The sequence below is a fragment of the Sparus aurata genome, chromosome 11 (assembly GCF_900880675.1).
Source record: "Sparus aurata chromosome 11, fSpaAur1.1, whole genome shotgun sequence".
NCBI classification, from domain to species: Eukaryota; Metazoa; Chordata; class Actinopteri; order Spariformes; family Sparidae; genus Sparus; species Sparus aurata.
In genome coordinates, this window is record NC_044197.1 from 10,992,542 (window position 1) to 11,050,774 (window position 58,233).

A 58,233-nucleotide genomic window follows, 5' to 3' on the forward strand; every position below is an offset into this window, starting at 1 on the left:
TGCTCACACACCACAAGTCAGTACCAATTACAGTCTGTAGGTGAAAAAGTTTTTGCTCAGTCTTATCAAGTAGCTTATCGTTAAGTGCTGCTGGGTGATGAAGAGGCAGACAGTCAGTATGGCTCACGTACGCACACTCACACATATATGTTCCTGAATATATCCATTATGAGAGCTACTTTTCACTTGATTGAAGACTTTACATTCCCATCCGCCGCTGATTCCCTCATCTTTCGCCTGGATGAGTATCCCCCCCCCCCCCCCCCCCCCACCTTCCATCAGCCCACTAGTCAGTTAATCAGGCGGGTTCGCTGTGTGTGAACGCCTCCAGTAACTCCAGCAGCTCCAGTCAGTCTGTGGACAAGGAGGCAGGCAGGGCGCGGCTCGATCAATGTCCTGATGTCTGAGGGAGACAAAGCCAGTCGAGACCCAGGGGGCCGCAGCCTCCCTGCTGCACCGTGTCGATTCCACTCATCTCCCTCCGCTGGCTTGACCTAACGAGCCTCTCAGCTGAAGAAATAAGTGGATTCTTTCACCCGCTGGAGATCAAAATCACCTGGAGAGGCGAGAGGCAAAGTGTCAGAGCAGGTTAAAGTCTAGAAAGTAAATTACTACAACTGTAGTACAGCTTTAATTATAGCAAATATGAAAATAGTTTTTGTGGAACTAGCTTCCATCCTCCCAAGTATCTGCTTTAACTTTAATACTCACACTTAATAATCAGTGTAATAAGTCAGTGGTGATACCAAAGAATTTGGTCAGTCAAGGATTATGTACACAAGCAACTCTGTGGAGGCTGTACATAGCAACAACAGTGCTCCAAGCTAAAGGGCTAACGATAGTTTGCTAACACACTCAGAATGATAACGCTAACATGCTGATGTCTGGCAGGTATAATACTGTATTTACCATGTTGCCGATTTTAGCTAACGTGTTAGCATACTATCATATGCCAATTACCACAAATCACACAGTTCTTGGTCATAAACCAATATTTTGGACACGTTGAATGTTTGACCCGATGATGGCGCTAGCTGATGGTTGGCACCAAATTTCACAGCAAATCATTTGTAAAACATTTCCATTGTTGAGATGGTCAGAAGGTGTGGACAGACCGACAGACCAGCACTGACATGTGATTATAATTATTTAAAAACAATTGTCACTTTGTAATTAAATAACATGGTACTTTTTTGCACACTGATTAATCTTTCTATTTATCCTTGATATGATTAATGATCAATTAAGGAAACAGCTAGGACTTTTAGGATGTAGGTGAGATGCAGCTGGCATCCTGAGCTTAAGATCTTTAGTTAAGTGGGTCAAGTTCTTGAACTGTCGTTTTTAAACAAAGTAAAACTTTTCAGTTTCTCTTGGCACCGGTACATTTTCTATGAACTTTAATACAGCACTTGAAACCTAATTTTAGCTCTGGATGAGGCCCTGTCCTGCACTCTGTGCTCTTTGCCTCTCTGACAGCTGCAGCTTGAATTATTGAGGAAAGGCCTTAAAATACTTAAGAACCGCAATAACTTAATGCAGCTGAAAAATGATGCTGACATGAATGCTAAAGCTTAAGTACAAACTAACCCATACGTAGATGTTCAAGTAATTGTTGAAACATTTACTTGTAGGTGGAACTGATCAAAACTGTATTAAAACTGTTTATATGCTCATCCTCACACCAAGGAGCTCCAAACTTCTTAAGTGTTTTTGTAGTTCCATCCATGTACTTTCCAACCTGTATATTTCTTAAAATACTGTGCATTGTGTAAAAATATTACGTAATAATGGCAGCAGACAGACTGTTACAATGGGGACATAATGTACAGCACAGTACGCCAAAGTGAAGATGCATAAAACTAAAAAGACGTGTTTCTTGACAACATCTTGTCTTACAAACTTGCTGCCTTTCGTCTCGAAGTGGGCATTTTGCTTTCCCAATTTTGGTGACTGTTTTTTTCTTGATTTTTATGGTTCACCCATGGGTGAGTGGGCTACGTTGTTTCATGGAGCTTTTCAAAAGGGGTCTGTTCTTATGTGATATACAGTCAGGAGCCTGCACATGGTGTTTTATTCTGAAAATTGACCAGATTCTGTAAGCCTTTACCATGTTTGACTTCCTGCCTGGCTGGCATCTTCCATCAAAAATGTATAATACAGCATATTCAAAGGTGAAACAGAGTGAAAAGCTGCTTCTGGGATGCTTATGAAATGCATCAGGTACTATCGAGAATAGCCACAATGCAACAATGGTGTGCCCGGTGAAATCAAGCAGTCGCTGGTGTCAAATGATACCAAAGTAATAATGTCAGCGTTTAAAAGAAAAAAGACATGAAAACGCTGAATAACTTAAATCCTTTAAGCAGCTACTGTATTGTCATCAAAGTCTGACTCTAGCTATTGAAGTGTTGTCTTTGTATTTTAATGGCTCCAAGTAATTCAGAGTGCTGTCCGGCCTTTTATGTGCACGTCTCTGCTGTCATGGACGCACCTGAATCATCTGATCTCCTGCTGGATTATACACAGTGAAAGCAGATTCACCTTAATAATGAGTTCAGGATCAGTCATGGTGAAGATTATAATGGATTTTTGTCCCCCAGATCCATTGAATCTCATATTGAACATTGAACACAGTGCCACACACACACACATACACACACACATACACACACACACACACACATGCACACACACACACACACACACACACACACACACACACACACACACACACACACACACACACCCTCAGGAGCACACCTGACTGGTCTCAGCCCCATAAGCTGATTATGCAGAGGAGGGACACAATTAACAGTAATCAATTTATACAACCCAGCTGTCGGTGCCAAGCACACGGTAAGAGTACAGATGGACATGGAGCGAGAGTTACATAACAGCAAAGCCTCCGTCCACCTGACAGAGAGACGCCGCCTCTGTAGCTCCACTCTGGACAACAATAGACAGACGCTCACAGCGGCGACAAATGGAAAACGGGGGAATGTGGAGCTGCTAGTGGCCACAAAGGCAGGCATGAATCCACCATTCACGATGACATAAGCTATAAACTGAGTTTTAGCCAAACTTGGTGGCTTTTCCTGTTCGAATCAGCAGGCAGTGTACCATGTCTGGTAACACAGACAGCTGGACAATTGATGACAGGCAATGGGATTATAATACGAACAATAGGCAACAACAATTAGCAATTATAGGACAGGATAGAAAATACAGGGTTGTGTGGGAACCCAATGTAAGAACATTCTTATCATTTCTGTTAACCTAGCCTCAAAAAGAACTTCAGGGCATGAAAGCCCTTTTCTATCCGATTAAAAAAAAAATAAAAAGCTCCCTGTATGTTGGCCCCCTCAAACAACAACAAACAAGTGAGCCTAGGTGAGGCCAGATGTTGGGATGCCAGACAGCTGCATACAAACTTACCTGTCTGGGGCACTTTGGCCAGCAGTTGCATCAGCCTCTGGTACTCCTTGTGCTTCTTGTTCGTGCCCTCAGCCCTGCCACAGAGGAGGAGAATAAAACAAGTGTTACGAATTTCGTAACTCTAAGAAGATTCAATCTGTGTGGTCAAAGGCAACTGGAGCGGTCTCAGAAACTCATTCAAGTGACGTATGTAAACTGCTGAAAGCTGCATAAACCTGGATGTAACATTGTTGTTCATCAGAGCAAAAAGGCCAGTCCAGCGAGTCAGTGCCTTTACATGATGTTGATGAAGGTTCTCAGTCATTCAGGTCATGGTAAATCTAAGTGCTGTATCGTAGGCAACTGGACTTTCAGTTTCTTGAAGAAGTTCACCTCTCATCCAAGAGGCTTCTTCAGTTCTAACTAACTAGATGGGAGTTGCAGGCTTTTAAACTTCGTGTGGGAATGTCCTTACAGAGTCTGAGTTTCAGAGTCGTTAGGGCCACTTGTGGGTCATTGACCCAACCAGCCCTCAAGGCCGGTGAGCCCGCCCAGCTCAGCTCGCCCTAGGTCTTAAAGAATCTTAAACAAGTCCAGCCTACGAAACAGCACTTTGCCTTGAAATTAGCACATAATTAGTGCCTCTAATCTGATTTGCTAGAGGTGAAACAACACACTTAATGTGTGAGACGTGACTGGTACACTCGAAAGGTCCATGTAAATCTCTTATATCACACACTGTTCAGCCAGACATGAGCATGAAAAACATTTTTAAATAGATTAGACTCTCATCTTCTCTGTAATAGCAATAGCAGTCATTCTGAGAGAGAATGCCCTTATTTAAAAAATATTTTAAAATAATATGCACAGCAGAGTATACAATCAAAGTCATCAAAACATTTGTAGCTCGTTGAGTCTATTTTGAATGGGGGCCTTTAAGCTAAATGCTAACACACTCAAAATGACAATGCAAACATTGTTGATATCGGTGTCTTTACCAAGGCCACTGTCTTACTTCAGTATACTAGCCTGCTAACATATGCTCATTCACTAAACACAATGTACAGCTCTGACTGATAAGGCCATTTTTAGCTTGATGATGGTGCTACAAGTAAAGTTGAGGGATCAAGTTCAAGTTATCAAGTTATCATAATTCATCCTAAAAAGGGGACACAAGTGATTTTTGACAATCTAGTAAAGACACATTATGTAATTCTGCCATTTGGGGGCCTCACAATCAAATCAGTGAAAAGACTTACAGTGATATCATGAAGTAGCATGGGATCATGGGAGTTCTTGTCATTATTAAACAACTACCATGGCTGACGGAAGTTTCTCTGATGTGACTCAGACAGAAATGTTCAAGAAAGAGATGAAGTTCTATAGTCTTGTTCACGTTTAAAGTCACATTCGTCTTCCTTGACTATCCCTTCTGACTTTCTGACGTATCATCTGATGTTTTCCCACTGAAATTCTGCTGACAGACGATGAAATTAAACAAACTGTTACCTTGGTTAAAATTACAGATTTTTCTGGGAAGTGTCCAACTCATCACAATATCTAAGTTGTTTTTAGTCATTTAAGTCTTCAAATAGTAGGAGAGTGGAGAATACTCACTCTAGACTGCCAATCCTACCATCCTAATGGTGACACCACAGGAAACATCAGGGGATCAATTAAGTCGTCAGTTCAGTCAAGTTGTTGAGATTTTTCAGCCTGGACAAAAGTGCTAGACTGACTGACTGCCATTCCTCGACTGACACCCCTAACATGGCTGTAACAATGAAATTTATGCTTCAAATTTGAAAAACGAAATACAATGCAAGGGTCTAATTCCACTTCCTTTAACCTCGGCAGGACATTCCATTATCATTATATATACACATATAACGACTTCAAGCCTTAACTGTATGGATTGATGGTTAATAATAGACCAAAAAGTCTTTCTATTCCTACATGTCTTTCTCAATTTATTTCTCTCTACAAGAATGAATAATGTGTTTGCGAGGCTCAGGGAACAGTGATGTTTCTGTGAGAGAGCGAGGGAGGGAGAAAGACAAAGAGGACAAGGGCTGCTGTGGAGTAAAGGCTATAGAGAAGGTGTCCAATTATCCCAAAGAGAAAAAAACACAGTCAGATGATGAGAATAACCCAGCCTGAGGCGAGTGAGACTGAGACAGAGACAGAAAGAGAGAGTGGGGAAATCATTTTGTATCTAGTGTCACAGGGAGTTGAGGAAAAACTCTGGCAAATTGTTCACAATTTTATGTGTGTACCTTCTGATCTGTAATAATGTAGTACATGTAAAGGTCGCATGGTCTGCGTATGATGACAGAATATATAATATAATAAACAGCATTACATAAACACAGAGAGAGGGACTGATGGGAGTGATGGTTGTTGTAAGATTGATTATAAGAAAATTAGGCAAAGATTACAAACAGGAGTAAAGAAGTGTAAATATGACTACTAAATGAATAATTACAAATTAATACCAATTATTATCATAACAAAACTGATCAATTCATTGTGTCCCTTCATGCTGGTGTGTAAACTCACAGGGGCCCGTCGCAGTATTTCTCCAGAAGGAACTTGGACAGCTCCTTAAGGATCGGCTGGCTGTGCAGGTTGACAAACTGTTCCCGACAGACCTGACAGAAGGAGGAAGAGGCAGAAGCGGAGTGTATTTAAAGTTAATCAGGTCAAAACACTTGAAGGACAAGCTCCCCAGACTCTCCTGCCCGTTGACCAGATACGAGACTGAAAGAAAACAATGGAAAGAAACAAGAGAACAAGCATCGGTCCATCACCAAACGGAACATCTCCTTGGCTGCATTTCTTCTCCATTCCAGCTTGGCTATTTTTGTCAAATGAGAATGGAGAGAACTAGCGACAAAGACATAAAGGTAGCTTGTGAAATGGAGTGTGGAATTGATTTACATTGTTTTTGACACGCAACAGTTGTGCGTACATTACAAGTTGCACATCAACATAAACAGCAATTGATGGTGCTGATTCTCAAAGCGGGTGCAATAAAAAGGATAGTTTGGATTGTTCTAAGTGGGGATGTATAAGGCACTTATTCATATTCAGTGCATTATCTACAGTGGGTCATGGCCAGCCTGCCCCCAGTTTGGAGAAGCAGACAGGAGTACTCACACAGAAGCTAAGCTAATGTACCGCTGAGGACAGGAGGGCAGCAGCAAAATGTATTTTAGTCACTGGTCCGGCTTAAAAAAATCAATACCAGTACACTATATTTAGAATATTTTCACTGCTTTTATCCTGCTGTCAGACAGCCCTTTCTAGCACGGAACTGAATGAAGCCGGTATGTTGCTCTCGTCACAGCCAACAAACGCGTCGACAAACGTGACACAAACAGTGATTTTATCTTGCATTGGGTGTTTTATCATGTGAGTTTGGATATGAACTAACCCCAAACATAGAACAGGTGGATGCACATTTCTGGAAAACTTATCATTTGCTTTTTGTGGTTTGTGCAGTTTTTTAAAAAACAGGACACTTTATTTAGATCTTGTCAGAAGCTCAGAGTCATTCCCTAGTCACATTTTTCCTCCTATCCCCACAAGTGCATGCATCACACTCCAACGTTACCAGGAATCCCATGTATACTGGCAGCCTGGCAGTTCAGAAAATGAGTGGATGATGAATGGAGGAAGGGTTGGTTGCCATTAAAATAAGGAAGTTCTTGGGTGTTGACTAAGATATTTAACACCCCTCCTCCCGCGCGGTGTTCAATCACCTGTGTAATGAGGAAGGCGTACTCCCACAGATCAAGAAAATAGATGTACTGACAGGGAACTGCTTCATTGGTTCTAACTCTTCTGAGATACAGAGAAGACATAAAACTGCGACTCTGCTCTGAAGCTACTCCTTCCACAGAAAAAAATAGGACTTTATGGTAATGTGATCCCTTTTATTCTTTGCTGTTTCTCAATCTGGGCTTACTGACAAGCTAGTTTTAGCTGGCTGTGGCAGCCAGACATTTATTCAGCACACCAGGCTCTGTCTACTGGTGCTACCTGGAGCCAGCAGCCTGCAAATGTATAACACTGAAAATGTTACATTTTGCTTCACAAAGCCGATACATCTAATCGAACAGAAGCACTTCTGATGCTACAAAGATTATTTCTGTCACCAGCATCCACTACAAAATCACTTAAATGAGCCCAGTTCTCAAAAATACCCAATCACTCTTTTCTTCCATTCAGCAGTAATAAGCTATAAAGATGCCTGGATGTAAAGGCAAGAGAGAGCGGGAAGAATTGTACCACATGTGCTACTTTAACCTTCAATTAATCAACAAAGAAAGGAGACATGTAAACCCTGATGACACAAGATCAGAAAGGTTGTAAACAGCTCTGAAGGGACGAAAAGGACGAGAAATGCTGAAACAATCTGGATAGGTGGAAGTAAAAGAATAAAAAAAGGTTGTACTGTGATTTGATACCTTGTTCATGGTGTCCACAGTAAGAGCGTGGGTCCAGAAACAGTCATGAACCGAGACAAATGTCAGGCCGGCGCTGAGAGGAAAGGGAACAAAAGGGTGAAGGTAGTCCATCAGCGGGGAATGAAATCAGAGGTGAAAATAAAATAAAAGAGTAGACCTATCCATTAAAAACTGTCAGACTGTGACAAAAAAGAACATTATACTGATAATAATAGCTAAAACTACAGTGGAGCTTCAACCAAAGCCCGAGTGAGTTGAGGATTAAATTATCACATCTGTCAAGAGGCTAATTGGTGAAAGAAGCTTATAATAAAAGGCACATAATAGAATGCTTATGTGAGGTGAACTGCCGTCGAAAAGAGACTGTACGCAGATGGAGAGTGAAAATATCAGGAGAATATTACAGCTACCTTTAGAAATCATAACTCCACATATGCAACAGGCGATGCAAGGAATGTATTTCTGCTTTATCCGAGGTGTTCAGCATTCATGCTCAAATGACAGTTTGTGAACTTATACCTATAGCAGTGGAGAGCCGTCAGCATCATGTGTGTGGAGTCCAGAGAGTGGATGAAGTTTGGCGGGAAGGCATTCTTCTGTTTAACCGTGTCTGGCCTCCTGAGAAAGGGACAGAAAAGCCAAACAAAAACACATCAGCACTTCTTAACGGTACCTGTGTTCTGATGCCTTCTGATGTAAAACGGGTTGTTTAAGCCAAGTCCTCTCCACACGTCTGCGGTGGCCTCATTATGAACCGGGCTGATGACTCCCGAGGAGACTGTTAGCAAACCTATGTTTTCATTCTCGTTTCAAGTTTGTGTACTGCTTAGAAGACAGTTCATGTGAGTAACATAAAAAGAACTGTGCCCTTGAAGATGCTGTTTAGACTATGTTTGGAGATAAAACAAAACGCCAAGAGCAGATAAACATTGTTTTATGAGGTCTGTTCAAAGTCAAGATAAAATAAAAAAAGTGTCTTATCACATCCGGGCCTGACGAGCCTGGTTAGCTAGCTGTCTCAAATCATATCTGATTTAAACATTTTGAACATGTGGCTAGCTTTTTAGACGAGTCATCAAAAATAAGAAAATATACTGGAATTTTAACATACAACACACACAAAAAAAGCTTTAGAGGTGCTGGTAGATGTGACCCTCCGCTACAAAGGGATTAATAAAATGCTGAAGTATTCTTTTGGCAGAGGGATATTGTCTTGTTGTAAATTGGTGCGCATGGACATTCAACATCAATATTTGTTGTCTACTATGCGACCCCTGGGTGACTCTAGGCTTTCTAAACAACAGTCAATATGAGAGGGTACAAATATAGTACAAGGTAATATAAATGCAATGCTGCTTCCGCTACTGATGATGGAAGTGGCAGTAAAAAGAGCATCCTGCCAATCTGTATCCCTGTGTTCCCATTACCCTGAGCCTGTGCCATTCAAATCCTCTGGGCTGCCACAGACCAGAACGGTCTTCTAATGGGAATGGAGACAGAGCGGAGAGAGCTCGAGCCAAACCCGGAGCTGCACACAGGCACACACGATGCCGCCTTGTCTGTCAGTCTCGTTTTTCCTCCTGTCCGTTTTATTTTTGGCTTGGAAATGTTACACTTCTATCTTTGTGCTTTTTAGCTCTGCCGTTCTCAGGCTTCTGCTGAGCAGAAAAAAAACCCACAAGATTCCTGGAAATGTATTTGCAGGCACATGGCTTTTAACAAGACCGCCAATCTTCTTTTCCCCTTTCCCTTTGTCTCACCTCACACGCTGCACAAACACGCCACCTTTAAATCCCAGAGGCCTGACAAGACTGGAAAGGTGCACGGTCAGTCCTCTAAGGGTTAGCAACCACAGCTCCCCATAGAGCTGATGGCTCATTCACATCACAGGAGGTACTGAGAGTTGTCATACGTCCTATGTTTTCTTCTTTCCCGCTGGATAATCAGAACAAGAGGGACGGATGAAGAAGCAAGAAAGGCGATGGCTTGAAGGCTGTCACTACTCCATCTGTGACCCCATTTACATATTTAGACTGGACAAGCTTTATCATTAACAGCCAAGTGCAATTGTATGTGTAACCGTTTGTGTGTGTTTGTGTGGAAGAGGAGAAGCTGAGGAGAATCAGCTGGGAATAGTGTCAAGTTTAGCTCAGAATGTCAGCCTCTGATACATTGATGCTTTCTCTGACAGCAAATTTCAAGTTTCAAGCCAGACGACCTTTCAGAGCGGCATCTTTTCCTCCCCGACTTGAACTTCCTCCATCCCTCTCTCTGCACTGGCTGGTGTTTCAGTATTCACGCTGCTGGATCCGTGCTGTACTGCAGATGTCAGATTGAGGAGGACGGCTGTCAGTCTTGGTCATCTTCGTCTCCAGCACTCTCGCTCAATCTTTCCCCGACCCCTCGGCCGCTGTCTCTCATTCTGTCTTTTTGTCCCTCTACTCACCTCCATCACCCTTCCTCCGTTCTATCTTTTAAAACTCAAACTACACATTTTTTTTCTGCAAATGATTCTGTCTTCTATATCCCAAAAGGTCAAATATCGTATATTGAAGTGGACTGCCACTCATGAAACCACAGGAGCAAAAAGGAGGCAGAAAAATGTTAATGCGCTGGATGTAACTTCGGCGACTACAAGTCTCTCAATCAAAACAATGAAGACAAAGATGCAGTTTGACGATGTCCTGAAGTGGCTTTAGATCATGGAAGGAACATATTGTATTTTGACAGTCATGGACCCATTTTGTTGCATAATCCCTCTTTCTCCCGATTAATGGTGTATTTTGGCAGTAATATGATTTTGCAGTATATGATATGATGACGCTTCCGGACAAAAGGAGTACGAGCTACTTCTAAAAACAAAGTTAAACTTCTTCCTGAAACTTGGGAGTCTAAAACTATGCTTTCAAAGCACTTTGAAAACACATCTGATGGCATTTCCCACTTTATGACTAATGCAAAGCTATGTCCAAGTCTGAGTAGGCAATTACTGAAAATCTCCACTGGAGACTTTGTGCTTTTGTGCAGCTGAAGGTATTGAAAATGTAAGCTAATTGCCTCAAGAGAGCTCTACTTTCTACTCAAAATGCACTCACTGTAGCAAAAGGCTGAACATAAAGGAAAGTCAAGTCAAATCAAGATGTCAAGTATGAAGCTACATTTTGAAAACGTGCGACTGCAAACTTACAAAAGAAAATAAAGAAATACAAAAGTATGAACTGCTGGAAACACATTTTCTCCCAGCTGCTGTCCTTCGTCTTCTTTCCAGGTCACTAATATGACATTTCAGCACAAAATGTCAATGAATGCCATGTGAGAATAAAGTAGAAACACTACATCTGCTACGGGTCAGTTTAAGTGTGAGTGTGGAGAAAGAGACAGAAAGCGGTGATAGCCGAGGGAAGACTTACTCTTTGATGTCATGGCTGATCTTGAGGTTGATATGTTGTATCAAACTCTTCACCTGGGGAGGCAGAACAAAACAAAGAAGCGAGATGTTTAATGATAGTGGTTGAAAATGCAAGTGCAAGTGTTAACTCACCACTGCCCCCCCACAAACACATTAAACTTTCACATTCCAGTCGAGACCAAAAAAGGTTTCTGAAATAAAAGGATTAACAGACATGTCAGGTTGAAGGACAACAAATACAACAATGTACATCTACATATTTCATAATGCAGCCTTGAAAGCATGCACGATACAGCTTCTCTAAAGTCTTGGCACAAGGAGACAAAATACAAGAGCTGCAACCAACAACTGATATAATTATTGACTAATCTGTCAGTTCTTGATTTGTTGTTTGGCCTTAAAATGTCAGAAAATAATGAATAATTAACATCAAAAGCTTCAAAATCATTTCTCTTTTAATGTCTTTTTTCTCTGACCAAAAGTCTAAAACCCCAAAAAACATTTAATATCACGTACAACAAACACAAAAAAAACCCAAATTGCTTAAGAAAAGCTGGAATCAAGGAATGTTTGACATATTTGTTTGAAACAGGCTAAACTACTTTATGGATTATCAAAAAAGTAATTTTTCTGTTGCTGGACTAACTGATTTATTGAATATTTAAATAATATTTTAGAAGGATGAAAAGCAGAATGCCAGAGAAAAAAATATCAAAACTTTTGAGCACAACAAGCTAAAAATGAGCTTTAAATGTGTTATATCCACAAGAGGCTTTAAATGCAATGCAATAAAAAAAAATCATCCGGTCCATTACTTGAGAGGCGCTTGACATTTTGCAGATTACAAATTTAACGCAGCGAAGCCGCAGCTGACATGAGTCACTTCACTTGATGGACATTCCCAGAAAGTGGTCAGAGTGAAATCCATTTTCATTTCATTGTTCGGGCTGACCTGTAATTGGTCAACGCAGACTTTCGACCTACCAGACAAAGCATCAAGGGTACATGTATTAAATATCAAACACATGCTTGGTCACCATTCTTCCATGTATCTACTGTCCAGCTGCTTATCTAGGTCAGAGACTCTTTGGCAACTAAGGTTGTAAAGCTTCGATATTTTTTGATAATGACGATACAGTATCTGCATTTGATAGTGAAAAAAATGTATTTTCAACCCAAGGCTGCACATACTTACAGATCAATGTGTGATAATAAAAAAACAAAAGACATAAAAAAATTCTCATATTTGATTGCCTAGAACTTTTTTTTCTTTATGCCATTGTACATGTGTTGCTGGTCCCAGTGGATCTCAGCTAAAAAAAACATGTAAAAGAAAGCCGTATTGTACTTCCTCTGGGTGGTTAAGTGCTCATCAGGCATTATACAGTGAGCTGTTCTATGGCAAACAGTCTGCTGAGTAGGTGAAGCTTTAGAATTAGAGACTTAGTGGTTTCTGAAAAGATTTTATTAAAAACGAAGACCTTGTTTGAAGGAATACTATCACTTGTCAGCTGGAAACCAGTGAATCTATAATTGTCACTTCCTCTCCAAAAGGAAGTGTAAACAAAATCCCTAAACAATAAGGCTGTCATAGCTACCAAAACATCACAATCTTTTTTTGCTGAACTAATGCCGTTGCTGTACAGTTCAAAATGTGCAATTGTGTTATATCCCCGGCCAACTACTTGTTTTAACAGGAATTAAAGGGATAGTTCGGGTTTTTTGAAGTGGGGTCATATAAAGTACATATCTATAGTCGGTCTGTTCCCTACCATAATCGCTGATCAGCGCAGCCTCAGTTTGGAGAAGTAGAGAGTATTTTTGAAATATAACCTGTTCTAACATCACCTTCAAACACTTGCAAAACATCTAGGCAAGCATTAGTATGCAAACAGACACAATCATGCATCCACACCCAGACAGGGCAATACAATCTCTTCTATTCAGTTTCTACTACTGGCCTATTATGAATACCAGCATAATGACCAAAAGTGAGGGGAAATGAAGGATTAATCAAGCACAGCGAGGTATTCTGCAGTCGATGCACCCTCAGAGGGCATCGGGCAAACACCTCTTTTTGATCTCTGCAGTCTTCTGTATTCCATTTTTTTTTACACGCTCTTTCAGATCAACACTTAAGCCTTTGGTTCCTAGAGGAGGGAAGATTTAGCACTCTAATCTCCCAAGCCTCGAGGGTCCGTCCAGTTGCCCGTGCCAAGGCATCTGTGGGACAGCAGTCTTTCCCTGACCCCTAGGTGAGAACGACGGGCTACTATCAGGAAAGAGATACGCCTGGCAACAGGCAGCCAGCTCCTTGTCGACGTGAGCACTTTGCATTAGTCTGTTTACCTTGCATTCAGCCTGCATTAATGTATCTGAGAATCTTCATGTCTGTCGCTCTCCCCAACACATCTACCTGATGGAAAGCAGCTTAGATGTCATTTAAATTCAGAGAAGTACAAACACTTAGATTCAATTAGATCAGTACTCAAACTGCTTTTATTGTAAAAAAAAAAAAAAAAAAAGTAATTAGAGATCATCATCATCTGTTACTGTTCATAAAAAAAGATTAAGCCACAATAACATGAATGAACAGAAGCTTCATGAGAAGTGTTCGAGTTTGTAGTATTAATTGTTAATTATCAACGGGGAGAAATTTACATCCAGTTTCTTGTTTTTGGGTCAAATACATGAAACTGCATCTTAAACAGGCAAATCAAAGAGACAACTCAATTCATATTGGGCAGCACGGCAGCTTAGTGAATTAGATCTGAGCCCGTGGATCTACATGTCATGTGTTTGTGTTGATTAGAATAGGCAGAAAGAAAAAAGGGATGGTTCAATCGATAAAATTTGTTGTTTTTCACCGAATATGAATTCTGACAGAAAACATTTCTGGCTCTCCTTCATCCTCATAATACAAAACAACCCCTCTGAAGAGGAGCGCCAGGGACCACAGCATGACCACTGACATTCTGACACACTTGGGAGACTTTAATAGCTACGTGTTTGGTGCTAATGGACAGCTCTTTCATTTGATCTTGCTTCTCTGTGGGATGAACACTGATGCCCTTTCAAGTGCATGTCCTTCAATCCCTACAATTTAAAACTATTCTTCATTCAGCTTTATGCTCTTTCCAAGTCTTTAATGACCGAGTACAAAGATGGAAACCAGACATTTCCTGTGGGACTCTTGGGTGCTTTAACAGTGTTCCCCTATGCCTTCGCCCGAGCACCACTGCTATACAAAATCTCTACAAATGCAATAAACTCACCATCGCTACTTAAAGCAGTCCAATTCGGGGACGAGTGAGGATTATGAAGCACAGATCAGCAGACATTGCCACAGATTTAGCAGTTTCTTATTGGTTATTGGTCATTGAATGCAGCAACAAAGACTCTGCTACCTATCTAAATTCAGTGAAGACATAAGCCGTTTTTATACTGGGCAGCAAGCTGCCAATTTGGCTCTCCTTTTTGCGGCTAGGTCCGTGGATTTAGACAGAAGGCGGTAAATTGGGGGTCTGTTTTGGTCTGCCAATTTGATACCTTGGAGGGTACACTTTTTTCCACCTCCATTGCTATGTAAATCCAAGCCGTTGATGTGCTGGCAATTGCATGAGATGGGCGGAGGTGTCGATGACTTACACTGTTGTGCGACCAACAGCTGGGGAGTTTTAAAACCAGGAGCTGATCAGCTGATCACAGTAGTCAGTCCATCACTTTAGCCGCGGATGTCAAGATGAGCAACTGGAAACCGCTGAGATACGGGAGATGCTAGTGTCTCCTCGGTCTCTGTAGCTGTCTTCGTTGTCTGCTTGTTGTCGTAGCGGCAAGCCAAACAATTTCCCCCCGGGGATCAATAAAGTATTCTGATTCTGATTCTGTTACTATGTCACGTCACGTCACGTCACGTCACGTCACGTCACATGTTTACGGCTACCCCAGTGGCGGCCAAGTGGTGGCTTTTTGGAAAAGAAGGAATAATACACCTCCCTTTTAGATAGACAAGGTGGCATATTGCAGCCTTTACCTTGCTGCAATGTGCCACCTTTTCTATTTAAAAGGGGCTATAGAGACAATGCACAGCCAAAAGTAGGCCACTCGACTTCATCAAAAGGGGTACCCTCTTTGTCTTTACAGAAAGTCAATAATTGAGCTACCTGGATGGTCATAAAGACAGAACATACTCTACAGTATATATCAAAAGGATTGGATATCTGAAGGACCATTAAGCTCTATTATTTGAAAAATGGAAAACTCTACAACATGCAAGCTAATACTTTCATCCAATTGTTGCTAAGATTCGGCGATAGGGGCATCAATAATCTTCCTTTTTGCTCCAATCATGAGATGTCATCAGACAGTTTAAACCAGCTGTCCGGGTGGGCCTTGAAGGATTTTTTTAAATGCAACTCTCCATCTCTAACTTGACTGAGCTGGAAACTGAGGCATCAAGATCTCCCTTATAACAACATCGGGTGACACGAACATACTAATTTCAAGGAGTGTGTGCTTCAAATGACAATTGTTTAGGAAATTATATCCAGATGAGATTTCATTGTATGTGGGACTTACAGACGTGAATGAATATCAACAACCCTAGTGAAATCACCATGGGTGCTGTCAGGTGCTGTAACATTTGTTCCATTATCCAGGGCCTATGAAGCAGCTCCAGGATCACTCTCTGATCACAACACCTCAATCCATGTCTCTGTCCTATTGAAAGAAACTTTTCAATTTCAACAATACCAAGAGTCCAAATAAACCAAAGTATGGGACAAGCAAAAATTCCATGACGATCTCTCCAATAGTTTTCAAAAAACACTAACTTCAGCCTTGTGGTGGCTTACTAAAAACACTGAAATATATTGTCTGGGAACAAGGAATGTCCAAAGATTTGTGTCGCTCAATGTTGAGATATATCACACACCAAATGAAAACACTGACCCTCTGGTAGCGCAAGTGGGAAAGACATGGAATCACCAAAACCGGTAGCATTCAGTCTCCTCGAACCATGGATATCTGCATCAGAGGTGTTCTGTTGATAATGAGCCTCCAGTGATTTATACAGTACTTCTGTGTAATCAATATTTCTATATGACAGCCCTGTTGTAGAAAGCAAATTTGTGCATAAATATGGGGATCAAAGTGACAGGTGATCACATGGACCAAAGTACATTAAAGCTTGTCGCAGACATCCGGCGAGCTGCTCAGTTTTGTGACTCCAGTCATATGCTTGAAGGTCGCTTTGATGGATGATAGAATCACACAGTTTATGGAGAAATGGTTTTAAAATAGAAGCGTAGCATCGTAAAACCCCATTAGTTTATGCCATGGATGCTATCTCATCCATCATTGCTCTAGGAGGACTTGTGGGGGAATCTGTCCATCACTCCCCTCTTAACCTCCCCTTATTGCATCCTTACAGATATGTTAGAAGGAGGGGAATCTGTGATGTAAAAAGGTTTGAGGGTGAAAGACATGGAGCTTACCCTTGGTCTGAGTAATGGACTGCCACGCTGTAAATGAGGTCACTACCGTGCACCCGACTCCAGTTCATTATAATACATATGTGCATGATTTGTGTACAACACCTGACTCATAAAACCAAGGCTGTCAGGAATGAGACCTTGACTATCCCTGGCTGTAGGGAATAAGCTCTTATAGTCTAAATCACCCAAGAATGCATCATAAATGCTCATGGTGGATACACCAGCCATCAGTAACAGCAAAGAAGCCATGCTGTCAAGAGGGGAATCCCCATTGATCACGTACTGGTTAATATCGGTCCCATCAATTTAAGAGGAGACAGTTTTGCGTTGTAACTCATATACTTCCTTTCTCTGCTGTTCCATGTCACCTGGCCCTCCACCTCGCCTTCTCCTCCTGAAGTCAGATGACGACATCTGCAGACTCACAGTCACACACATCCCTGTGTCTCACCACACTTCCACTGACCTTTTCCAGACCTTCTCTCTTCCAAACTTTTCCTTTTTCTACCACTTTCTGGGGTGTCCTTGAAACTCAAACTGCATTTATTATTCACCCCAAAATGCCATAAGATTCTGCAAGATCAACAAAACACCATGCTACTCCTGGGAATGGCTTGCTTCTGTTCTGAGGCAAAAGAAGGCATGGAGGGCATCATGCCGACATTTAGAGATATGTAGTTCCCCAGAATTAGAATGAATAGCTGGCTCGTTCTGAATGTACTAGGCCTGAGTATGTCTCCAAGTCTGCTGAAAACCTGCTTCTACACAAAAGGAAAGGTTAGCCAGAGACTCAGCATATCGTTTGTTTCATTCATATCATCTGATATGGATTCGTTATTAGTAACATGGATGGATTAGATGGAAGAAATAGAGACACAAAATGAACCCTTTGTCACATAATCCATCCGTGATCATACGATTAAACTTTTATAACACATCTTATTTGACTAAGTTGACACACTGCATTTGTGTTGCCATAGACCCCAAGTAACCTCCTGTACTATGTATTTAGACTCCACTCAAAATTAATTATGCACGATGTTCACTGAAATCACCAGTGGCCACCAACTGAACTGAACTCATTCTTTCCACATAGAGGACACTAGATTGCGAGCTTTTATCACGCTATAAACTCACAAATCCAGCCAAATCCAGCCAATTCAGCAGACGGCTCCTTCATGTCACCATCCCCTGAGAGTGAGATCTCACTGTAACCTTGCCTGGGAGGGGCAATGAAAAATAAACAAGGAATCTGAGCCAGAGTGACCTCTGATCCGATTAGTATCTCCCAATCCTGTTAAGCAGCCTCCCTGATGTATGTTCATGCTCCATTCAGCTACTCCATCCTACTCTAATTACCTCACCTCCCATCAGCCATGGAAAATACTTGATTACACAGGTCGGCATTTGTGCTCAAAAGAACCAACAAAAAAAACCCGCAAAGACGCACACACACTCCTTTTTGATTATGTGATGCTATTATAGCTACTTTCTCTCCACTTACTGGTTTTTCAACACTTCATCTTCCCCCTCTATCTAGAGTCTAATTACTAACGACCCCAGAAACACTGTGGCCTTGGATTTGAGAGGCAGAGAGAAGAGTGGGAGATTGAATTTAATCCAGCTATGCAGGGAAAAGGTGACCTTTCTGCAAGTTAGTTTCATTTTTGTTGTCTAGTGATGCAACTGGATTATAGAATTATTGCAGGGGGATAAAGAAAAGTTATCTGTGAAATTTAAGCTAAAACCTCATTTATCCGTGAAGTCATTGCATCATTCATTCACGCATTTATTCATCCTAAGGGCTTGGAAAAAAGTACAGACTGATCAGCTTCCTACTCCCCGCTGGACATTAAACGAAGCAGATCAAATCAAAGGAACGCACCCTACCACTACGACAGAGAGATATGCACCCTCAGGGGACCCACCATCTGTCACCCTCGCTCTCTTGCACCTGCCTGTGAGGTGTCACTGCCCCTCTAAGCCAACCTCCTGCTTGATGTCATACTAAAAGAGCAGGCGTCATGCTGAGCCAGCCTATGAACTAGCTGCCTGCGTGTGCTTGGCATACGCTATACGTCTGTTTCCTCTTTTGACTTAGTTAATGAGCTTAAGAATATAAAAAGGTCAAACTTGATTTCATAAACACACATATTCAGGCTTTTGCTTACACACAAAACCTTACACACACACACAAACCCCTCCACACACAAACATGTTATCTGGAAATGTGCTGGCACACAGACACCTTATCTCTAAGACGTGCTACTCTCAGGATCTCCATAGTGACGGACAACTGCTGCGATGTTGTTGAGCTCCATTAAAGTTGGGCCACTCACAGTAATCACGATACACCATCAGTGCTGCACTCCTACACCAAACCTATCGAGACTTGGAAAGCCCTGCTGGGACATTCAACCGGCAAAGCATCTGGTACTTAAAGCGTTTCAGATAGGTTTGGTGTTCTGCATATATAGGAAGACTGAGACAGAATTATTTTTGGGAGTTTGATTTCTTGTGAAGGGAGAAGGAAAGAAAAGAACAAAGTGAGGGAGGGGGGCAGTGGATTAAAAGAGGGGTTGTGGACACTAAATTCAAATCCAGACTATAGTAAAGTCCAGTCCAGTCTCACAAGCTCACTATTCAATTTGAGATATTGGTGTAAAAGACGATAAAAAAAACCAAACACCTCGCCTTGACAGGTTGTCAGCCTATCACTGGGCTACAAATTGAAGAGTCATTGTTTTGTACCAGGTAGAAATCCCGAATCAGTGTTTTAAAAACCTGACGGCCCAGAGAGTGGTGACCAGTGCATCCAGTCATGTTCATATTTAAGCAAAGAAGAGCTCAAGTTAAAAATCTAAAGCAACATAGTTTTGGTTAATGCACATTGGCTGTGTCCCAAACATAATCCTTATGCCTTGCCAGACCACAACGGTGAAGCACAATTTGTGGGCTGGCTGTGTGAGGACAACAGCTTGCTCTCGGAAAATAAAAACAGTTTAACAAGAGTTATAGCTTGTTAGAAGCTGACAGCTATTTGAAGACCCGCTGTTAGTCTTCTTATATTTGTGTGTAAATACTCTTTCGACTCATGAGTGTACCTCTGACTTAGACACTAACCAATCGACATCTAACTGGCCGCCCTCATTTATTATCAGCTTCATCAGAAAATCCATCAGAGTCCAATGAAACAGAATGAATGGAAATTACACTGGAAAAGCATGTATAGTGGAAGTAATGCACCTCATGGAAATATTGAAACAAAAGGACAATGATTGGTCACCACACATATTAGAATATAACAGCCCTAAGCTGCTAGACACAAGGGTTTCTATTATTAGTCAGTGTGTCGAGAGAAATTAATGACTACTGTACATACCGATACTTATGCGAGTTAAAAACTGTATACATTGTTTGCTATGAAAAGGTCAGTTGTGGGAGTGCTATTAATGCTGTGAAAGGCCGGAGAATGAGCGAAGACGAGCGAGACAAACAGGTGAAGATACAAGAGGAGAGGTTTTCTAAAGGCCAGCCAACGAATTTCTGAGAATACAGAGAATTAAAACAGGCCTGTTATTGGCTAAGTTGTCTGTCAGTAAGTGTATGAAACTATGGTCAACATACAGAGAGTGGGTGAGTCACTTGGCATTAAAATAACAAGTCAAGTCAACAAGTCAGCTGATGACGTTTAAAAGCCACAGGCTGATCCATTACTGTGACTAGCGGTCAAATCCGTGGCTGTAAATACTTATTCTCTGTGCTATTATCCAAGAATAGCTCCTAACAAAGCTCTGCTAATCCATTGATAAACATGTTTTACTTCCTGTAAAATCTTCACCATAGAGGTTTCGTGGCGTTTTATTTTCAGAAAGCTTTTATCATGAAGCCGCAACAACAAGAAGTGTTGGGTTTTTTCATCAGCACAACAACCTGCTTAAACTTGCTTAAGTGGGTCAGGCACTGGGTGCCAATGGAAAAGCCCCATATGTGTGAAATCATGCAAATATCTGTAGTGTAATGGGACAGAAAGTCAAGTATGTCCAAACAAATGATCCTGCACTGAGATAAATACCAATTATTTTCAGAACCCGTAGGATGAGACTTACCACTTGGTGGCGTGTGCGGCGGTATGGCTGAACGACGGGTAAACCCAGGGGTGTCAACCACTCCACAGTGTGGCCAGACTTAGAGATGAGCCTGGCACTCTCTGTCAGCCAATCCTGTAACACATAAATGACCACAGAGGTAAAGTGAGCATACAAAGAAAGAGTCTCATCAATCCTAAGTGGCATTCCTGCTTATTTGTTATGTTTGTAGATGTGTCTATGTGCACATTGGAGCAATCAAGTTCAAATCAGTGAGTCTGGACAGTTGGGCGATGAAGTTTTCATGTTCTCCTGGGTGGATGATTTAATAAAATCGAGACACAAACTAAAACAGGAACTTTCTCGCCGAAGCATCGACTGATGATTAATGCATTTAGTCTGCTCTTCTACATCTGGGAGCTCCAAAACAATTGTTGCAGACTTGCTGAGGAACAGGTGGGGAGTTGTTGCTTAAAAATTTCAAGTGCAACAGCGATGTTTCTGTGTCTGGCACAGTTTATAAGAATAGAAACCCTGCTGATGTCCCACAAGTGCCTCCTCACCCACATGAACACACAAGGAGGTGTAGAAAAGATAAATATGTCCAAGCAACTCCAGGTTGCAGACTGGCCCAAAGCTGCGCCATTCATCTGCACGTTGCTTCTTTATTTCCAGGTACGATAAAATAAAGACCATTATAAAGCAAAGAAACTAGTGAGAAATGAACTACTCTGCAAGAGGGATTGGCTGATTTATCAATAGACTGATTGGAAGATCGAAAGACCAGCAGGAGTTTGAGGTTTGAGGAAAATAAGCAGGTGTCAAAATAATGGAAAATGTACAGAGAATGTAGGCAAGGTCAGGGATGACAGTAGTGCGGATCGATCAACGGCCTTTCTCTAAATCATACTTCAACTCCCGGCTGCGAAATGCAAGGGGGTGTGACCTATTTAACACACACAGACACATACATGCACACACGCGCGCGCATCAGGCCAGCGCCAAGGTATGATGGGAAGGGTATTTTTCATCTCATACTGGGCTGTCCCCACACGCTCCCAGAGGAAACACACAGCAACCGTGGGTGGCGTTTCTATTTCCTCGCCAGACTCTGCCTGTGAAGATGATGCACAATCCCCTAGCAGGTGCATGTCCTAAATCTATAAATGGAGACTATGTGATGAATGGGTGCTGTTGTCAGTGTAAACTAGTCATGACTCCAGCGAAAACTTTATTTGTCATATATGTTAAATTGTGTGTTTAGCTGATAACTATTGGGGCCAGTTATGAGGGTGAAAAAAATAAGCACCAAACCTAGGAATTGAAATGCACTATTTATTTAAATGTTTGCAATGTTTTATTAGGTTCTAAAATGAAAAAAAGAATCCCTATTGGAAAATTGACATCTTTAACCTCAAAGGTGTGCTGTCAGTTTGACTCTCCAAAAATTCCTCTGCTTCATTACCTGGGTTAAAACTTTTTAATGAATTAAATATATTTCTGTGCTTGGCAATGGACATAATTAATGAATCGGCCAATAAGCCTACTTACAAAAATTATCAAAGGGCCACGGTTGGCACACGGGCCACCAGTTGAACTTGCATGTAAGTGGAATGTATGTTAATTAACTTTTGTCTTCTTTTTAACCATTACTTGTTCCAAATTATATAAAAACTTGCTAAAACATTCAAAATACTAGGAAAAATAAGACCTCTAAAGCGAGTAACCAGAATGTTTGTAGGTTTTAAGTTGGGCCTCTTGTAGAAAGTAAGAGGAGCAACTATCCTCATAAACAATATTTTAACTGAATGTCCATCCTGTGTTTTTATATTGGTGTATGTATCTGTCTTTATGTAGGTGTAATGAACCCACCTGGATCTCTCTGGTCCCTGTGAACATCTCTTTTAAACCACTGAAGACCAGGCGCACCAGGTAATGAGATGCATCCCAAACGTGCTCCTGGAAATACAACAGTAACACACATTTTTTTGTTTTGATCCACTGCATTTCTCAATTAAAACAAACTACAGATTATTTTTTCACTTAATTACCATTAGGGATCAAACAATGCAAATGCAAATATTACCGATAAAAGCTGTGGCACTGAATGAGAGAGCTACATTTCTTATATCATTACAGAGATATGATCTCCTCCTTGGTAGGAGCTGCCTCATCCCCCATCCATCCCCCTGTAATCACTCGCAATTACACATCCTCCCGATTCCCTGTTTAAACAATTAGGGACATTATGCAGAAGTCATTTAGCACAATCCTCTGGCTGTGAGATGGTAGATACACTGACAGCAGGATCATGCCGATTCCATCCATACAGACAATGAGATTAACTCCGACTATTATAAGGAACTATATAGCTGTTTGACAGATAACAAGCACTAGAGAGCTGTAAGAAGATTAAATGCCTCCTCCTCCTGCCACGGTGTCATTTGACAGAATGGGTGTGCCCATTTACGTCCAACCAAATCGAACTACAATGGTTGTGAAACTAAAAATAGACTCACGATGACACGTGCACAGGATATCAAATATATCTGTGGTTGTGTTGCTCTTCTGGCCTGATACGACCGTGAAATATCTTATTTCACTGCAATAGGATAATACGTTAATATGCTTGACTATTATAAACTTTAAATGCTTCTCTCTCCACGCAGCTTACTTGGAGTTGTGTGGCATAACAGGACTGTAATTGTCAAGGTCAAAGTGACTGAAAGCCCTCTAGGTGAACAATCAAATGTTCTTAAATTGTATGGAGTCTCTCTCAGCTGTGAGATAAAGGCCTTCATGTACAAGCAGGAGACATTGGAACAGTAATTTGCGAGGAGGACAGACCTCAGTAGAGAAGACCTTGTACCTCATTACGAGTCTGTCTGGCCTCGATGTGTGTGGGAGAATGTATAGCCTGAGCGGTGAGGGAAGCCCCATATAGAGGAGATCCTGTGCTAAAAAGGCCACGGTGATACAACACTAAAAATAAAACAGCGTGCAGGGCGGGGGAAGCCCACATTCACAACCCCCACCCTCCACCACTAGTGTACCTTGGGGAACTCATCAATCTCCTTCAGTCTTTTCTCTATCTGGAGGCGTCCCCCGTAGCGTGTGACCCCGTATACCACGGTCATCACAGTCTGTTTGACCACCTTCCTGCTTATGAAGCCCTCCAGGACCTGGGCAATCTTCATGCCGCTCGCTGCATCCCGTGCTCGAAACTCCTCCACCTGAAAAAGCATGTTGCATGTACACACACGTGTGTTATTTACATCGCATGCATGCAATTTTCAAACACCCTATAAATTGTTGAATTTTATAGGATTTGTGAAAAAACAAGGGTCAATGAAGAAGGGCTGACCATCTGTATTTACAACCTTACATGTTATTATCAAGAAAAGGGTGGCTAATATAAATGTTTCTTTGTCCAGCTTGTATAAGTACGCTGGGCGAAAATGTATTATATGTCTTGTATAATTGTTTTTACACACTGAAATTAGCAAAATAAACCAAATAAGAATGGATAAAACAAAGAATATAAGAAAATGTCTGTAGTTTAAAAGCTTAAGCCTAGAAAATTAACAACAACTTAACCAACAGCTGTCAATTAAATGTCTGTTAATCAGCTAAGTGGAGAAATTAACTAATCGTTTCAGCGGTTTCAAACAGTATTACTGTTACCAGTTATTGCACAGCTTATGCTTACAAGTAAATGAGTTGATTTATCCAGGTAGCTCACAAAAATGCTGTAACCTACAGTATCAAATCAACAATATATTGTGCAGTTACAGCCGCTGCCCTTGGAACAACTCTGCCTGCGTCAGACTTTCATTCCTCAGCACTCTCTGATTCCTCCTGCATTGAAATGTCAGTAAACCTTGATTAGCTTCAAGTGGTTTCTGTCTAAAAATATGCAGGTTCACAGCAAGCTGCAGCCTTTGATAGCATTTTATGCACACTTGTCCTTTGAGTCGTCGGATATATGAGGCAGTTTTCCTCTCACTTCACTTTGATGCCAGGCATGAAAAAACTAAGCACTTTTAAATGCAAGACCTGAAGTGGGAGGCTTGGAATATATTCTCAGTGCTTTGTCTGTCACTCACTGTGGGATATAGTGAATCATCTGCATATTAACAGCTGAGGAAATGTAACGTGACTTGCAACTGGAATCAACCCCTAATTTAGCTACTCCAAGTCCATGCAGTTCAAGGAAAGGAAGAACATAATGCAAACCAAAAACACCCCAGTAGTTCTGACCTGCTGTGCAACTCCGCTATACACGTCCTGGGGCACCTCACAGGGCATGAGGTTGACCGATGTGGCCCCAATAACATCTCTGCCTAGAGCAGCATAGTGCTGGAGACCATTACAGGAGCCGTCCTGGAGGAGAGGTGAAGAGAAAGGGAGAACATATTAAAGCAATGATGTAAGGAGAAAACAGAGAAAGAATCACATAGATTGGCACAGGGTGGGCGAGGGTAGGGAAGGGAGGAAAGCTTAAGGTGTCTGAGGGGTGTTTTGAAGTACACCTGTTGTTTTAAATGGCTGAACATGCACCGAAAGCGTGATGAGGTGAGGCAAACTGCCTTGTTACCCCTACTCTGGCCTTTTTTTTTCTCGATCTTGGGGCGTCAAATGAGAACCCAGTGATCAAAACGGTTTGTGCAGCTGCAGTTTGAAGAGCACTAAAAAGGAATAAAATGGTCACGTAAATCTGAGAGAATGCAGCTGAGCCCTCTTCAGTGCTGCACCACTGCAGGACACAACGCCCTGAAATCTCTAATCAGTAATGGCCAAATTGAGCTATTCTGAATACTTGTCTCAATTCCATAAATGCTGAGGCAAATTTCTGTTGTGACTTCGAGGTGGCAGGGGGAGAGGAGACAGTCGGAGCCACATAATGTGAGAGCCGGAGCGAATCCTTTGTTGTTGGTTTTTGAGTTTGTGTGTGCGGGTGTGAATGCTGGGGGTCTTTGTGTGCAACTGAACTCTATAGAGTACTACAGATGCGTCTTATAAGGCACATCAGTTATCACTTTAAGTGTGTTTTGGCCTTTAGGGTAGACAAGAAAAAGGAACAGATGATTAGAAGAAAGTGTAGGTGAAAGAAAAACAAAGAAACTGAGGAGAGGAGATAAAAACTAGAAACAGGAGAGAGAGGGTGATAGGAAACTCATAAGCATCTGTTGTAACAGATGAGAGAAGAGGTTCGTTTTTTTTGCCGTTAGTACATGAAACATATTGCTATGTCCCACAGCCCGAAGCCACAAAGTGAATATTGCACTAGATGTTAGACTTTCAAACCAACTATGAGCATCTTGATTTAACTGTATCATTCAAAGCAACATCTGGACTGGATTTAGCACCAGAGAGAGGAAATTACCTGCAATGTACCAGCAACATCCCCACATTCAGCTCTCAAGGCAAAATGAAAGAGCTCCGTATAAGCATTGCGGTGAAGTTGGTGACGTTCCAGCCAACTGGGCAATTTGTCTTCTTCATTCAATTTCCATCGAAATGTGGCCTATAACCCTTATGTGTCTCTACGCTACCTATATGACCCTTATGTTGGAAATGTTGCTGTTACATCAGTGTTGTGTAGGATAGGCGAGCAGCAGGGCCTTCAGTGTGCTTCTGAAGTTACATAAATGCGGTTAAAACTCTCTCACACAAATTGACCCCTTTTGGCTATTCAGATTCTTTCCCGTATTTATTTTATCAGAAAGGGTACACATTAATTAACATCACTGTGATGTAGATGTGACAGATTTAGCCAAAAGGCTCCGTGCGGCATCCGTTCACTCAATTATTCAAGCTCTTAGCTGCACTCGGTGAAAACCTTGCAGCTATGGTCCTTTCAAAACATCTGCAAGGAGGCGCTTAATACATTTAAACAAATTGATTACACTGCTTTTTTTAAAAATGCTTGAAGCCTGGAGTCAGGAAAATTACAGCCACTTGTGTTACTTTACATTTGCAGTGTTTCCTTAACTGAACCTGCCATGACAACTAGTTCAAAAGCATAATATAAAATGTGCATTCTTTAGAGTAACATAATGACAACATTTTCTCAAGTTCCAAATAAAAGCTACATCATAAAAAAGGTTATTAACACAGGCCTGAGGAGCAGGGGCTACTTTACTACTTACTACTTTACTTGAAATTATAACTTAATTGATTATGCTTAAACATGTAAATCACTGAATTCCTGACATAAGGCTGCACAGTTAGTGGACTACATAGTAGTGTAAATATACACCCAGCACAAGACTTTGATTTATTCAGCACTTTGGTTTGTATAAGAAAATGGTCAGATCTTTTTTTGGATAGCTGTATCTGCAGTCTGGTTAGTAAGATTAGGGCTACAGGTTTATGGCATCTAACATGAAATGGCCCTAGATGGCTGAGGGAGGCCTCGCCTTGTTAACTTTGATGTGCCCTCTGTACCTGCACTATAAAATATAATTCAGTGGCATATCTTATTTTTAGGAGGCTATTACGTTGGACTATCATTGGCTTAATGAGTGAATTCCTAAAGATAATCTGTTCTAATCATCTTGCATCTAATTGAAGAATCATAAATGTACCTTTACTTTTTTACTTCGCCTCTGAATGTCTCATTACAGAACACACTGGGAGGAGATGGAACCTGACATTCTAATAATTCTTTCAAGTGTGTTTGATGGTACCTGGTGAACAGGAAAATGAGAGATGAACTGTGTTGGATCCGGAGATCTCACAGCATTTGCTATCTCCGTGCAGCAAGCCAAAGCCTGCCAGGGCTCATCTGCATTCATCCACCACTTATTACCCTGAGAGAGACAAACACAAGCGCATGGCACATTATCCAGCATACATAAACACTGCCTCAAAAGCATTTTCACTTTTTGTTTTGACAGATATTCATATCCCCTTTAGGTTTCGTCAGTGCTTATAGTGACCGTTCCTCCAGTAAGAGAGACGGGGGAAATGCTATAATCTGCATACTTCAGAAATTGAAAATAGCAGCTGTCTTTGTATTTGTGCAAAATGTTATTGCATATACTTTAAAACTAAGTAGTTCTAACAAGAAGATCTTTGAATGTGTGGTTGGACTGAACGATCAATGAACAGGAGATAGCCGTAAAGAAAAACTGACATTGAGAGGGTTGTCAGCTGCGTCAAGGATGTCCTCCATGATAGTGTTGGCGTACTCCAGGCGACCCTGTAGCGATTCCCTTTTCTTCAGCCCTGTCAAATTGACTAAGTGGATCTTAAGCCAGTCCAGGCCCTTCGGACCCAGGGGCTTCCCCTCTGCAAACACAAGGATTGCCCGTGCGACATCACTTCCCAGGTGATTAAAGTACGGAGGACAGGGATAGGTACGTCCTCGGAAGTCCATGCTGTGAGGGAACCAGAAGATCTCATCACGCATGTGGTTGGCGATGGAGAGTTTATATAGAGAGCTCATGCGCAGGCTGTACATCTCGCTGTATTTTCTTCTGGCATTAACTGCCTCCCTCTTTAAGTGGGCTTTCTCAGAGGAAGTTAAAGTGGGATCTTGGGGGTTAAAGTGTGGCATTTTGGGAGCCTCTGACAGAGGAGGAGGGATGTCTAACTTATCACTACCACGATCATTAAAGATAGAAATAATAATATCCAACAAGGGTTTGTTGATCTTCCAGGCACAGTTGCCCAGCTGGTTGAGAGAGTCTAGGACTGGATGGAGAGTTTGGCATTTCTCCAACAACGTGTCATGCTGTGTGGCCCCTTCTACTGTGCGCATCAGCTTGGTAGGTGTCAGCAGGTAGGCGCCGAACTTTATGGACGACCAGGGCACAGGAGGGCACAGCATCGGCATCACATAGGAGTCAAAGGTAAGCTTGGTCTCCATGGCCTCCTGCTGTATCTGAGTCAGTATGGGGTGGGGCTTAATGAAGCCGATCTGGAGGGTGAAACATAAGAAATCCAGTCATAAACAGAACTCTTAAATGAGCAGATGAAAAAAACATTGCAGAGGCAAATGTTTGAATTATGCTGAAAAGAGAGACAGGGACATCTGGTAGCAGTTTAAAGTATAACGAAGAAGAACACTGATCATCCTCTGTACAAACACAAATGACCAGACTAGACAGGATTCACCACTGATATCATTTGTCCATTTGTCACCAGTAAATAATAGATAACTGACATCCACAAAAGACAGCAGCTCCATAAACCTTCCCGCTCCATTTTGATTTCATTAAGGGTAGTCGCTTAAATGTTGCTTTGATTACTGGAGTTTCAACATTGTAATTTAGTTATTTAAAACCCGTCAGGAGTCAGGATAGCACAAAAGGGTTGAAGTTTATCGCAGGTCATGGCTTCCAGATGAAATAGTTATTGTGTCCTAGTTCCTATTTGTGCTTACAGTTTGCAGAACTGGACGTAAAGACCACGATAAGGAAAAACTACAGTAAGCTGAAAATAAAACACTTCAGCCTTGCTTGCATGAGTCAGACTGTCATGCTGCGCTGTAAAATGATAAGGATGCTCCCCTGTTATGTGTGTGTGTGTGTGTGTGTGTATGTGTATGTGTATGTGTATATATTAATATATCTATATATCTATATATCTATGTGCAACCATGTGCCCTGCTGTCAAAGTTCATCAAGTCCAAAAAGTTCACAATTCTCTCTCCCTTTCCGCGTCTGTTCCCTGACACGGTCGGCTCGCCCTCCTGCAGGGTCCAGTGGCAGTAAATCAGCGAGCCAATTAAGGGGACACTAAAAAAGGGATTAGCAGGGAACCCATTCATCTTACTCAACTGTTTCCCCCTGCCAAGTCACACAAGGGAGAAGTGGTTTTATAATTCACACTCTGTGGAGCTGGATAGGCGACTTCACAAGTGTACAGGGTAATAGGCTTTAGAGTGACAGTCTTCTTGTTGAAAGTGAAGGTCAAGTGTTTCCAGGTATTTCCCTCATCTTTGCTTCACCATGGTTCTTTTCCTTATTTGTAAAAATGTCGACTCTACATCTACTTAAAACTATAATTTGGACTCATTGTGTGTAATTCTCAAAAAGCCAAAATAGATACAATTATTTGATTTGACTGAAGGGGCTTCCACTTGATGAACAGCTCATCAATGTGTTTTATTTTTAACACTTTTGCATATTTTTCTCAATGTTAGTTTCCAGGAAACCCCTTTTACGTATAAACCTTGACCACTTTTTCCACATAAATCTCATCTGAAAGGATCTTTTTTGGGCCTGGGTTAATGCTCAGGAATCCTGTTACCAGGTTATCAAAGCTCTGTCTATTTGGCAAGAGCACTTTAGCATAACCCCAAACAACTCCTAATAGTAGCCAACCCCTTTGATATCCTGGCGGAATAGACCAAGTAAGCACTTGGAAAGACGTACCTGCCGTGTGCTGCGGAAAGCGTACATGTGATAAAGGATGGGGATGAGCTTCTTGTCGTAAGCCGGGTTCAGGATGTCACCACTAATTTTGAGGCTCTTGACCATCAAATCCACCATGTATGTGCCTAGTTCCAGGGTTACCGAGTATAGCCAGTTGGTCTCCCCTCCTTCCAGCGTGGGTCCTGAACTCTGCTCCTTCTCAAGCTGACACCAGTGCTCCCTGGGAAGGAGGCCAAACTCCTAGACGGAGAAGATTAGAAGTGGGTTGTTTTCATCTAGTTACAAAAAAGCAAGTCGTCACTCATCAGAGTAAGCTACAGTGTTTGGGAGGCATGCCAACATATGCGAGAGGTCCCTAGATCTCAAGTTTGATGTTTTGACCTAAAAAAAAATGTTCAAATAGGCACTTTTTTATGATCTCAAAAAAAAAAAACCTTTCATGTTTAAGAAATATGATGCCTATTTTTCTTATTTGAGGATGTACTGTAATAACAGTCCACATAAATAAGATTAACCTCTGGTGACATTTACAGTCTTAAGGCTCTTAATGTAAATGTATAAAGTTAGACAGCCACACAAGTAATTAAGAAGTTGGACTTGGTCATAACAACAACAACAAAAACAACAATGATAACAGGCGTGATTTTAACTACAAAGGCTGCATGTTAACCAGGTTGCATGAAACAAACACCTAAACTAACTCCTAGCATAACTTGCTGCTGCAGAATAATGAGCTCTTGCTCATTATAGTGTACCAGAACCATCAAAACAACAGAAGAACGTCGAGTCAGTGATACTGGCTGAGAAATTCCATTGAGGACAGGCTGTCATTAATTCCAGGGAAAATAATGATGCATTGTCCTTCAGGTTGCACCCTTGCTAGCTTAACAGTCTCAACTGTGCAGTGTAGCACATAGTGTTGTATGTTGATAAGTTGCATTGCTATAACGCTTACATTATATTTTCTTAATTACAATGGCACCAAGTAGGTCTGGGTGATATGGGCATACAATAAATGTGCAATATTTTTTGGGATTTATTGCAAAACACTTTCTATATTTCAATATTTTAAAATCAAAATCACTTTAAAAATGTGAGGACCATGCAACCAAACAGAATCATTTTTACCAAATACCCGGATATGCTGTAGACACTGCAGCAGCATTGTAAAGATAACAACTGGTGCTTTTCAGAAAATATCAACACAATGAGATTTTTGATACATAATCATTAGGAATGTGGATAAAATCACCATGTGGCTAAAGGCATCTATCAGAACAAGTAGAACAGCCTGGTAATATCAGATTACATCTCTTTTCTGTAATGCAGCCTTTGAAACTAGGATAAGGACCATATTCCAATTAAAACAAAAATATTTAGTCTCATATCACAATGGTGATATAACATTGAGTTATTGCTCAGCCCTAGCATTAAGCAATCAGAGTTATTCCACAAGACTGACAAGTAAATACAAATATGTTAATAATGAATTTAAATATCTTTGATTACATATAAGTTACATACAAACATGGCATTTTTTTTGTTGCAGCATAGTGCATGCAAAAGAAATCAAAGCATATCTTGCGCAGATAAACAGGAGAGACATTCCCTTCTGCAGAACTTTCACACATAAGAGGCACTTATATGGGAAGACATCTGGAGCATAGTGATTTCTTTACCTTGGTGTCTTTGGCCAGCAGTTCTGTGTAAGCGTTGTAAATGTTGCCCAACTTCTCCAGAATCTGGTTTTGGTGCTTCTGTCGCACACAGTACTTGGTGTAGACCCTGTTCCCCAGGTCTTTGGCTAAAACCTTCAGAGACTCTCCACTGGGAGACATGTTGGCAATACTCTGGACAAGAGAAGGAAATGTTTTGAAAGGTCATACAGGAGGGTAACATAAAGCGTATCCTTTGAAAGATCTGATTTAGTTTTATGATAAAAAAAATCCTTCAGTCAGAGGGGAAATCAAAGTAAAAACGGTCTTTTCAAAATTAACATCACATCCTGTGTGTTTGTCTGTGTTTGATCAAAGCATCTTCTCCTTTGCTGCCACCAATAAAGTCTTATGCTGTTGCAGCTGTTGTCACTCTGTCAGACACTTGATTTGTGTTTTGTGGTTTCCAGGATTGGTTGAGTCTTATTGCACAGCAGCAGTAAGAAAAAAAAAAAAGAGTGGCACAGTGACATCACTACACATCTTTTTTTGTAATTTTGTGGTGAGGTGAAGCCTCTGTTAATTAAATCTCTTTGACTCAAACACTGACAAGTCTTTGTTAAAGTCGAGACTTTGGCATTTCATTGAGCGGTGAACTTGGTTCTGTGCTGAATATTACCTGTATCATGATGTCAACATAGTCTTTATCTTCCAGCAGACAGAGATAGGGATAAAGGTTAAGCCTGTAGTCCTTGGTGTTGGTGTTAGCCAGGATCATCTTGCTCTCCCTCAGTGCCTGGAGGAGGATCTTCTGCCACTGTGCCCGCTGATCCGCCAGCAGCTGTCTCTGAAAGGACAACACAACTGGAGGTCATTCATCTCATGACAGTGATTGCCAGCAGGACACCCTTAAAGAACGTGTCAAATAAAAAAAACAATTCTGTAGCAACCCATGTTTGTCACATACTGCATGAACCAGACGGAAAGCCATTATAAACTGTGAAGCAGTAGATTGGTACACCTCTCAGTGGACACAAGGTATTGTGCAACATGAGTGTGCATTACATTTGATGGTTAGGCTTGTTTGGCTCCAGTAATAGGGGAAAACAGACAATCCTTATGAGTAGAACACAACTGTACCACAGAATTCTTCATTTAAGGCTAAAATGGGAAGGAAAACCTACTCAACTTCCTTGTTTTGGCACATTACAAATGTTTGTAGCTGAGCGGTATACAATTTACCAATGACAAATCATTACTCATATTGCAGTAGAATGAATTTAACAGACTTGTTTAAAATTTTGGGAAATACTGTGTGCCCATCTTCACTTCTTGCCGAGACTTAGACAAGATGACTGATACCACTCTTATCTGAAGCTAAAGCCAGTGGGTGGTTAGCTTAGAACGAATGAAAAGAAGGGTAAACAGCTAGCTTAGCTTTTTCAAAGTAAAAAAAACTAAAAAACACACACTGGCATTTCCCTTTACGGAGGCCATAAACATTTGCATTTGGTGTTACTCTCTTCGAACCATGTTAAAGCAATTAAGTTTCACTAAAGAACAGTTAAAGTGATAAAAGTTATTTATTATTTTACAAGCACACACCTTATCTTTTGGTCATTATATATAATGTCGCAATTACCTTCACTGACCAAGGTCCAGGTATCTTTTGGTCGTATTGATTGCCTTCCTGTTTCAATTTACAATTCGCCAGCCATTTAAAACAACACTGTTCTGTGCTATTACATTGTGTCACATATGTCGATCTAATGTATTTGAATGTAGACGTCTTGATTCAAGCCTGCATTACTTTTTGGTGAACTACTAGGGATGGACTAACTGGTCAAAACATAAAATCACATCTATCTTTTCTATTTAATCCATGCAATCCTTGTTCTTAATTTCAAGACATTAGACTTGACGTTCATTTCTCCATTTGATCCATAAAAACATGATATTATATTGAAGATATATACATACATTTTGGCCAAAGTTTCTCAGCAGCCATGCTGCTTGCTATTACTCACACTGCATTATTTACAATACATCACCAAAGGAAGACACAATGCATCCAGTCAGCATCACCATCTAAGTGGCTACATCACTCTATTAGTATGTTCATACAGCCCTGACCTGCTACTCAGTGGGTTTATATGAAGTTTGGAAACGGAAATACACACACTATATACAACAATATCTATGATTCACTTGAAAAGTAGTCTTTAAGATCGTTCACACATCTGAAATCTTCGGATTGCTCATGCCTATGTTCTAAAATAAAATCTTGAAGTGTGCGAATGATCTTCATGACTGACATGAAACAATTAACTGTATCACAGACAATGACAATCTGTGAATGTATATACATGTTCCTTGGAAGTTTTGTGGTTATACTTAGAGTATGTTCTGTGCGTGACTGTGTGTAAAAGTGTTCACTCCTTAGTTGGAAGAGTTTTACCGATTCTGACTGAAGCTCAGACACCGTCTGGATTGAGGATGGAGAGGTGACTCTGCGTTCTCTCCAGAGGCCTACATTACAATACATTATTATTCTGCCCTGCCTGTCTGTAAATGCTTCCTGACCACCAGGGACTCTCGCCTGCTCGCTTCCCACGTAGCCCATCTGCAGAGGCAGACGAGCTAGGCTGGACTGTAAATGCCAGAGTTGGAAAGAAGGCACACCACAGGAATATGATGTATCTTCCTCTAACCTGTCAGGCCTAAATGCATATCATTTAAAAGTTTATATCAGAGAAACTTTCCTCATAGGGGAAAATAAGTACCCTTCCATGCTATATTCGTTTAATTTCTTGAAACAGATTTCAGTTCTGCCAAGATAATATGTACCCTCTACAGTCTGCATATCATACTGTGAGCCAGCATGTTTGATTAAGCAGGATATCAGCAGGATTTTTTGCATCTTAAAGAGACAAAATGACAGCACACAACAGAAAGATGTTCAAAATTAATCTGACAATAATATATTGATGTTTAAAAAGGCCATATGTTGTACCTCTTCAGAGGATTTTAAGACTTGTACGGATCTTTAAGACTGAAAACTAAACAACATTTCACTAACAACTCCATTCCATTCCATTTTTAAAACTATCAGCAGTCTATCTTATCGCAAGTGCGATGAAGTCAAAGACAGGCAACAGGTGTGTTTGTTTACCATTCTGGCCATGTTTTTAGTGATGGGCTTGCTAGCCTCCACAGAGTCGATGGTGATGGTGCTGGCCTCTTCAATGCTGAGCTGACGTTTGAAACGCTCCTGAAGGTCCATCTGACTGAAGTCCAATTTGGGGTAACGATGGTCTGCCCTCTAAAACACAAATACACAACAGGGACCAAGACAAACAGAAATGGAGAGATGATGACTTTTTCCTTCTTACATTAAGGGATGTCAATGCCAATTGATTAACCCCTCCAGACAGAAAAATTAACAGAACTTGGCCTTAATTCTAAGCCTCCCTAGCCTACCAAAACCGAACAATTTGGCATTGGAATTGGACCAACCCTAAATCAGAGTCGTAAATGCCTCACATGAAGTCTGAAATGCTTCATCAGGTCTCTGGACCGATGTGATACCATGTTATATATTAGCCCAGAAATGGGATCCTGCTAAGAGATTGTATATATTTGTTAGTAATTTACAAAGTGTTTAACCTGAAAAAGAACACACAACAATGACAACATTCCTATCACATCCATACATGGTTAGTGGTATACAGCTGTTAAAAAATAATACATGCATCTTATAAGGCGCTGTTGCATTACTTTGTATCAGCCAATATGGAAGTTCAGGTATCAGAATCTGTATCAGGATGGAAAAAAGCGGTAGTAGAATGTCTTTAATTTGACTGCTGATGGTTGCAAGTACATCGCAAGTCAAATGATTGCTGGTTACATAGCTTAACTTACAAATGCTGATGAGTATAAAACCCTAAGATGCAGTAACCTGCGGCATGATGGAAAATAAATCCAGCACACAAAGTGGTCTATTAAAGAAGTACAGTATTGATCAGCAATAGCCTGAACTAAATCATGGAGTGAATGTGTTCTGTCTTAGTAAATCAACCCCTCACCATGCTGACAGACCCTCTAATGTGTGGCCAGCTAAGCAACAGACTTGTCAGACATTTCCAAAATGTCTTGCCAACATAGATACATTTTATGGTTTAAAAGTCAATAACTATTCAAAGAAACAGCGACCTTGCCTGGGCAATCAGAGCGCAGCATATTACCTGTACATATCATAGAAAGGTTGTAGGTTTGTATGAATGTAGCGCTGCGGAAAGATCATTTATCAGCTCATACACAGCTGACAAGATGGCCTGCAAATCAGGCATCAGGGAAGTGTAGCATGGACAGCAGTCAGAGCAAATCTTACAGTGCTGTGGCGCATAAATTGCTTAGCTCTTGTACAATATATGAACTTCAGAGCGATGTTAGAGCAAAGAAGCAAACGCCTCATTATCAGTAGACCAGGGCGAATCGATAGATAGCTGGTAAAAAATGAGCCAGCAGTGTTGTTTGGAAAGCAAAAACTTGCAGCTTTGGTTGTACAAAGAAAGGTAAAAGTTGGATAGAAGGGACTGTTGTGTAATTGTAATACAAAAATTGATGTATTAAAATTTCCAAACCTCAAAAAAAGTTGTGTAAAGCCCACAATGGATTCACAAGATGGATTAACAAGATTTGACCAGAAGACTGCAGAGCATACAAACTTTCATTACTGAGGAAACACAATTAAAAGTAATGGTTAGAGGGACGCACATTCAGGCCAGTTTCCAGACAAAATTAATAATCAGATTATATAATACCATAAAATCTCTGATGACAAGTTGAAACTAGATCAAACCGCATTTTGTACAAGCGTCAACCTAATCAAAATTCCATCTCATGCTGACAAACAATATTCTAATTAGATTGTGTGTCTGCTGCTAACACCAATTCAAAATCCTCTAGAGACCACACAGCCTGCTCCTGTTATCTGGGGGACCAGATATTTGGACAGCCTTTCAGTCGTTAAATCAACCTGCCAAGAAGCCATAGCCACAGTCAGATAGCCAACCGATAGGTCAGTCAACAATATAAATGCAATCAAACGCAACTGTAATTTAGCAGTCACATTTGACCTGCTTCACATTTAAATAAGTGGCAAACTTTAACATACACTCTTAAAATATAAACGCATGACCTGCTTATGGTTACAGTCACACACACAGGCCAGCAATTTGTCACTCAGATGAAGACCAAAGTGAATATGGTGCAAGGATTGAGGCTAAAAATACTGCAATTGAATCAAAAGCTGTTAATGAATCATGTGAAAATCAGGAGGTGGCAAAAAGGAAGGGAGGAGAGGTGAGAGGAGGAGAGGCAAGGAAAGCAGAGGACCCATTAGAAAGCAGAGTTGGCTCCCTATAAATAGGCCAGTGCCTGTCTGGCTGTGAAGGGGTGACAATCAAATCTTTCGTAGTCACGCTGGAGCCTTTTGACAGCTTTCTCAGCTCTCTAGTGCTTTGAGTCTCAAAACATACACAAGACTCAGTCTTTAAGAAATAACTCTATAAAGCGATACATTATCACTCTTTCATATAAAACCCATTGCAATTTGTAGATACATTTCTTTAAGTCATTTCTACACCATCTGGGGCCCCAATCCTTTCACTGTATTCACTTAAGTCTTCATGTGGGAGACATATCATTGGTCTTTATCTTATTGTTAGCCAGTGTGTGTGATTGTACCAATAAACAGGTCATGCATGTTGGAAAGTCAGCTCCAATGTGAATTATTCTTTTATGCAGTTGCTTGTCCTGAGCTCGTTTAGTGTCTTGGTGATGATGATTCATGCTCCTGTAATTTTTCTTATACACGATAAGTATGATCACCCTTCATCAGATTGTGATGTCAAACTTTTCACAATACTGATTGTTTGGCAGGAAACAGCAGCGCTCTTGTTCTTCACCCTTCCCACCCGGTCATTTCCAGCATCCACCTGAAATCCGGAAGGCCTTCACTAGTGCCAGGTTTGTCCGTTGTGGGCTACTGTAGAAACATGTTGGTGCAACATGGCGACCTCCGTGGATGGAGACTTGCTCCCTATTTTGACATAAACGGCTCATTCTAAGGTAATGAAAACACAATGACTCTTATTTTTGGGCGATTTCTGCCAAGTCTGTTCCGTAGATGCCACTATGCTCATGTAAATGGGGTTGAGGGTCAAGGAATTAATGCCATTCTATTGCTATGATTTCAATAATATTACTAATAACTTAAAACTTACAATTGAATTTCCAATTTCGACAGACAGTATGTGGTGAAGTTTAAATCTAGCCTGCAATACCTGTTTGTAGAAGTCCTCAACCAGCGGTAAGGAGCACCCATCAGTGGTCATGCTGAGTCTCGGCTGGTAGTCGGGCTCGACGATGTGCATGGCTTTCAGCACCATGTCTCGCTCATCTTCCCGGAATGAACACTGACTGAACACGTCATCCACAGACAGGCCATCCTCCTCCATCTGGTTCAGGCACCTGGATGTACAGACACAAACAGTTGATGTACCAGTTTTTTGTTTTTATTTTTTTAATTGGCCCTTAAGCAGATTTTAGCTAGGTTATAATTGCGGGGACCTTGGGATGTTCTTCAAAACTCTCCTCCTGGCTTTCAAATCTGAGTAATTGAATTTGGAATAGAAACTTGCTGTCCAGTCTTTACCCAATGACTCATATGAGCCCAAAGAGTACAGCCACACATATACTAAGATAGATTAACACATTACGTTGGCAGGAACTGTGTCTAAATACCAGCAAAGGATGAAACCAAGGAGCAATGGTAAATTCTCTGCAATTCACGTCACACAGAAACAAAAGTGAACAACGAGTTTGCAGGAGTACAGTACAGCTGTAGGACTTCACCTACTATCCTAACTACAGAGGATTTGCATGGACTCACAAGGTGCAAGGTTCATTTATTTATCATCCTACAACAAAGGCTGAATGAAGAAATGCTTTATGCTTCTCAAAAACAAAATGTATGTGAATGTTCGAATAAACAATAAGCCATAAAAGGGGCCCCCCTAGTAGCTCAGTTGGAAGAGTGTGTGCCCCATGTACAGAGGATGTGTCCTCGCTGCAGTGGCCCATGGTTCGAATCTGATCTGTGGTCCTTTGCTGCGCGTCACCCCCTCCCCTTCTCCCCATCTCCTGTAAACTCCTTAGCTATCCTATAAATTAAATCCACAAAAAGTACTAATTTCAAAAAGCCCGAAAAATATACACTCTAGCTTGATATAGTGACGGACAGAGAAGCTGTTTTGTTTGTTTTTTCTTTTATTTATTGCTTGCCTTTTTCTGGTTACATGTTTCCCACACAACAACATAAAAATACTATTTAGCAGCCAAATTGTAACTGCTGTTGTCCCTATGGTGTTTAATACCTGTGGCTAACACAGCTGGAACATAACAACAATACAAACACATAATTCACTAATACAGCTGCAACGATAAGATAATTAATTGATAGAAAGAAAATAATTCCCAATGGTTTTGATAATCGATTAATCGTGGTTGAGTTTTTGGACTATTGGTTGTGCAGAACAAGCAATTTGAAGACATCACTTTAGTCTCTAGGAAACTATGAAATGCATTTTTCACATGTTTTGTCATCTTATAGACTAAATGATTAACTGATTAATCATGAATATCAGTGAGTTAAGTTAATGGCAGCCATATCCTCTTAAACCTGTGCTGGGGTATCCCCAAATGTAATCCTTTTTTTTTCATATTTTGCCAACAAGAGACTCAAACATATATACAGTAAATACTGACAGATAAAGAAAACACTTATCCCTGCTGCAGAAAGTAATTACAGAACTTTACCCTCACCCTAGCCCTGACCTTATCCTGTCCAGGTTAGGTTAGCTCAGTGTTGGTTCAGATTCAGTGCTCATGAAGCTGACCAGAAAATCAGCCCACTGGATGACACAAGAAGTAGTTTTTCATTTAAGAGGGAGATTATGGTTATTAAAATGGAGCCGACTATGGAGCCTGATCACGAGGTTCAGGGTTCAACCTTCTGACCTGCCGGTTGATGTGGGATTTGGAGCAAGATAATCATATAACTTGCTGGGCTTCTGATTAATGCAGCTCAACAAAAAAAAAGAACTCCCTTGTCTGTAGGATCATTGCCTATCTCTCGCCTTCCCTTATTGACAGTTGCTGAATATCAATTGAAGTATTTGCATTGACAGGCTTTTCTGTCAGACTTAGAGTACGGGTTTGATCCAGAGCCAGATGGGCACTGACGACACCAGTGAAATGTTTATTTTAGACAGAATCTCCTAGAGATCTCCTAGAGAGAACACAGTTGCCATGAGTGGACTGCAGAATGCAGATAATGCCAATGTGCAATCAGTCCCTGGAATACAAATGAGAGGTGTAATGACAAGATTATTCCATAACTCGATTTGATATATGGTACCAAAGAAGCAGTGTGAATTAATATTTTCAGCTTGGTGGATCTTTGATTGGTGGGATTCAGGGGCCAGCTGATGAATTTTTGTTTAAATCAGTCATGAATTTTGGGTATATAAAATGTTACTAAGCTATATATTGATTTATTCTAGAGCATATGCAGTATATTCTTAGGAAGATCAACATCACCAGGAAGCACAGGCACAAAGTTTGGGTGCTACAAATTACATAATTATACCGTCTGGCAACAAAGCATTAAAAGACTTTATTATACTCTATTATAAAAAGCTGCTTAGTTCACACTTCCACTTTGCATGTTGGCATAGCTATGATCCAAGTAATGTGTGTATCCATTTGCATGACCTACAGGGTACACTATGCAGTATTTTTATATATGTAATTACAGATGTAGCATGTCTACAGGGGTAAAACCTTGTTAGTGCCATGCACACTTGGCACACCGAGAATTATAGGTACTAAAGCTTCTGCTGAACAAAGACTGAGGACCATGTTTGGTTGGACTGCTCCCTAGAGGTTAACTTCAGAACTACATGACTCAGCCGAGAGGCAGAGGTGAGGAAAACCCATTTGCCATCGACCACAGAGGATGAGAGAGCTCTGCTTCACCCTGCACACCTTTCCCTCAAGACAATTATGACTTACACTGGTGCGCTAATTACCATCTGGAGGAAACTATGGCTCAGCAACTTTCACCGACTTAATCTAATCAGAAGTGAGCAGACTTCTGCTCATGAGTGAATAATTACAGAAAAGAACATGTATTATAATATTCTGTCAAATGTATCCAGTTTAAAGTTATGAAGTGGATGTTTTGAACTATTTCTAAAGCAAGCCAAAGAGGTCAAATCTTTTAGCATTTTCACTTATGGCTCGGAGTCTCTTGTGATGCAATGTGCAATTTTAGTCTGAGTAAATGAGAGAGCCTTGAACAAAGAGAGGATTAGCCTGGGTGCTGGCAGTGTGGTCCAAAGGAACAAAGAGAGCAGAGAGGTTGAAAGATAATCAGCCTGGTGACTGCTCTGCTGCACCCAAGGGAGCAAAGAGCTCTGGAGGACACAGCACTTACAAAAGGAAAAACTTGAAGGAATATGTGTGTGCATGTGTGTGCATGTATGTGTGTGTGTGTGTGTGTGTGTGTGAGAGAGAGAGAGTGACACAGTGAGGGGAACAGACTGCACCCTACTCTGAGGGCAAGGATGCTGCAAGGGGGAGACTTCAGAGACAAGAGTGATACCAGGAGAGAAAGACTATCGGGCAATAATAAAGGGAGAGACGACACAGTACAGAAAAGGATGGGCAGACAATAAACAAATGAAGTGACAGATGAAATTATTCTAGTGAGGAGGGCATGAGAAAAGACAGGCTGCTTGGCTAGAGACTGAGCACAAGTGCACCGCTGCAGAACAATGTCATAAAAGCATCGGCTTACAGTGATCGATGGACCAACCAGACACCTACCGGCTTCCCTACTGCCCTGCCACCTGTCCTGCTATTGGACCATGCCACATAGGGTGATGTCCCCGGGGTACAGGAGGAAAGTATGGATGTCTGTGTGTGTGCTTGTGTGTGCTTGTGGACATGACTGAGGCTGATGATGAAGCTCTCAAACAACTTATCAAGCCAGCCGAGGCAAGAGGGGGAGTTAAGATTTCACCATCACACTGCAAAATCATGCTGAAGAAGTGGGCTATTTTGCATGGTGTGATTAGAATCTACACACTGTACTTTTGTTGTTGGAGGTGGCCCATGAAGGTCAGACCTTTGGAAGACTGAAGGCTGAACAAGCACTTCTTTTCCAAAAGAGGGGTTCTCATGTCGAACAGACAATATAAGATATCTTCCAAGTTTGCACTTCAGGTTGTGATATCTTCTCGCCTGACAGAAAATGTACAAAGTAAAGAATAAAAATCGTGTTTAAAAAAGTCTCAAGAGCATATTGCAGCTTTCTTTTGCCTGTTTTAAAAACAAAAGCACATGCTAGCCAAATCGACATCTCGAGGCGGTGGCAATTATACCACTTTTGTCCACAGTGGACGCCAGAATCAACTGAAAATAAAGGTTCTTCGCAGTTGGTTTGTTCAATACCAATATGTGTGGTGAAATATGTGTGGGCTCAAGTAAACACATTCATTTCCCTTCCATTTATCTCCAACAGCTTATTTGCTGTTGAACATGTCCAGCTTTCTAAGTGCAATTTCACTTTACTTAAAGCATAAACTGATTTTTCATCAGTTCAGTTCAAGTCAGTGACTTATATGCCTAAACACAAAAACCTGATAAAGTCGCAAATGACTAATGGACTTAATTTAGAGTTGATGAGGACTGTCTGACACCACTTAGCACCTGACCAGCGTGCGAGGGATTTTAAGTATACCAAGGACCACGAAGGATACACCACTTGTGTCCTCCAAAGTCGGGTATGAAAAAAAACAAAACATACTTTCCACCTGCCATCAGAAGAGCTTTTGCAGAAAGAGAGTCCTGTCTGCATGTTATGATATATTAATAACATGCAGACTGCAAAGGGGACAACTCCTGAACTGGGTCATGGCTTGTGTCTTATGAAATGCATGGTCAAAGGGGTCTATATATCAACATGCACTTGGCTGAATGAAACAGACACCCACAGCGCCTTGTAGTTTTTCCTGCTATAATAACTCCAGACTTGTGTTAGGCCCCTCCGAACGAAAAAAAAAGAAGAAGAAAATTCAATATGTGCCCCGCCACTGCCTGGGCAGCAGGCCAGCTGATTGTATTGGCTGCCATCAAATAGGCTCACACACTGTGACACATGTAGTCTTCCACTGAAGCTGTGAGCTGTGGCCAGTAGGTGTATACTGCATGTGCTAAATGTCATGTAATAAATCTAAGTGTGGGGCTTACACGCAGTCAGTGTCACAACAACTCAATTAATAACACTAGAGAGTGATTTGTCAGGGTGACCTAGTTACTGCAGAGACACAACTGGGCTACAGGCCTTAAAGGCTGCAGAAAGAGTTACAACAACTTGTTGGTTGTCTGAGCAAAAATAAATGAAATACACTGTGATTCTAGTCTGCAGTTTGCTGTCTTGTAACAATTTGATTAGTCGAAGCAAAAACCTCATTAACACTGCCACCATGCAGCCACAACCAAAAGCAATTTTAGGAAGCCTCGTAGAAAGCTATAATAATCGTTACAGAAACAAGAAAAAAAATTAGGAAACAACTGTTAGATGCTTAGTTGCTATGGGAACAACATTAACAATGAGGAGAAGGAACTGCAACTGAAATGCGAGTGAAGTATTAGAGATTAGGAACTACTCAATAAAGCAGAACACCTAACTTTTGAACTCAAAATATGCCTTAACAACAACTGAACTGATCAAGACCAGCAGCCATGACAGCCAAGAGAAATGGTAAACATCCTGATGGAATATTCTTGCTACAACAAGAGTAAACCGGATTGCCATTAAAATAAAACCAGAGACCATGAAACAAGCAAAAACTATAAGAAAAAAAAAACCAAGATAGAAAGAAAATAAAATCCAAAACCCAAAGCTCAATAAACAAAAAAGAAAAATCATAACAAGCATAGCTGATTCAACTATTTTACTACAGAAGCCGTAACAGGGACTCTTGAGGTAATGCTGCTATTTAATCCTCCTTAAATCTCTTTTAACAAAGTGGTCAAATCAGCATCAGTCCAACAGTGCACTCAGCGAAATCAACGCTAACACAACAATGAACAGGATGTGGCAATAGCAAAGAATATTAACACCTCTTACATTTTAAGTTAAAATAGTAATATGAGGAGAGAGTGTACATAACTGTCTTTTCTATACTCGTTAGGGGTTATCAAAGATTGAGCATCATGGCTATCCACAGGAAACAGCATCATGATTTTACAATACAACTAAGCACTAAAAACTGTGACAGTGTTGAGCTGAAATACCTGTTGCATCTTGAGCCTCAGTGTGCAGACTGTATAACATGCCATGCAATATATTATACTGAATTGTTACACTGAACTGTTATACTATACTACTGTATACTGGGGAGAGAAAGAGTCAAACTAAATCACTGCTGCACGCAATTGCAAAAAAAAAAAAAAAAACTGCTTGAGAGAAATGCAATAGAAGCTTTTAAATTGAGAGACACTTTGCTTCTTCACTGACATTATTTCTTGATTAAAATAGCCATAAATACTAAAAATCACAGCTATGATCATAAATAAGTAATAGTATATGCTATAACTCAGAAAGGATGTGCAAAAGTATAAACTATGAGCTTTACATGACCCCTGCTGGTAAGTCATCTGTACTGCCACTGTCCTCCTTAAAAGTTAAATCTGTGACAGTCCTTCCAGTGTTAAAAATGGTGTTAATATGAGGGGATATTGAACAAATGTGCCAACTTGTCAAACATTATAACAAACCTAACTCTTCATGTGTCTTATAGATGAGTGTGTGTGAGCGTATCCCAGGGGTGGGGAAAAATAGATTCTTAGATAAATCATGCATTTCTCTAAAAAAGACTGTATAAATACAGAAAGTCCAAAACAGTTGAAACTCAGCGCTCAACATTATGATCACCTGCAACTATTTTCTTCGACCACACTGTATATCTTTACAGCTAAACCAATTTGATGGTGAAACACAACAGGCATAAATTGTATTTAGGTTCTGAGTGAGGATACTTTTTGATTTGTTTAGTTTTGTTTTGAACGTGAGCAAAGATAATGTAAGAAATCTCATCCCATCAAGACGCATTGATCATTTTTAATCGTATCTTATCCTTTTTAGAATCAATCCCTGAGCTGCTTAGAGATTCCCACCCCGAGCGTTTACACACCTTATGATGGTCTTTGGGGAGCAGTCGGGATTGCGGCCCATACACTCCAGAGCATAACAGTAGGACCCCAGATTTGGCTTCAGACCAGCATCTTCTAACATAATGAACACACGGCCAATCTGATTTAATGCCCCCTGTAAAAAGAAGAAAGACAGACATGGAAGTATCATTAATCTTAGATTCCACTTACACTTTATACCAGTGTTTACTCGAGAATGTTTATTGGCACCAAGAGAACAAGTGACAATTAAACTCAACAACATTTCTGAGCAAAAACCTAATTTAAGTGACGTGGTCTACTGTGTAATAAATGTCCAAGTATTTATCATACAAACCCTTACACATTCTCTTGTTCACAAGTGCAAATTATGTAGAAAATGCTGTATTGAGCTTGTCAGCTCATTAGGAAAAATATTCGTGTGCCTGTGCGACCATTCCAGTCCGAGTCCAACCTTCTAAATATATATCCTGGGACACACAAATACATTATCTTATTTCATCTAGAAAGCCACCCACATAGGCTAATCGTAAATCAGAAGTGTTGAACTCACCTTCTTGGCCCACACCCTAATCATGATGTTGTAGATGTCTGTGTTCAGAGGTCTACGACGTTTCATGAGTCTGTGCTGGCTGAGTAGGAAACGGTGTGCCTTCTCAATGTGCCCAGCAAACACACATGCCTCCAGGTAAGAGCGAATGTTCTGCTGCGTTTCCCCACTTTCAATTTCTCCATTGTCCTCCTGCAGGCGCTCTGGATTACTTAAAGACGTCAACTGGCTTACTGTCTGACCAAGGCTCTTCTGAAGCTTCTCCACCTCAGCTGGCTCTTCACGGCTAACCTGATTCCGAGGGTGCTTTTGGTTTCCTTTAGATGCCTTCTGTGACATGGCTGCTGTCCCTGCTGCAGCAGTAGAGGTAGCCGTTGCAAAAATTCCAGCATGATCTTTTTTCTTCTTATTCAAATCTTTTTTCATAGTCTTTTTGGCTGTGGTAGATATAGTTTTATGTGGCGTACCAGGAAGCGATGAGCTACCTTTAGATTTGGCTGCAGGTTTCTCCTTAACATTCTTCTGTAATTTCTGCTGGACGTGCTGCCATTTCTTCAGATTCTTCTTCTCGTTAGTTAATTTTTCCATCCAACGGCTTGGCTTTGGGTCAGAGGCCCCTTTAGCAACAGTCTTTCCTGATTTAGGAATGTCTGATGGTGTGCTTTTGGGATCCCTATCAGAGGCAACCTTAACCTTTCCAGAAGAGTGGGCATTCACAAATTGCACCTTGGCATGTTGGACATCTACAACGACGTCAGATTGAAGTTGGAGGATCCTGGCCTCAAGCACTGACAGGGAGAAATAGAAAAGGTATCTAGTGTAGAGTTACTGGTTTGGTTTGGCTTTTACAGAGTAATATACTGAAATACAGAACAAACTACAGGCTACAGCAGCTGATTAGGCCGAGCAAGTATTCATATATCACAGGCTGTTGGCACAAAAGTCGTGGATACTTATTACTATAGGAACCAATAAAGACATGCAAACTTCTCAGAAAGTCAGGTATACTGCATCATTTTCCTCCAGTCACTGTGACATGAGGCTCCAACACCAGAACATTAGTCAGGAGTCTTCGACAAAACAGTAAACAAATGAAGTTTGGGATGGCAGCATAAGGAGAAGAGAACCAATCAAAAAAACTGATATACCAGTGTTATTTGAAAAGAATATCTGAAATGTAGCAGTTTGAGAACCTGCCGTCTTCAATAACATACCGTCCAACAACTGAGACTGTTCCAGTACACGTTTCTTTCCGTCCTCTTTCCTTGGGAGTCCAAACGAAACATTTCTTCTTTGAAGATGCAAGGGTGTCTCTGAAAAAGGCAGTTGAATACCATTAGAGGTTACAGTAAATATTGCAGACTATGGGTCGGACAAAATATCAATATGGCAATATATCATATCGCTTCTTCTCTGCCTTTTGCCAGTTTATGGCTATTTTACATCAGAATGACCGGCACACATGGACAAAGACAAGTTATGGTCCCTGAGTGTGATAAAAAAGGAAGTAAGCTGTTTATAATGCACGTTTTGAATCATTGTTTAATGTCAATGTATGTCAAATTCTGTGAAACTGAGACAGAAATGCAGTGAATAAATACACAATTCTTTCATTTTGCCCTTTTAGAGGTTTCGGGGGAGCTGTTGCTCAGATAGTAGGAAGTAGTGCAGCAGTCCATCAATCGGAGGCTTGGTGGTTCGATCCCTGCAGTCTACATTCAATATCCAAGTACACTTGAGCGAGATATTGAACCCAAAATTAATCCATGTCGCTCTTCCATCAGTGTGTGTGTTTATGAATTGTTATTGCACCTGATGAGCACGTGCCACCTCGTGAGGCACAAGTGTATGTGAATGGGTGAATGCTGACTTATGTTGAGTGATAGTTAAGACTATAAAAAGTACTATAAAAGTGCAGTCCATTTACTATTTACTTTGTATAAGAGTAGGTCAATTATCGGCTGATATTCAGCATTTCTCCAAATATTAATAATGGTGTTTTTTTTTTTTATTTATAAATTGATCTTAAAATGCAATAACCTGGCTCTGATGCAGCATCCTTTCTCTGTCTGTACAGTCACCACCCTGCGGTTGTCAATCAATGTCCCTCCCACAACATTGTCTGATTGGTTACAAGTACCAGTAATAGCCTATCAACACTAAATAATCTGAATCTGCAGAGTCGAGTTTGAGCAAAGTAACTAAATGTGGACTGGAAGTATAAAGTAGCAGAAAATGGAAAGTTATTGGTTATCGGTCTCTCTGATGACTAATAATCGATATCGGTAACAACACTGAAAAAGACATATCAGTCAACCCCTAATTCTATATTCTTCAGTTAGACAGATGTTATTATGTGTTGTTAGACGATTGTCTTGTGATGTATTGTCAATCGCAGAACTGCTGCATTGTGATAATATCAATATTGTGGGCAACATCACCATGAATAGTATGAATGGTGAGTTTCTCTGTGATTCCCTCTCCTACTGTAGACTGACATCCTGCAAATTTATCCCCCCTCTTCCTGAGAGATTACTTTTCTTCAACATGCAGGTTTTAGAGTCCCGGTGAAGGACGAGAGGGAGCTGGCGATCAAACCACAAACCTCTTGGCTGACACTTGTTTAATCAGATTCTGTCACCTGAACAGGATTTAATGGTGAGGGGTAGGAATCAGGGGCCACACTACTGACATGTAGTCTAATATTTGGGTCAGAGAATCTGACAATTCACAGAAGTCGGTTTAACCCCCGCTGCATTACCTGAGCTTCACCCGCTACACGGTCTAAAGGCTAAAACAGCCCTGATATTATGAAGTAAGATCAATGACGTGTACTCTTAATGGAGTGGTTACTTGATTAGAAAGTTGGTCATCTTTGGAGCCCAGAAGGTTTTCACATTTAGTCCAATAGCAATATAAGTGACGGTTACACGATGCGAGGTCATGTCGGTTAACAAACAGAACTTGAGAAGACAATACTGACGCTAGCGGTCAAACTGCTGACCACTAACAAAACATCACCGAGCTACACTCAATGAAACATCGTTTTTACCAAACCGTACATGCTAACCCTCGGCCGACTTCACAAGATTTAATCGGTGTTAACTTCACATGTGAGCACTTTGGCAATAAAAACACATGTCCTGGACGAAAATGGGCTAATTTGTCCACCATACAGTCTCCGTACAGGTTGTGGTGATCCCAATGTGAGACAGACTCCTTCGACTCACCTGATATTCGTCTGACTGCGCTGGTCCCCCTCGACACACACAGCTGCCCGCTGTCCGCAAAAGACACGCGAACAGCACACCTCTCCAACAGACTGCGACGGCTCAGACATTTGGCAAAGGCACAAACTCTGAGAAGTGACATGTTGACATGTAATAACCGCGTTACTTCTCAGCAGCAGGCCGCCATCTTAAATGAGACCAAGGTAGTCGCGAGGAGCGCTCGTCATAGGTCAAGGCGTGGTTAGAGGATCGCAGATAAATCGAGCTGTGAAAATGTGCTAATATTTATGCTTATCAAGATTTAGCATTTACCACGTGTCCGTCATATGTACTCACCCAATACAGCTGGGATAAGCTTTCGATGTGGCTAATTAATTATTTAACTGCTTATTGAGATATGTCATTGTACACTAGAACCTATATCAGGGTCAGCTGTAAAGCGTGGAAAGCCAAAAGTAAGTAGACTCACCTGGCCATGGTTTTGGATTTACATGTTCAGCTGTCAATACGTTTAAAATCACATGAGCAATCCGATGGCATATTCAGATTTGAGATATAATGTGAAGAAACTGCTTAGATATTGCAAAAATAGTTGTTTAGTGAATAACTGCTCAGCTATAATTTTTATTATTAATAATATTTTTTTATTATCAGGCTTCTTTTACTTTGTATTTTGTTTTGAGGTCAAATGTGCTGTAATGGAACCCTGGTCATCCCCAATATATGACTTTCAAGCTGATTATTGACATTTGATCTAAATCAGGACAGGATGTCAAATTGGGGATGACCATGGTTCCATTAAGGCACGTTTGACCTCAAAACAAAATACAAAGTAAAAGAAGCCTGATAATAAAAAAATATTAATAAGAAGAAAAATAATAGCTGAGCAGTTATTCACTAAACAACTATTTTTGCAATATCTAAGCAGTTTCTTCACATTACATCTCAAATCTGAATATGCCATCGGATTGCTCATGTAGGAAAACCCACAAAAGCACATTTAATTCATGTATTTACCTTGTTTAGTCAAAAAGATACACTGAAAAGTAGATTTCAGCCTGGCGGTGGTGGTCATGTTGGATTTCTCAAATTTTGAGGCATTTTGGGGCATTTTTGAGCTTCATATACAGCAGATTTGGATTCAGCACCCCTTAATAACCCTAGAAATTTTGTATATTATAAATATTCACAAAATGCCTCCATGACTTTAAATAAGCACATTTTCAGAAATTCTGCCTAGACTAAAATTGGACAGTTGAACATTAATGTAACTGGTAAGGTGTATACTGACAATTACTTCTTTTTTTTTTTCATTTTAAGATCAAACAAGCTAGTCAGGAGCAAGGCTCGTGTTATACAAAGTTTCCATCTGTTACCATCTAGTTTTGTTTCGTATACAATCAACAGTCACATTGAGGATGTCTTTTAAATACTTGAAATAAAGGTTTGCTTTCTCTGTCCACCTGTTCAGTGGCTAAAATGTTCTTATACCTCACAGTAGTTTGAAATAATAGTGAACTATGTTTGGCCTACAGGTGGCAGTCTCATCACAGTCGATGGAAGCGGGAGGAGAGGTCAAACAGGAGACCAAGGTGAAAAACGAGTGTCCTACATTTACACAAGCGACATGTTTTGGATCATATTATGACATTTAAAGTCACACTTGTGTTATTTTACATCCATCAGATGTCAAACATATTTGTCATGCTACTTAAAAATCATTGGTTTGGTATATAACTTAGTTGAAAAGGGTTATGATCATACTCTTGTGTACCGGTTATAAGAAGAAGAAAATAAGTGGAAACTTGATAGTCCAGCACTCACAGTGACTTCCTGCACCTGGGTTTATTGTGCAGTCATAAATCATAAATATGCAGCTGGAAAAGCCGCATAAGTCCTTTGCAAGAAATATTACAATTAATGTCAAATGACATTCACAATGTTTCAAGCTACTTTGTACAGAAACTGCTGCTTGAGAACAGAACAAAATCCTACATGAATACTCTCTTAAGACTTGTGCAGGACCTACTTTTGACCTTACAGTTATTGTGCTATGTAACATAAACTTATCATCAATTGAGAAACAACACTGCATATGAGGTTTATTACCATTAATGTAATCTGAAGCTGGTAGTGCACACATGCAACCTGCACTCACGCTGACTTGACCAAAGCACTTGTCACAGCCCATTGAAAATTATTGTCCTCTTCTTTCCAGTCAACTTTGGAAGTTCAAACCTCATACAGGCTAAATCAAGTGTGACTCAGCTCCAAATTGAAAGTAAAAACTGAATGTATCTCATTCACATCCTGTATACTTTCTGACCCCCAGCAGTGTCAGCCTCCCCTTGTCATGCATCCATAAAGCATTCTTAAACACTTTAGCAGCCCTTTGTGTCTCGGCAGGCTGGAGGTTAACACAAGCACTACTTGACAGAGGGAAGCAGAGAAAGAGAGAAGGGGGGCTGCGAAGAGGGAAATGAGGTCCAGGCAGTACATCTTTTCTCAGTGGAGGCAGTGGCTGAGAGCACAGCGGTGGGTGTCTGCTGCTGAGCTGTAGGTGAGGATCAGGAGGTGTTTGTTGCCACGGTTCACGAGCAGGGCCCCTTGACAGCCTCGTTTGATGTGGTTGGCCCCTGTCGGCGGCTGGCTCTTTGCGCTGGTGTGACAGTCATTGCCGGGTGAGTGACTGTCAATGCCTCGACCGACAAAAGAGGAGAAGACAGGCATTCATGGGGCCTGATAATGGCCAGGCCAGGACAAGGCTGCCATTCTCATACACTTTGATCATGTGGATTCTTTTGCACACCTTTGTAGGGGCTCCCTATTTGTTTAACAGATGGAGAGAGGGCTGTTTTTGATGGAGATACTTCTCTGTGAGATGCTTGTGTTGGTAAATGCCTTTGGCATGTGTTTGTGCATGCGTGTGAGTCTCTTGTGTGTGTGTCTGCGCCACTTACATGGAATTAGTGACCTGTCACCGTGTAGAAAAAGTGTTTCTTAAAGAACTTCACGGTGAGGATCCACATATGTGACATCTGAGGAGTCCTATTTAGAACACTTTATTAAACATTTGTTTAGCTTAGACATGAAGCACATTAGTACTTTTTTACAGTCAGCTCCGACTTCCAGAGGACTGATGCTATCATTTATTATGAAATATTAGTCATCACATCACACACTTTGCATCCATTACTGTCCATTACGGAGAGACAGATATCAAAATGATCCTCCAGGCTTATGCACAAGCCTTTACTGGATTGCTGTGACTCAGTCGGCTCTTATTGGTTTTTCCCCACACCAGCATTTTAAGATGGATTGAATTAGTGAGTCAGATAAAATGTCTTAAGATGTGTCACACTGCTATTTATAAGTGTGTCTCAAAAGAATCATTTGAAAGAATGATGTATACTTAAGACTTTAATAATGTTAGGTCAACCTCAACGTTCACGCAGAGCTTCTGCATCAATTAGGAGAGTGAAGAAACGCCGAGTCAGCATAGATTTTTAAAGTGCTTCTTCCATCCCCACCAGCCCGAGTCCTTTTCTGGACGTGTCCTCTGTTGTGAGCATCTGATACACATCAGATGTTTAATCACTCCTGACAAGCCACATTTTTTGCATGCAGCTCTATCGGTCGGTTGGATCTCCGCTTGCTGTCCTGTGAAGAACTGGGAGGCTGGATCTCTCAGAACTCTTCACAGCATCAGATAGACGACCCGCTTATCATAATGCCGCTGACAATAGACAATGGTCACGAAGCGGGATATGCAAAGGGCCGTGTTCTTCAGCGGCTTTTAGTTGGGGTGGTCGGGTCAGTTCCTTTAACCACGTCCGGATGTTTGTCAGCCAACCACGGCAGGCAGCTCGAAGATACGAAGCACACCTGCGTTGGGTCCGACCCAACAACACAGGCGGTGTTGGACATGCTGAAAGGAGAAATTGCCTAATCGCTGAAATTATGAGCATTTACTACCCGTGAATAATATGTGTGAGATAATTTCCCTATGTGAATGATGTAACTCTCCGAAGCTTAGCTTCTACAATAAAGAGAAAGTAGATTGCTGTGTATCTGGAAACACTTTCATGTGAAAAAAAGGAAAACAAACACCTTCCTGCCACTGAGTTGCAAACTGGCAGAATGTCAGTGCACTTAAAAGCAGCAGGTCATGGGTGAGCTGCTAAAACACAACTACAAGAGCAAGAGGGAGAAAGAGGGAGACAAGGGCTTAGCAGGCCGGCAAAACAATTAATAATAGGGAGCTATTACTGAGGGATTGTCAGTGCTAGGAGGGAGGTCGGGTTTCAGACCCTTTTGAAGACTTTGATGGTACAAAACAGGCCTCATTATAGAGATATTATCTCTATTCATACACTTACAGAGCCGCTTGGATTCCTGCTGGGAAAGATTAGGTTCCTCCACTTGAGAACATCCTCCTTGGGTGCCTGGCTCAAAGAGCGGTGTTCTCAGCTCAGGGCACACCCACACGGCACGGCTCGACTCAACTCAGCTCAACTCAACTCAACTCAATACCAAAATACATCTGTGGTAGACACGCATCAGGCATGTTGTAGTTACAGGTACTAACATCCTAAATGGCAGCAAGCAGGGCTCTAGGAATGGCAGTGTCGGTCTGCTAACGCTGGTTCGGAAAAAACAGACTGTATAAAACAACACCATAGAATTCTGTGGTTGGTGCATCTTGGCATATCCTGACTCCGCTAAACACTTAGCCAATATGAAAATGGGAAAAGAGATGGGGCTGAGGCAGTCCAAATGAAGCCTAACAGCTAGCTGGGCAGTTAGCGGCTAGCTAACTTAGCTTTACTCATTTTCTGAGCCAGCCTAATGTGGCCATTTGTTGAATTACAGCTTTTGGCACTTCCTCATTGGCTTAATTTTTCTGCCCCATGACTGTAAAAAGATCATTTCTTTTTACAGTCATGGTCCCCTGAGGATAAATTCTAGTGACTTTGTTGGTCATGGGGCTCCACCATGAGGTTGTCATTCTCAGCCTCAGCTGTAATTTGTGTCCACTGCTAATTAGCTAATTTTCGCAGCCATAAACTAAGCTGTACCAGTGTTTACTCAGAGCACAACTAGCAAAGAGCTAGCTAGGGCTGCAAGCATTAATCTTCCAAGAGGTTCCTTGTGTCTGCTTCTGTGCTCACTTGATTTGAATATAAATAGTAAATGAGTTTGACAATTGAAAACAAGGATAGCTTAAACTTAGCATTTATGTGTTACGACCTTGAAATCCTATAGATTCCTGGCGTATTCAAGCGACATGGATGCACAGTGGCATACATTAAGAGATTGCACATTAAGACATTTAACAAAGAAATACATCAGACTCCTGTCCGCTCGGGCACTGAGCTCAGAGCCCAAACATTTGCTTCATAAGACACCACAAAGCAATCTGCTGCCACATCTGACACTCACACGAGGCCCGAGCTTTGCTGTTGACCTCAGGGGGCTCTCTGATTTTCGAGAGGTTGCGCAGCACATAGAGTGATTGTATGATTTTAATTACGGGGAATTTTTAACAAAGGAGGGACAACTGGAACTTCCTGGCGGTTGTTATGTTCTTTTTTTCCCCACATACTGTACAGTAGTCAACAGATAAGTATGTCATTTGAATTTCATCCATCGTGTTTTGTTATAACGCAAGGCCCTGCGTTGTACTGTAAGGAAAGGTCTACTACCATGACATGACTGCTTTAAACTTCAGTCGTGATGAAATAACAACATAACTTAACTTCTGATGTATCTTATACTCATGGTATGTATTGTAATGAGTGTGCGCAAATTGTTCCTTTTTAGAGGAAAGTGAGCAGACAGACGAGATTATTTCAATGTAAAAAAACAAACACTTTTCTTTAATTGAACCTTATTTGAATAAACTAGACTAACTTCTGTGACTTCCATGACGTGTCTGAGAGTTTATCATTGACATACGGTAAGGAGTCTGTTGGGACTATTAGCTGGAAGCATCATCTGAATCTGCCTCGATCAGGAGCGGGAAGGAGGCAGCACATTGTAATGTGTATGCGTGTGTGTTTACCGTGAGCCTAAAGTTACACTATGCAACTTTTAAAGTGATTCTGGAGAAATGTAGCTGGTTGTTAGATAGAGTTTCATTCCCAGGCTGCCAGTGACTGATGCTGTGGGTTGGTGTCAGACCAGAGCCATTAAGCTAGATAGTTTGACAAACTGGAATGGAGACTCAGCCCTGTGTAAACTGGCGACCTTTGCCGTGGCGTACCCCGCTACTCACTCTGTGTCAGCTCGGATTGGCTCCAGCTCCTTACAACCCTGCAAGAGATAAGTGGATAAAGATGATGGATGGATGGAATTTTAATTTTCGTGTTTGAATTTCCATAATCCAAATGACATATATAACTTTTTAAAGGAAATATTATTTTCTATTGCAGTGCCAATAGAGAGAGAATTTCTAAATCACTTACTGAGCCAAGCCTGCAAACACTCAGATGTCCTGAAAACTATAGACATGTTTTTTTCTGAAGAAAAACAACGTCACACTAACAAAAAACACATTTGCTGTGCTCTCTCCAATTTTTTATCTTGCTCGTCGTTGTTTCTAACTCGAACTTCCACCAGTTCCAGTAATGTTAAAAGGCTCACCCAGGCGGTGAATAAAACGTAACCTCAGCAGAACATATTTGAGTTTCAAGGACAGAGCCATGAGGAGAGAAAAAGAAGAGTTAAGAACCTGAAAGTGGATAAAACCAGTGGAAGTTCACAGACAACAGCGTGCTTTGATTGGTGCTGAAAGACTGATTTTTTACGAAGGGCCCACATATATCTGTGTTGAAAGTAGCTTTGATGAGGAGCCTGGTGGGCACCAGGGACCAGAGCATGGCGGCAGGTAGACAGGAATGGCTCGGGGGAGTTGGGGGCTGGGAGTTAAGTGAAAGAGGTGACTGGTCTCTTTCTCACAGGTTTTTTTTTTTTTTTTTATGATGGTAAGGTTTAAATAGGGGCTAGGGGGACAGCCAGTCTCTGGGGGCAGTTAACAAGCTACAGAGTGTGAAGTGACTGTCACCCTCTCTGAGCACATATTCCTCAATCACACGTCCAGCGTCGGACAAGCGTGGCCCCGGGGTGGTACTCGTAATTGAAACAGGGACTCTTTAAAAAAAGGGAGGTAGTTGTCAATGCTAACTGAACACATCCACTTGAGAACCTTTGGATCTTCTCTCTCTATTTCTCTCCCTTTTTTTTTCATCAAGCCCACGGCTGTCCTTAACAGCGCCTGTACTGAGTTGCGACCAAAAGATAAAAAGCTTCAGTATTTAAATAGATACCAATCTGTTCGGTGTTTATGTAGCTTGAGACAGCAAGTAGTTAGCTTAGCTTAGCACAAAGACTGGAAACAAGGGGAACCAGTGAACCCAGCTCTGTCCAAAGGTAACAAAATCTGCCTACCAGCACATCTAAAGCTCAATATTTAAAACAAAATATTTTCTGTACAATTTGAAGGCACTTTAGGGGTGTGTAGGTTAAAAAAAAAAAAAAGATTAAGCCACAGGAGGCAGGAATATTTTGACTCATTCCAAGTCTGCCCATATTCGCTATATGTGCTCCAATAACGGTTGAAAAAGCTTGGTAGGATAAACCTAAATCAATTTCATGTCTCAGGTTAGCTAATGTCAGTAAAATGCTACCTAACTAGTTCGCTAACGCATAACGGTTAGCAAATGTCACCGAAGTCGGCCAAGTCTGCATCCACCTTATTTCTGTGTTAAATTAAAAAACAGATTTGGAAAAGGACAGATGTTTTTGTTGATGATGTATTTCTAAGATGACACAAACTACTGTTGGCCAGAAAAGATTAAGGCTTCTCTTATTTTCAATGAAACCAGAATGGCTTGGTTGATTTTTCTCAGAATATTACCCCCCGTTCCTGGTTCTTTACTTGTTTATCTTTTTTAAGTGCAGAGTGTGTCTTGGCCATGACTGGTACATTTCTGTAGTTCTTGTAGTTTCTGCTGGACTTTTATAACCTTTGTACAGAGCCAGAGGAGCTTTTGCACCATGCATTATGTCCTAAAGGGGCTTTGTGTGTCAGTAGTTTATGTTTTCGGACTCCATTTCTAAACTAGTGTTAACTACTGTCTTTCTCTGTTGAGACACTGAGGCAAGGCACATCGAGCACATGCATTAAATAACTATAAGCTGTTGCATATGTTCTGACCCGAATAGCAGCCGCATTAAACAACTTTAACAAATCATCAGCTGGCTTGTATAGGCCAAAGAGATTGTATGGCCAATAAAAACAAAAAAAATGAATATATGTAAAATGTTACGTAGAGCCCCTTTAATCCTAAACTAGACTAAGTCTCTACTGACTGCAGCTCCTGTATCACTTTACTGTATCATTAAGTATGACAGTGGTATCAATCTTTTCATTCAACTGGGGGCAAGAAAACAAATAAAGCAAATGAAAAAAATCCCCAAATGTCCTAAGGTTCTTCTTAAATGCAGTCTGGTGTAAAATGCTTTTGTTCTTCTTCTTCATATTGTTGAAATAGAAATATTTAGCTAATGCTCAACATAAAGAGCCAGTGCTGTTAGCTTGAATGGGATGGCTGAGTGTTCATGCCTTGCCCTAATCAGGTTCATTATACGGGTTGTAAAAAACAGACAAGAGTGTGGGAAGTCGCAAAAAAAGGTGTTCTTCATTTCCGTCCTGCCCTCCCAAATGAAACAGCAAAGATCAGAGAGGGTGTTTCATTGAAATATTAACACAGGTGATCAGAAAGTCCCTCAGACTTCATCTGGACTCACTCTGCCGACACTCCCGCAACCTGCTCTGTGTTTGCGACTGCTTGATGATTCAAACCAGCAGCCGTAAAAAAAAGAAAGAAAGAAATCGGAAAGGCTCCCTTAATTTGCCCCATGTGGCCAGGGAGAAGAAAAGAGAGTGAAGGTGTCAAAAAACAGTCTCCTAGCTGGTTCACTGGACAGTAATGGAGCTGATTTGACCGTGTTGCAAAATGCTTCGCCGTCCACGCCGAGGGGGAAGACAGGAGAGGTCACGGGATAGGAAAGGGGACGTAAGTCTTTCCAGGTGTCTGTGACCGAAAACAAGAAAGAAGAGGATAATAAAATCCTCAGGTGAAAAAGCAAACAACTTTTTTCTCACAGAATGAACTTTTTTATTTTTTTTTTTTCGCGAGAG

At 41.0% G+C, this 58,233-nt stretch overlaps 1 protein-coding gene across 1 annotated transcript; it reads right to left on the minus strand.

Annotated features, from left to right (window-relative positions):
* Nucleotides 1-274: 274 nt before the first annotated feature.
* Nucleotides 275-49,236, minus strand: polrmt (polymerase (RNA) mitochondrial (DNA directed)). Its single transcript, XM_030432934.1, has 21 exons — nt 49,029-49,236; nt 47,013-47,111; nt 45,802-46,586; nt 45,251-45,384; nt 38,270-38,456; nt 35,095-35,244; nt 32,602-32,769; nt 31,947-32,117; nt 30,268-30,507; nt 28,023-28,808; nt 27,574-27,696; nt 25,142-25,264; nt 23,935-24,114; nt 22,754-22,840; nt 20,903-21,016; nt 11,300-11,352; nt 8,409-8,507; nt 7,890-7,962; nt 5,977-6,068; nt 3,439-3,512; nt 275-556 (listed from the first exon to the last, which is right to left on the minus strand). Exons 1-21 carry the CDS (start codon nt 49,168-49,170, stop codon nt 507-509), a joined length of 3,930 nt encoding a protein of 1,309 aa, XP_030288794.1. The 5' UTR covers nt 49,171-49,236; the 3' UTR covers nt 275-506.
* Between the last annotated feature and the right edge of the window lie 8,997 nt (nt 49,237-58,233).

Excerpts from the sequence above, each read along its gene's own strand:
- polrmt (XM_030432934.1), bottom strand. The coding sequence starts at position 49,170 with ATGTCACTTCTCAGAGTTTGTGCCTTTGCCAAATGTCTGAGCCGTCGC. Across the intron at positions 46,587-47,012 it reads ACAGTCTCAGTTGTTGGACG|TGCTTGAGGCCAGGATCCTC; the intron begins GTATGTTATTGA and ends TCTCCCTGTCAG. Across the intron at positions 8,508-11,299 it reads ATCAGCCATGACATCAAAGA|GAGGCCAGACACGGTTAAAC; the intron begins GTAAGTCTTCCC and ends TCCCTTTCTCAG.